This window comes from Lathyrus oleraceus, chromosome 2 (genome assembly GCF_024323335.1).
Source record: "Lathyrus oleraceus cultivar Zhongwan6 chromosome 2, CAAS_Psat_ZW6_1.0, whole genome shotgun sequence".
Classification (NCBI taxonomy): domain Eukaryota; kingdom Viridiplantae; phylum Streptophyta; class Magnoliopsida; order Fabales; family Fabaceae; genus Lathyrus; species Lathyrus oleraceus.
In genome coordinates this window covers 244655739-244727827 of record NC_066580.1, presented here as the reverse complement: position 1 = coordinate 244727827, position 72089 = coordinate 244655739, and positions in this window count along the sequence as shown.

Sequence of the window (72089 nt, the reverse complement as noted above, 5' to 3'; positions counted from 1 at the left end):
GAAGAGGATGATGAAGACTGTGAACTCCCTGAAGAACTTACCAGGTTATTAAAACAAGAGGAAAGGGTCATTCAACCGCATCAAGAGTCTGTTGAAGTGATTAATCTCGGCACCGAGGACGCCAAGAGAAAAATCAAGATAGGGGCTGTTTTGAGAGATGATGTGAAGAAAGGGCTGATTGAATTGCTGCAAGAATACGTTGACATCTTCGCCTGGTCTTATCAGGACATGCCTGGGCTGGACACCGACATCGTGGTACACCGCTTGCCTCTCAAAGAAGGTTGTCCTCCGGTCAAGCAGAAGCTCAGAAGAACAAGACCAGAGATGGCTGTCAAGATAAAGGAAGAAGTGCAAAAGCAGTTGGATGCAGGGTTTCTAGCAGTCACCAATTATCCGCCATGGGTTGCGAACATCGTCCCAGTACCTAAGAAGGACGGAAAGGTACGGATGTGTGTCGACTACCGGCATCTGAACAGAGCTAGCCCTAAAGATGATTTCCCATTACCTCACATCGACGTTTTGGTGGATAATACAGCTCAGTTCTCGGTATTCTCCTTCATGGATGGCTTTTCTGGCTATAACCAAATCAAGATGGCACCAGAGGACATGGAAAAGACAACTTTCATAACCCCATGGGGCACCTTCTGCTACAAGGTGATGCCGTTTGGTCTGAAAAATGCCGGAGCAACATATCAACGAGCTATGGTAACTCTGTTCCATGATATGATTCATCATGAAATCGAGGTTTATGTGGATGATATGATTGCCAAATCTCAGACAGAAGAAGAACATTTGTTGAATTTGCAGAAACTGTTTGAGCGTTTGAGGAAATTCAAACTGAGACTTAATCCGAACAAGTGCACTTTCGGGGTGAGATCGGGAAAATTGTTGGGTTTTATTGTTAGCGGAAAAGGGATTGAGGTGGATCCTGACAAAGTGAAAGCAATACAGGAAATGCCTGAGCCAAGAACAGAGAAGCAAGTCCGTAGTTTCTTAGGGAGGTTGAACTACATTGCAAGGTTCATCTCTCACCTAACAACCACGTGTGAGCCAATTTTCAAATTGCTGAGGAAAGATCAGGCTATCAGGTGGAATGAAGATTGTCAAAGGGCTTTCGAGAAGATAAAAGAGTATCTACAGAAACCTCCGATCCTTATACCTCCAGTTCCTGGGAGACCTCTGATAATGTACCTATCAGTGACTGAGAACTCGATGGGATGTGTATTGGGACAGCATGACGAGTCTGGTCGAAAAGAGCATGCCATATACTACCTTAGCAAAAAGTTTACCGACTGTGAAATCAAATATTCACAGCTTGAGAAAACTTGTTGTGCTTTGGCCTGGGCTGCTCGCCGACTGAGACAGTATATGTTGAACCATACTACCTTGTTGATTTCTAAGATGGATCCAGTGAAATACATATTCGAGAAGCCAACTCTCACCGGAAGGGTCGCTCGTTGGCAAATGATTTTAACAGAGTATGATATCCAGTATACGTCACAGAAGGCCATCAAAGGGAGTATTCTGTCAGACTATCTTGCTCAGCAGGCGATTGATGATTATGAGCCGATGAAGTTTGAATTCCCTGATGAAGACATCATGTTCCTCAAGATAAAAGACTGTGAAGAGCCAGTTGTTGAGGAGGGACCTGATCCAAACGAAAAGTGGACTTTGTTGTTTGATGGGGCTGTCAATGCTAGAGGTATTGGCGCTGTCATTACTACTCCGAAAGGTGCCCACATGCCTTTCACCGCTCGTTTGACTTTTGAGTGCACAAATAATGAAGCTGAGTACGAGGCCTGTATCTTGGGTATTGAGCAAGCCATTGATCTGAGAATCAAGACTCTGGACATCTTCGGAGATTCAGCGCTGGTGATCAATCAAGTGAATGGTGATTGGAATACTCTCCAGCCCACTCTGGTCCCCTACAGAGATTACACGAGAAGACTGTTGACTTTCTTCACAACGGTAAAATTGTATCATATACCTCGTGATGAGAACCAGATGGCAGACGCACTTGCTACTCTATCCTCCATGATCAAGGTAATTCGTTGGAACCATGCTCCCAGGATCGATGTGATGCGCCTTGACAGGGCCGCGTATGTGTTTGCTGCTGAACTGGTAGTCGATGACAAGCCCTGGTATCACGATATCAAGTGCTTTCTGAAGAATCAAGAATACCCTGCAGGGGCATCCAACAATGACAGAAAGACTTTGAGAAGATTGGCAGGCAGTTTCTTCTTGAACAAAGACGATGTGCTGTATAAGAGGAACTTCGACATGGTTTTGCTCAGATGCGTGGACAGACACGAGGCGGACATATTAATACAGGAAGTTCATGAAGGTTCCTTCGGTACTCATGCCGGCGGACATGCAATGGCTAAGAAATTGTTGAGAGCGGGTTATTATTGGATGACCATGAAATCAGATTGCTTCAAATATGCTCGGAAGTGTCATAAATGCCATATTTATGCTGATAAGGTGCATGTACCGCCGAATCCTCTGAATGTGATGTCTTCGCCGTGGCCGTTTGCCATGTGGGGCATTGATATCATTGGAAAGATTGAGCCGACTGCTTCCAATGGGCATCGCTTCATCCTTGTTGCCATCGACTATTTCACCAAGTGGGTCGAAGCAGCGTCGTTCGCGAATGTCACCAGGCATGTGGTTGCCCGTTTCATCAAGAAAGAAATCATTTGTCGCTATGGAGTTCCCGAAAGAATCATTACTGATAATGGTTCTAATCTCAACAACAAAATGATGAAGGAGTTGTGTCGGAACTTCAACATTCAGCATCACAATTCTTCCCCTTACCGCCCTAAGATGAACGGCGCTGTTGAGGCGGCAAATAAGAACATAAAGAAGATTGTGCAGAAGATGGTCGTCACGTACAGAGATTGGCATGAGATGCTACCTTTCGCCTTGCATGGGTACCGCACTTCAGTACGTACATCGACCAGGGCAACCCCTTACTCCATGGTGTATGGTATGGAAGCGGTCCTACCTGTTGAAGTGGAGATTCCTTCTCTAAGAGTCCTGTTGGATGTCAAGTTAGATGAAGCTGAATGGATTCGGACAAGGTTCAATGAGTTGAGTCTTATCGAAGAGAAGCGAATGGCAGCCATTTGTCATGGGCAGTTGTATCAGAGTCGGATGAAGAGAGCTTTTGATCAGAAGGTGCGTCCTCGTTGTTTCCAAGTCGGAGATTTAGTGTTGAAAAGGATCCTTCCTCCTCAGACAGATCACAGGGGCAAGTGGACTCCTAACTATGATGGACCGTATATTGTCACCAAGATTTTTGATGGTGGGGCCTTAATGCTTGCAACTATGGATGGTGAAAACTTCACTTCCCCTGTGAACTCAGACGCAGTTAAAAAATACTTCGCATAAAATAGACCCGCTGGACAGTAAAAAAGAGTAGTCCAGGCAAAAATGGGCGTCCCGGCGAACCAAGAAAATGAAAGGGTTCGGAAAAAAATTAGGGACAAAAAAAAAAAAAAGATTGTACACCCGGTAAGTTGAAAACCTGAAAAGGCAACTTAGGCAAAAATGGGTATCCCGGTGGATCGAAAACCCGAAAAGGGCGATCCAGGCAAAAGTTAGGGATTAAGCGAATGACTGCGTTTTGAGTAGTTCTGAATCTCATCTCGTGCCAATGACTGGAAATTTTTGAAGGATAGGAAACAGTCCAATCACTCTTTCAGAAAGCTGATCATCTGGAGGATCTTGAAGACGGGCAAGTCATAGCAGAATTGGAACCCAATAGAAATCCATTTCACATTGCCATTAGATTAATTTCTGTTTTTATCTTTTGTGCGATTACCTCTTTCCAGGGATTGCTTCCTGATGTAAATGCCTATTCAGAGGCCATTCAATCAATAAAATCATGTTATTCAGTATATCTCTGTTTTCATCTTCATTTTACTGTTTTGTTTGCAAAAATGACGTCCGAATTTTTGATAAACATTGCATCATGACACATAAGGGCTTTACAGGTACATGCTTAATAAACATTTAAAATTGCTGTAAATTTTAAGTGCTTTGGATCGTCTATTCAGAACAGATACCCTCGGGGCATTTCCTTAAAATTCCCTGCAGATGATCGTGAATATCTTCCTCAGTGAAGTCACCAACAGACAAATTCGGTGTCTTATCCCTGCAGAGCTGATCAGAACGTTGGATTCTTCAATCCCCAGCAGTTTCTCACCACCGTACTTCCCCAAGCGGTTGTTTCAGGACATACACTCCCCAGTAGAGTTGATAGTACCAGACTACATATCCCCAAAGGGGTTGACAGTGCCAGACTTTATCTTCCCAGCAGAAGTGGCTGCTCCTTAGAGTTCGATGCCAGATCGATAATCCCAATGCCAGATCCATGGTTTCTTTTCTTGAAGCAGAACCTCGGTACCGTATCAGTGTTTGCTCCCCCTGCTGAGTCATCTCTTGCAAACCGTGGTTGCCAGAATCATTGTAGCTCTCCTCAGCAGCAGGCTTCCAATGCCATTCTTTCCCCGATCAGAGTCTCAGTATGGCCAGAACACCGCATGGCTAGTCATCTCCCCACAGAGTTCATTGTGGTGTGTATCTCCAGCAGCCTGGCCAGAGCCCAGAGGATGGTAATCATTTCCCCAGCAGATCCCCTTGCCTCGGCTTGGCATTCTACCCAGCATTTTGCATCCCTGCATGTAGAATCATATTGCATTGCATCCTTCCAAATCGCGTAGCATTTCCATTTTCATGGAGCATTACGCCATTGAAAAATTCAAACATACACATGTAAGCATAAAACATTCTCGGAATCCCAAGTGATAAGCTAGAAGTTGTTCCCAGTACTCAGACTGAAGATTGTTCATGACTTACCTTTGTTATCCCCAGCAAGTGTCATTGGCCCATGCGCCGCCTCTTTTATCATTCCCTATTTCTGCCAATGCTGACTGGCATGAAGTTTTCCGGTATCCAGACCGAAGTGGCATTTAGGCCAGTTTTCCGGTATCCAGACCGAAGTGGCATTCAGGCCAGTTTTCCGGTATCCAGACCGAAGTGGCATTCAGGCCAGTTTTCCGGTATCCAGACCGAAGTGGCATTCAGGCCAATTTTCCGATATTCAGATCGAAGTGGCATTCAGGCCAATTTTTCGATATTCAGATCGAAGTGGCATTCAGGCCAAGTCTTTCCGATGTTCAGATCGAAGAAGTTTCCGACATTCAGGTCGATGCGACTTGTGGCATTCAGGCCAATTTTCCGATATTTAGATCGAAGAAGTTTCCGACGTTCAGGTCGATGCGACTTGTGGCATTCAGGCCAAGTCTTTCCGATGTTCAGATCGAAGAAGTTTCCGACGTTCAGGTCGATGCGACTTGTGGCATTCAGGCCAGTGTTCCGATATTCAGATCGAAGTGGCATTCAGGCTAGTGTTCCGATATTCAGATCGAAGTGGCATTCAGGCCAAGTCTTTCCGATGTTCAGATCGAAGAAGTTTCCGACGTTCAGGTTGATGCAACTTGTGGCATTCAGGCCAAGTCTTTCCGATGTTCAGATCGAAGAAGTTTCCGACGTTCAGGTCGATGCGACTTGTGGCATTCAGGCCAATTTTCCGATGTTCAGATCGAAATCCTTTCCAGTATTCAGACTGTTGAGCGGCATTCAGGCCATGGTCATTTCTGTGTTACCATTTATTTTGGTATCCAAGTTAACATTCTTTTTCGGTATTCAGACTGACTTTCACCGTACCAGACGGATTCTTCTTTCAAGACCACCTCTTTGTCGATTCTGACAGACATTGTTACTTCACTTCACTTCAGTGCAAATTTTTGGGCTTTTATTATATTCAATCCCTTGATACCTCGAAAGCACGAAAGCAGCTGTCATCTTCCTTCCGGGTCTCCAGTTGATTGAATAGGGGCAGCTGTAATACCCCAAAATTTACCCTTCATTTTTCCTAAAAAAAAAATATATATATATATATATATAAATTAATTAATTAATTAATTAATTAATTAAATAATTAAAATAAATAAATAAAATATAACAAATTATTTTGGACTTGGGTCTCCCTCATTTAAGCCCATTACCCACGAAAATCAGTCTATAAATACTGAGGTTTCAGTAGAGGAAAAGACACTTGGAGTTACACTGGGAGATTCACTTGAGAAAAAGGGAGAGAAGCAAAATGCTCTGAGGTTTCCTTGGAACAAAACACTGGACAAAACCTGAAGGGAAACCTACAAGCTACTCTGCAGCAACCTCCAGGCAACTCTGAAAGGTTCATTCTGACTCACAGACTTTTAGCTCAAGCAAACCCTGCCATTTGATTTTTCTTCTCCAATCAGGTTTGCCCTATATCCATCATCTTTATGCCTTTAATTTGAATGCTCTAAATATATGAGGTATTATGGGTGAATTTGATACCCTTTTGATGCATATGTTTGACAAGAGGTTTAGGCCTCCTACCTTTGGTTGCTTTTTATGAGCTTTTAGTGAATTGAAAGGGCATGATTTATGTGATTATATTTTGATTTGAGGGCAACTCTTGGTTACCCTATTTTGCTTCACTAACCCTTTTGTTGAGTTTTTGTGAAGGCACCTAACTTTTGCAGGGATAACTTGCGTGGTTTCCCACTTTATTTGTGGGATACCCCCTGGAGGTTTCATTCCGATTACCTGTACTGACTCACTTTCTTTGATGGTGTTTAGCTTGGAAGGATCCCTGGGTTTCCCATTCCTTTAATTGCTGTAACTTCGGATCTTTATCCGTGTGGTAATTTTTTCCCTTTCTCATACTTTATCGCTTTCCTAGCTGGAAGACCTCGATAGGAGGCAATGTTTGGGCCCCTTGGTGGCATTTTACTTTGAGATACATGTTTTGTGTTTTGTATTCATATCCCCACATGTAGCGCGGTTCCTTCGTCAAGGACTCCCTGTTTGCCCTCGAGCATCCCAAACCCTAAAACCCAAAGCAACACGTTTACTCCTTCTACTACAGGCGAGTAAGTCTCCGAAGGTCGAGCATCCGGTAGATTGCGTAGTGACGTTGTTCGTCCAAAACCCAATCCATAACCCCGTAGTTAGCCGAACTACGACTTGCTCTGATTCTCATTCCAGATGAGATACGTAGGCATAAGACGCGATGTCTTAGCGAGCACAATTACCCCCAACCCATAGGTCAGCCGAGCTACGAAGACTCTGATTCTCATATTCAGATGAGATACGTATGCAGTGGATGCGACATCCGCGCGAGTCATTTTCATTTAACCCTTTTTTTTGGCAAACAGCATTAGGTAAACCCACACCCTTTAGACAAGAACTACAAAAGTGGATCCCGTAGAGTACTACGGATGCGTAGGGGTGCTAATACCTTCCCTTCGCATAACCGACTCCCGAACCCAAGATTTGGTTGCGAGACCCTGTCTTGTCCTTTCCTTTTTTCAGGTTTACTTCGAGCGTTTCCTTTCCCTCCCTTGGGATAAATAACGCACGGTGGCGACTCTTCTGTCATTTTCTTTCGCCGGTTGTTTTTTTCGCGCACTGTATTTTTCAGGTTGCGACACCATAACATTGGGAGTCAGTGTGAGGCATTCTCTCTAGATATCATCCACATGTGGTCTATTCCATTCATCATATTCTAATATATGAGGTTCTAGAATTTTTAGGACTTCAGTATCCGTAGGTGGTTCCATCGGAACGATGGAACGACGATCCTCACGTACCGAACTCAAAACATTTTAGCCAGACATGGTATTAAACATAAATATGCGATTCATGGCAATAGAAATTAACAACACCATTTCTTATAAATAAATTTCAAACAAATAGAATTAAATTAAGGTAATTATATAAAGAACCTGTAAACTGGAATTAAATGCAGAAATACTTCGAGTACACGGAACTGAACGGAAAATAACTTCAAATGCTGACAACTTTGATCCAAGATTACAATAAAGGATCCTAAAAGTTATGGTGTTATAGCCCCCAATTTAAGAGCTTTATCACTATTTGAATGTAATATATGCTTAAAACTAAGAACTAAAATGTATGCGTATAAACTTGGATGCCAAAAACGCTCAAAACTAACAATTTATAGTGAAAATAAGTGTTGAACCAAGTCCTGGTTGTGTAGACTTCATGGGAGAAAAATGTCGGGGAATAGGGAACGACTGATTCCTTTTTTGTGTTTTTTCAGGAACCGAACTTCATGGTTGTCGCCATGAAGCTTGTGGCGGTCTCCCCGAGCGAAAAATGAGTTTTTGGCCTTTTTTGATGTTCATGGCAAATGCCATGCGGCTTGTGGCGGTCGCCACGAGCCTTTGATTGTGTCTCCAACCTTCATTTTTCCTCTTTGTTGGGTTCCATGCCTGCCTAGTCATGGAAGGTGCCATGTAGGTGGCCACATGTTTATTTTTGCCACTTTTCTCCATTTTTCGCCATTTTCGTATGGTTTCTTCATAAATTGACTCTTACTCGTAAAGTACCTAAAACAAGTGTAGAGGTAAATTCATGACCATTAAGCTATGGATAAACTTAACATCAATAAAACCATAGTCGCCACCGCGCTTTTATTGTTTCCAAGGGAAAAGGGAAAAGTACGAAAAAAACCCAAAGATAAGAAGTTTTCAAATCAAAACTAATAAAATGCCAGAGATTACAGGTAAGGGGGTTGGTTACACAGAGGGAAGGTGTTAGCACCCAAAGTGTCCTAGGTACTCCTAGGCAGCCCTTTTTTGTGTGTACATGTGTTTTGGTATAAAATGATGTTTGCAATAAATAGAGTGTGGGGATGAGAAAAGAATTCATTAATTATATTTTTCGTTTGACAAGACCTTCAAACTTATGCCTACGTACCAACATAAAATGAGGGATCAAAACCTCATAGTTCGTGGTAACAATTTCAAAGTAAATGAGTTACTTTTAACAAAATTTTAAGTTTAACAAAGGCACAAAAGGCCTAAAAGAGTTTGAATGAGTGTTAGTTCTTTTTATCTTTTGAAATTTGAAGTCAATATGATTAGATTCATTTACAGATTTGATTAAGAAAAAGAGTTTGAAAATGCAATGGCATAAGTCCAAAGTTTCTAATTTGCAATAAAGAGTCTAAGTTTAGAAATCACAAGCAAAGAAGTTTTTAAAAGGAGGGAAATATTTGAAATTAAAGAAGTGGGAGAAGTGGGAGGAGATGAAGAGACTAATCCTAAGCAAAAATTTAAAAGTTAGGAATTGAAAAAATCTGACCAATGGGATGCAATCAAATAGACACGAATGTCATATAGAAACCAAATTTTCCCTTGGACTTTTAGAATCAAGCAATAATAATACATATAGCAAGATGAAGAGCAAGGCATCAAATAAAGATAGCCACATCCAAGCAAGCAACTCCATAGTCTTCTTCATAATCTTCCTCATGTATCAGATGCAATAATCCTTGAATAGCTCAGAATAAGTCATTAGACACAGGTTCAAAGTAACATCTTCATTAAGACCATGTAGTAGATGAACTCAAAGGGATTTCAACACTTGCATCAGATGAAAGTTCACTTCACAAGCACTTGGTTTCAGAAATGTTGGCATTGGTCAAGTCCTTTTTGCATAGGGAATGTTGCCTAATTCTAAGTCCAATGTCTCAGATCAAATCCAACAGTCCACATAAATCTTTTTTTAGGGTTTTTGTCGTTATTATGTACATTAAGGTCAAAAGACCACAAACACAAACAAAAATACACAAGCAAGCATACAATCACAATATAAGGCACAAATGAGCAAAGTGAAAATGGCATTAAAATAAACAAGTTAAATGGTATGAATAATGGCAAATGATAAAGACTTGAATTTAAAGTGCATAAGGTAAATGACTTGAAATTAAAAGTTAGTCAAACGTTAGTTGGTTAGAAGTTAGTATTGCTTTTGCTTTTCAATTATTTAAGTCATTCTTTGGAGAACACTCAACCCTCTATTCACAAGCATGGATCCTTGAACCAAGACATCTTCCAAAGGAAGGAAAAAAGGCCAAGTTTCCACACAATGCCATGAAAGGGGGGAGACTTACAATCTCACTTACTAGAATTCTATGCTTTTGGGTCAAAATTTAGCGCTATGTTAAGCAATCGTAATTGAACTTATGTAGAAGTCACAACTATTTGAGGTCTGGCAATAGAAATTTTAGTGTCAATGCATGTTAGAGATATGGTATTATGAACCATACTCCTAAAACATACCACACTTAAAAGAAAATGGCAAAAGAGTGGACCTAATCTCATCCATACTTATATTGGTTTATGAACCAATTAGCTTTAGGATATAGAGATATCATAGGTAAATGGAATGGATGGGATGGAAAGGGATTGAAGATGAAGAGGGAGGGGAAATGAAATAAACTCAAATTGGTCATGGGAGGACTTTTATCAAATTAAAATCATTCATTCATTTTGGGAGATGAAATGTACATTTCATCAATCCCCTAAATCTAATGATTTTAATCTAACAGAGTCAAATCAACCTTGACCAAAGCCCAACAACAAAAGTCAAACTCAACAAGTCAACAAAAATAGCTCAACACAACTTATTCACAATTAAACAAATAAAAATTAATTAAATATGCATTAAATTAAAATATGGTTGATCAAAAACCTACAACCTCTTCAAAACACCAAATAAATGGCCAAGAGATTTATCATAGATCAAACAAGGTCAAAGGACCTTGGAGAAAAAATTTCATAATTTTTGGAAACTTAAAAGTATTTTTAAACAATTAAAAATATGCACAAAAACAATTAAATCATGAAAAATATTAATATTGATCCAAAGAATAATTTTAATTCCGAAAATGAAAGAGAAAAATATTTGAGAATTTTTGTGAGAGTCCCATATTTTTTGGATCAATATTAAAATTAATATGAATTAATGAAAATAAGTCAATTAAAATGAAAATCAGAAATTACAAAAAAACGTGGACCACTTGATCTCCCTCATTAATTGAGGTGGCAGATCAAGTAGATCTGAGCATGCGTTCCACCATACACCAAGTCAAATGTTCCACACGCGTGGTAATCACTTTTGACGCCCCAGATTAAAACAAAATAGAAGGATCACGTGGTTCAGAAGCGTGCCAATACACCACTGGAGCCAGAGCTCCGGTCTTCTTCTCCGGTGGACCTCACCGGACTGGTCCACCTTCAATCATCACCAAAATAAAAAAGGAGGACATGAATTTAAAGTAAAAATGCTCAGGAGCTCGAATCTGGCCTCAATTTTACCTAACTCCAAGTATATTAAAAGATACAGGGAGTTGAATTTTGAGGATCATGATATGAGTTACTTTGATTTGACCTCTAAGTAACTCAATCTTGTTGCCTACATTGGTAGGACTTCAGACAACCAAAGATCAACAAGAATAATGGAGAATTGAGTGAGAATCGAAGAGATGAAAAATTCAGAAATTCACCTTCACTGCAGGTTCAGATGAACACGATCTTGCTCTCAATTGTGCTCCGCCTTGCTTCAGATGCTTGATGGAGTGGAAATGGATCAAGGAAATTTATGGACTCTTGGAGTTTCAATCTCAAAACAGTTGAGAGATTCAAACTCGATTTTCAAATAAAATCACCAAGCTTATCCTTTAAATGTGAGGGTTTAGGGTTGCTGATCCAAAGCTTGCGCGCCAGGGTCCATAATTCTGAGCAAGAGGGGCTCTATTTATAGGCCAAGTGATTGATAATTACACACTTCTTTCAAAATTCCAAAAATAGCAATATCCTTTGCATGGATGCATGGGCGTGTGATAGGCCCATGTAATGATGCATTTAGGTCCAAAAATGAGTGTAAGCAATGCTGATGTCATGTGGAAAGGCCATGCATTCGTGTGTGACAAATGGAACTTCAAATCTTCCAAATGGTCCTTCAACTTTAAGCCATGCGCAAGTCATTCATTCTTTGTCCAAATGGGATGAATTTAAACTTTTTGGAAAGGTTAGATCAAGAGGAACAACTTTCATGTTGAACACCTTTTCATTTTAATCTTGGATAATGATGATTTGTGAGGTGGAAGTTTGGAAAATCAAACATGTCAAAAAAATTTATAAGTATCAAGCCATATGTTCACTTCTTTCACCTTGGATAACTTTTTCTATGGGATTCGAATGAGAAAAGTTACTTAATCAAAGTTGTATCTCTCTCAAATTCCTTCAAATTGGTCTCAAATTTGACCTAATTTGGATTTAACATTAAGGAGTTATGCATTTTAGAAGTTGAGGAAAATCACTTGTTCAATGGTATTGCCCCAAAATTACCTATAATGTTCCCTCATATCACATGCATTTAAAAGTTGAATTTGCACTTACTCCAAACATCAAAGTTGAAGTAGACATATTGAATTTGATCATGCAACTTGAATAGATTTCATCTCATAAAAATTGAGCAAGTTATGGTCTTGGGAATTTGACCTCCAAATTAGGGTTTAGACAAAATGACCTATAATCTTTCACCATAAAAAATGACTTTACAAGTAAAACTAGCTCTTGACCTCAACATGAAAGTTGTTTTGGAATGTCATTTAGAGTAGCGTTTATCTTGGAATCATTTTCATATGACAAAAAGTGTAGGAGATAGGGTCTAGGGAACCCCCGTTTTGATTAGTTGACTTTCTCTAGTCAACCACCATGAACCAACTTGCTAGCTTGATATTCTCTTGACATTTGGGGATCATGGAGGATCATATATGCATAATATGATGTAATGTGAAGTATACCTTGAAATATTTTATCAATTGGTGAAGAAACTTGTTGAGGAAGTCACATAAGATACCAAGATGAATTAGGGTTTCCAAGGCAAACCAATTCCAAACTCTTGATGATTTCTTGATCAAAATAATATGTAAAGATCATGGGGGTTCATATATGATACTTAGAGCCAATTTAGACCAATTATTGATTAAGCTCCTTCCATTGAGGGTCCCAAACCCTATATATGAGCTTGATAGAGCATAAGTGAGCATGTGCATTACCTACAAAAGAGTTAAACTATACAATGACATATCTTTGGCATTTTGGTTAGTAAAAAGAGAAAAATGAAGTATGATACAATCAAATGTGTTTGGTGATCTCTTCCAATGCAAACCCAATGAATGAGGGGTAAGGAGGATACCAAGGTGTGATCCCAATGCTAATGCATATGATGAGAATAGCATGAGGGATCTTAGGGTCAAAATTGGGGTCTTATAGTTGCCCCTATTTAAGGACATTCTAGCTGAGGAGATGAAGGTTAAAATCTTCGTATCGACTCGGTAGAATGGACTTAAATAACAACATATAGAAACAAATTTTGGTCCCTAAGAGACCTCATGATGCATATGATATGAATGAAAGAATAATCTCTGTGGGGAAAATGTTGCCACAAAGGAAAAGAATCCGGAGAGACCGAAAGTCCGTAGGAGTACAATGCATTCCGTAAGGAAAACTCGATGGGGAGACAAAGACTCTGGGGGGATAAAAGGGGTGTGCGTAGGCTAGGCTACGACTTTAAAAACTACTGGGGGACTCGAGGGATTCCATGAAAATATATCAATGGAAAGACTCAGCCGGAGAATAAAAGGAACATCTACAGGGAAAACGGGTAGATCAGAATAAAACAGAAATACTCGATCCAGGCAGGAAACGACGATTTCACCGAGGAAATACACACTCAGACTCAACTAGGGAGGAAATGATCTTTAACACAGGAGTAACAGAAGTATATTATCCACTACCGGTTACTGGGTAAGGGGATAACAAATTCTGACATAGAGGACATCTGTTACCGGTTAGGGTAAACATATCAAGGATGACTCCCTGGGGAAAGAACCAAATCAAATAGGATTTACAACTACCGGCTACTGGGAAGAAGACCACAAAGAAAGAGAATATCCGTTATCGGCTAAGGTGAACGTATCAAGGATAGACTCAAAGGGAAGAATATCCATCATCGGTTAAGATGAACATATCAAGGATATACTCACCTAGGGACATTAGGAAGAATATTCGTTACCGGTTAGGGTAAACATATCAAGGATAAACCGCCTGAAAAAGAACCAAATCAAATAGGATTTACAACTACCGGCTACTGGGCAGAAGACCACAAAGAAAGAGAATATTCGTCACCGGCTAAGGTGAACACATCAAGGATAGACTCGAAGGGAAGAATATCCGTCATTGCTTAAGATGAACATATCAAGGATAAACCTCCTGAAAAAGTAGGAATTATATCTATCAGATACTGGATAGAATACCAAAAAAGAGAATATCCGTCTTCGGTTAGGATGAACATATCAAGGATAAACTCTGCGGGGAGGAATAAGTATTACATCTATCAGTTACTGGATAGAATACCGAAAAAGAGAATATCCATCACTCGTTAGGATGAACATATCAAGGATAAACTCCAAGGGGAAGTAGGATTTACAACTACCGATTACTAGGAAGAAGACAGCAAAGAGAAGGAAAACCCGTCATCGATTAGGATGAACATATCAAGGATTAACTCTCTGGGAAAGAAAATAGGGATTACAACTACCTTTTTACTGGGTAGAATACCAAAAAGAGAATATCCGTCACCGGTTAGGGTAAACATATCAAGGATAAACTTAAAGCAGGGGAAGAAAATATCTGTCATCGGTTAGGATGAACAAATTAAGGATAAACTTCCTAGGAGACGTGAAAACGAATCCGCTGGGGAGAAAAGGGTTACTTTTACCGGGTCTTAGGGTAGAAGTAAAATACTTACAATTGAGAAGAAAATTACTAGCTACTGGGTAATAAACTCTCAGGGGACCAAAAAGCATCTATCTAGGTAAGATCTAGAAAGAAACAGTCAAACTAAGACTCAACCCAATAAGGACGTAACTCAATGGGAGTGGTTCCATCCAGATAATCAACTGGGGAGGAAACTGAAATAATAATCATCCACGAGGAAATAACTCATTGGGGGATGAGAAAGGTTAAATTCTTTCTGCTTAATGGGCTGACGCTCTACAATTGAAAGAGGACAGACAAACCAATTTTGCACGGGGAAAAAAGTATACTACCGTAGCAGAGGATCAGAGAAATAATGAATCTCAAAGTGCATTATTAATGCAATAATGAAGTGAATGTATATGTATATGTATATATGATGATTATGTTGACAAAATGATCATAAAGGATACAAATGTCACTGGTCTGAATCATCAATACAATTCTCAACCAATCCTCACGGGAGGGAAGTATCTGCTGGAGAGAATCGGCCACCTCAAAGGCTCAACCCTGGCTGGGGAAAAGAGGAGAGGGTCTACTGAGGAAACTACATTATCAATTTTGCGATGAATTTTAGGTCAACACCATATCAAATGGGAGACAACCTTCTGTAGCGGTAAATTCATGACCATCAAGTTATGGATAAGCTAGACGTCAATTAAACTAGAGTTGCCACCGCGCTTTTATTATATCCAAGGGAAAAAGGAAAAGTATGAACAAAACCCAAAAGATAAGAAGTTTTCAAATCAAAACTAATAAAATTCCAGAGATTACAGGTAAGGGGGTTGGTTACACAGAGGGAAGGTGTTAGGCACCCAAAGTGTCATAGGTACTCATAGGGAGCCCTTTTTTGTGTGCATATGTATTTTTGTACAAAAGATGTTTGTAATAAATACAGTGGAGGGATGAGAAAATAATTTATTAATTATATTTTTTGTGTGTGTTTGACAAGACCTTCGGACTTGTGCCTACATACCAACATAAAATGAGGGATCAAAACCTCGTTGTTCGTGGTAACAATTTCAAAATGAGTGCATTGCTTTTAACAAAAATTAGATTTAAGAAAGGCACCAAAAGGCCTAAAGAGGTTTGAATGAGTGTTAGTTCTTTTTGTCTTTCGAAATTTTAAGTCAAGTATAGTTAGGTTCATTTACAAGTTTGATTAAGAAAAGAGTTTAAAAATGCAATGGCATAAGGCCAAAGTTTCTAATTTGCAAAATGGTCTAAGTTTAGAAAACAAACACAAGCAAATAAGATTTTTAAAAGGGGGGAGATATTTGAAATTAAAGAAATGGGGGAGGATATGAAGAGACTAATCCTAAGCATAAATTTAAAAGTTAAGAGTTGAAAAGATCTGACTAATAGGCTGCAATCAAATAGACAAGAATGTCATATAGAAACCCAAATTTTCCTTGGACTTTAGAATCAAGCAATATCAATACATAAATAGCAAGATGAAGAGAAAGGCATCAAATAAATATAGCCACATCCAAGCTTAGCAACTTCATGATCTTCTTCATAATTTCCCATGCATCGGATGAACTCAAAGATAAGCACTAGGCACAGGTTCAAGGTAACAGCTCCAAAAGACCATGTAGCAGATGAACTCAAATGGGATCACAATACTTGCTTCAGATGAAGTTCAAATCACAAGTACTTGGTTCCATGAAAGTTGACATTGGCCAATGTAAGACCCCAATTTTGACCCTAAGATCCCTCATGCTATCTCATCATATGCATTGACATTGGGATCATACCTTGGCATCCTCCTTACCCCTTACTCATTGGGTTTGTTTTGGGAGAGATCACCAATTACCATGTGATCGTATCATACTTATTATTTTATCATTTACTAACCAAAATACCAAAACTATGTCTTTGCATTTGTCTACTTCTTTTGTAGGTAAGGCACATGATAACCTTTGATCCATCAAGCTCATATCTAGGGTTTAAGACCCTCATTGCTAAGAGCTCAATAAATAATGATCTACAATGTCTCTAGGCATAATATATGGATCCCCATGATCTCCACATATTATTTTGATCAAGATTTCTTCAAGAGTTTGGAATTGGTTTGCCTTGGAAACCCTAGTTCATTTGGGTATCTTGTGTAACTTCTTCAACAAGCTTCTTCACCAATTGATCAAAGATTTCAAGGGGTGTCTCAAATTTCATAATCTTATGCATATATGATCTCCCAAGTATCCCAAAAGTCAAGATAATTGCAAGTTAGCAAGGTGGTTCATGGTAGTTGACGAGAGAAAATCAACTAGTCAAAACTGGGTTCCCCTAGACCCTATCTCATACAATTTTCGTCATATGAAAATAATTCCAAGAGAAAATTTACTCTAAATGACATTCCAAACAACTTTCAGGTTGAGTACTAGAGCTAGTTTTACTTGGAAAGTAATTTTTTATGTTGAAAGATTATAGGTCATTTTGTCTAAACCCTAATTTGAAAGTCAACTTCCCAAGGCCATAACTTGATAATTTTTCATGAGATGAAAGATTTCCAAGTTTAACAATCCAATTTAAGGTGTTTACGTCAACTTTGATGTTTGAAGGAAGATCTAATTCAACTTTTATGAGCATGTGATATCAGGATACATTATAGGTCATTTTGGACAAATACCATTGAACAAATGATTTTCCTCAACTTCAAAAATGCATAACTCATTCATCCCCAATACAAATGTGGTCAAATTTGTTACCAGTTTTAAGGTTTTTGAAATAGATACAACTTTGGTGAAGACACTTTTCTCATTTGGAGCTCACATAAAAAGTTAGCCAAGGTGGAATAATTAAACATATGGTTTAACACTTAGAAAATGTTTTGACATGTTGAAATTTCCAAACTTCCACCTCAAAATTAATCATGATACAAACTCAAAATGGAAAAGTGTTCAACATAAGAGTTGTTCCTCTTGATCTAACCTTTCCAAAGAGTCCAAATTCATTCACTTTGGACAAGGTTTGTGGGGTCTGCACATGGTCTGAACATGGCTGCATCAATTGGGAAGGATCAATCTTCAAACATCAATACACTTTTGCCTTGCATCACAACCCACATTCAGACTCAACTACACTTGCATATGGACTGAATTGAGTAGCTTCATGGGCCTGCACACGCCCATGCAAGCATGCACTTCACTTTACCAAATTTGGAAATATTTTTTAAGGTGAAAATAACACTTGCTTGAGCTATAAATAAGAGGCCATTGGCATTAGAAATTGGAACCTAGCGCCAACTTTGCCTCCCACATTTGAAACCCTCATATTTGAAAGGAAAACCTGAGAAATTTCATTTGAAATTTGAGTTTGAATCTCACTATTTGGAGATTCAAAACCTCCAGGATCCAAGCCTTGTACGAATCCTAAGCTACTTCTGCAAGCTTCTTGAGCAAGATCAAACACAAATTGAAGCAAGAGAGATCAAGTTCTGCATAACATTGAAGGTATTTTTCCAGATTTTTCTTCTTTTTTATTCTCTCAAAATTCTCAAAATTCTCTTGGATCCTTGGTTGTCTGAAGTCCTACCAATGTAGGCAAGAAGATTGAGTTGTTTTGAGGTCAAATTTTGAAGCAACTCAGTTCATACACCTTAAAATTCAACTCCATGTATCTCTCAATATACTTGGAGTTAGTTTGAATTGAGGTCAGATTCGTGATCAATGCCATTTTCTCTTTAAGATCATGTCCTTTTTTCATTTTTGTGATGGTGATGAGAGAACCAGTCCGGCCAAGGTCATCGGAGAAGATGACCGGTGGTTTGCTCCGGCGATGTGCTGGACGTGTTCTGAGCCACATGATCAAGCCAATGCGTTTTAATCCTGGGCGTTCTTTGTGATTACCCTTGGTGTAGCGTGCTGACTCGTGTGTTTGGTGGAACACGCGTTTCATACCATTTGATCTGCTACCTCAATTAATGAGTGAGATCAAGTGGTCCACGGTTTTTCAGATTAATTGATTTTCATTTTATTTCTTTTATTTTCATTAATTCATATTAAATTTAATATTGATCCAAAAAATATGAGAGTTTCACCAAAAAAAATAAAATAAAATCCTCTTTCATTTTCTGAATTAAAATTATTTTTTGGATCATTATTAATATTTTTCATGATTTAATTGATTTTGTGAATATATTTAATTATTTAAAAATACTTTTAAGTTTCCAAAAATTCTGAAATTTTTTCTCTAAGGTCCTTTGACCTTGTTTGACCAATGATAAATCTCATGGCCATTTCTTTGGTGTTTTGATGAGGTTTTAGGAAATTGACCAACCATAATTTAATTTAATGCATATTTTTATTATTTTTAATTGTTTAAATGCCAAATTAATTGTGTAGAGCTATTTTAATTGGCTTTGTGAGTTTGACTTGTGTTGTTGGGCCTTGGTCAAGGTTGATTTGACTTTATTAGGTTAAGATAATTGGATTTAGGGGATTGATGGAATATACATTCCATCTCTCAAAATGAATGAATGATCTTAATTTGGTAAAGGTCCCCCTTTGATCAATTTGTGTATGATCCATTCCCCCTCCCTCTTCATCTCATTCCCCTTATTTATCCATTCATGTCATGGACCTATGATATCTCTATCTCCTAAGGCTAGTTGATTGCAAAATCAACATAAGTATGGATGAGATTAGGCACCCCATTTTGCATATTCTTTTTGTGTGTGGTATGTTTCATGAGCATAGTCCATTATACTATGTCTCTAACATGCATTAACACCAAAATTCTATTGCCCGATCTCTAATAGTTGTGACTTCTACATAAATCCAATTACGATTGCTTAACATAGCGCTAAATTTTAGCACAAAAGGCATAACATTCTAGTTAGTGAGATTGTAAGTCTCCACTCTTTCATGATATTGTGTGGAAACTTCGCCTTTTTTCCTTCCTTTGGAAGATGTATTGGTTCAAGGATCCATGCTTGTGATAAGTGGGTTGAGTGTTCTCCAAAGAATGACTTAAACAAAAGCAAAATCAATACTAACCTCTAATTCACTAACAATTAACATTTAATTTCAAGTCATTTATTTTTAATGCACTTTAATTTTTAAGCCTTATTCATTTGATATTATTCATACCATTCAAGTTGTTTACTTTTATGTCATTTTCACTTTGTCCACTTTGACCATATTTTGTGATATATTGTGTTTGCATATACTTGTTTGATCGTGTGATATTTTGACCTTAATGTACATAATAAGAATAAAAACCCTAAAAAACATTTTGTGTTGACTGTTGGTTTGATCTGAGACTATTGGACTTAGAATTTCGGCAACACTCCCTATGCAAAGGACTTGGCCAACGCCAATTTTCATGTAACCAAGTACTTGTGAAGTGAACATTCATCTGATACAATATTGAAGATCCATTTTAGTTCATCTGCAACATGATCATTGTGAAGCTGTTATTTTGAACCTGTGACTTATGCCATCTCTGAAGTCATCTGACACATGGGAAATTTTGAAGAAGATCATGGAGTTGCTAAGCTTGGATATGACTATCTTTATTTGATGCATTGCTCTTCAATTTTCTGTTTGTGTATTGTTTGTTGCTTGATTCAAAATTCTAAGGGAAATTTGGGTTACTATATGACATTCTTGTCTATTGGATTGCAGCCCATTGGTCAGATCTTTTCAACGCTCAACTTTTAAATTTATACTTAGGATTAGTCTCTTCATCTCTTCCCCACTTATTTAATTTAAAATATCTCCCCCTTTTAAAATCTTCTTTGATTGTATCTGTTTTCTAAACTTTGACCATATTACAAATTAGAAACTTTGGTCTTATGCCATTGCATTTTCAAACATTTTCTTAAATCAAACTTGTAAATAAACTTAACTATACTTGACTTAAAATTTCAAAACCCAAAAAGAACTAACACTCATTCAAATCATTTTAGGCCTTTTGTACCTTTATTAAACTTAAAATTTTATTAAAAGCAATACACTCACTTTGAAATTGATACCACGAACTACGAGGTTTTGATCACTCATTCTTGTGTTGGTACGTAGGCACAAGTCTGAAGGTCTTGTCAAACACAAAAATATAATTAATGAATTCTTTTCTCATCCCCACACTCTTTTTATTTGCAAACATCATTTGTACAAAAACACATATGCACACAAGAAAGGGCTCCCTAGGAGTACCTAGGACACTTTGGGTGCTAACACCTTCCCTTTGTGTAACCAACCCCCTTACCTATAATCTCTGGCATATTATTAGTTTTGATTTGAAAACTTCTTATTTTTTGGTTTTGTTCGTACTTTTCCCTTTTCCCTTGGAAACAATAAAAGCGCGGTGGCGACTCTGGTTTTATTGACGTCTAGCTTATCTATAGCTTGATGGTCATGAATTTATCGCTACAAAAATTAAGTGGAGACTCTGATGGGGAGTAGTCTCTAGTGGGTTTAGCCTACTTTTGTGTGTGTATATATTAGTGTATTTGATGTATGTATATTTATTTGTGTGATATAATCTGCTTGTTGTGCTTGGTGATCTCTGAATGGTGAGATAAGTTCTAACCCGAACTTGAGTGCAATTAAGATAGGAAGATGGTATAGTCATGTTCGACTTGTGTGGAGTAGTCCTTAACAAGTTGGATTGAGACCCATCTACTCAGTGGAGACCCTTTTGGAGTTAGGAATGTCACACAAGTTATTTGTGGTTAGGCATTACTATCTCTGATTTGGGGTCCGAGAAGCTGAGGACCGTAGAAAATTTAACCCCTCTTGGCCTATTTAGGATGTAGTGCGGAGACTATTCAAGTGTAGACTTGATAATAGTTGTTACGTGATACTACACTCAGACGAGTTTCTCTTGAGAATATTATAGGTTGATGAGTCAGTCATCCTAACCTGTAATATCTGATAGATGAAATTAAGACTATGGGAACGTTTTAGAACATGATCTACAAGTTTTTATCCTTAGTTCACTCCCTTGGGATGGTTCTTACCCAGACTCCATGCTCGTGACTCACAATAAACCCTTGATTCTTGGTTGATCCAATCATGTCTTGTTAGTATCAATGGAACATGGGTGTTGATAAGGTGTAAACCATAATCCACCAAAATGGATGATTGATCTTGACAATGGCTTGATTCATCCCTTGACCTTTGTTTGTTTGCCTTGTGTGTGATCCCTTATTTGTGATTGTTGCATTCATGCATTCATACGCATCATAACATTCATCACACGAAAATTTCAAGGAACCAAGGTGTTATTTGAAAATATTTTCAGACCATGGATTATGGACGAAGGAACACTAAGAAGTACAGTTTCAGATGTCCCGACTTGAAAGAGTTAAGTAAGCTAGCATCTTTTGTATTAGATCCCTTGGACTTCAAACAACGCCATGGGAAGCTTTTGTCTATCTTGTCTACTGATGTGGTTGAAGGCCTTTTGAGTGCGTTGGTTCAGTTTTATGACCCTCCCTACCGTTGCTTCACTTTTCCGGATTATCAGCTTGTGCCTACGCTGGAGGAGTATGACCATCTCTTGGGAATACCTGTTTCTAGCAAAGTACCTTTTAATGGATTGGAAGAGATTCCTAGATCTCATCTTATTGCTGAAGCTCTTCACTTGAAGAACTCTGAGATAGAGGCTCATTGCGTGAAGAAAGGAGGGTTATTTTGGTTGAACTATGAGTTCCTCATCAAGGAAGCTACCGCCTTTGCTCAAGCCGGTAGTGTGGATGCTTTTGAAGCTATCTTTGTGTTACTCATCTATGGTTTGACTTTGTTCCCTAACATTGGCGGTTTTGTTGATGTTAACGCCATTAGAATTTTCTTGATTGGGAATCCTGTGCCTAATTTTTTGGGTGATATTTATTTCTCTTTGCATCTAAGGAATTCTAAGGGTGGTGAAACTATTGTCAGTTGCATTCCTCTTTTGTACAAGTGGTTTATTTTGCACTTGCCTTAGACGTCGACTTTTATGGAGAACAAACGATGTCTAAGGTGGTCTCAGAGACTTATGTCTCTCACTAATGATGATGTAGTTTGGTATGATTCTTCATTGGGTAGCTTGGAGATTATTGATTGTTGTGGTGAATTCTCTAATGTGCCTCTCATTGGTACACAAGGAGGAATAAACTAGAACCCTGCTTTGGCTCGTCGTCAACTTGGGTTCCCCTTGAGAGACAAACCAAATAACACTTTGTTAGAAGGTCTTTTCTATCAAGAGGGTAAAGATCCCCAATGTTTGAAGCAGAAGATGGTGCGTGCTTGACATAATATGCATAGGAAAGGAAGATCCGAGCTTGGTCTGTGCAATTGTGTAGCTTTGGAAGCTTACACTCTTTGGGTGAAGAAGAGAGCTATGGAATTAAAGATGTTGTATTCTTGTGAAAGACCTATGTCTATAGTTGTGGTTGAGCCATTAACTCTCCCTAACCAAGATGTAGAGGAGTTGGAAGACGCACTCGCCAAGATGAAGCAAGAGAAGGACATGTGGGAAGAGCGTTTCCATGCTTTAAGCCGAAAGCATGAGGAGTTGCAGCATGAGTCTAAGGACAAAGATGCACTTCCTGAGCTACTTGAAGATCGAGTGACAAAGAGAAAGAGAGAGCCAGAGGTTTCATCTTCCTCTAGTATGCCTCAACCTTCTGTTACTTGAAAGAAGATTGTTGACTAGCTTGTCCTCGAGAAGACTCAGATGAAGGCTTCCTTTGAGACCGAGATCCGACGCATTCAAAGGAAGTACACGCCTACAGCCAGATCTTCTGACATTATTGTTAGGGATCCTTAGGATGACTAGTCTCCTTTTCTCTTGTATTCTCATTTGGTTTATGAAATTGTATTCAGTGTAATCCTTCTAATTATATATATATAAAAGAGGTTTTTTATGGTCATACCAAATTGTTACAATTATTGATACATGTATTTGCAAATAACATAGTAAGTTCCTTGAAAATAAAAATAACAATCAAGCATTGCATTTCATGCATCATTCGCATAAGCAGGTTTCTCTTTCTCCAGATGTACCATTGGTGTTTCTTATGTGCTTCAACCAAGTTGACTCATCGATACAACACCCACGCCAATCATACAAGGATCATGGAACATCTAGAGCAAGAGAATAGAGATTTGAAGGATGAGATTGCTCGCCTGACTGCCATGATGGAGTCAGTCCTAGATGCTCAGAGTCAGTCTTCTCCAACACCTACAACTCCTCCTCCTCAGAAGACTGTCATTTCAGAGGTGGCTACCTCTACCGTTCCTGCAACCGCTACTCACTTTTCACCCAACATGCCTACCGAATTCCCATGGGGGATGCCTCCAAATTTTGTGCCTGAAGGCTTTGGGCCTACTTTTGCTTCCATGCCATCATATATTCCGATCATGTTTGTGCCACTGCCTGTTGTGCATACTCTACCCCATGTAGAAGACACCATCTATCATTCTCAGCCGTCTGAGGGACCTGATGTGTACGAGAAGATGGACGAGATGAAAGACCAATTCCTTGAGCTGCATAAGGAATTGAAACTTCGAAGGGTAAAGATCTGTTTGGGAAGAGTGCTGCAGAACTTTATTTGGTTCCAAATGTGAAGATCCCGGTGAAGTTCAAAGTGCATGACTTTGAAAAATACAAGGGGAATACCTGTTTACCCAGTCATTTGGTGATGTACGCCAGAAAGATATATACTCAAACCGATAATGATCAATTGTTGATCCATTATTTTCAAGACAGTTTGACCGATGTCTCTCTAAGGTGGTACATGGGATTGGATAGTGCGAGCATCCGCATGTTCAATGATTTGGACGAAGCATTCATGAAGCAATACAAGTATAATATTGATATGGCTCTAGATAGAGACCAGTTAAGACCTTTGTCTCATAAGGATAAGGAGACATTCAAGGAGTATGCGCAAAGATGGAGAGAGCTTGCTGCTTAGGTTACCCCTCCTTTGGAAGATAAGGAGATGACTAAAATTTTTCTCAAGACCCTGAGCTCATTTTACTATGAGCAGATGATCTCCAGTGCCTCCAGTGATTTTATCGAGATGGTGAACATGGGGATGAGGCTCGAAGAAGGTGTCCGAGAGGGACGGTTATCTAGAGAAGAAGTGTCATCCAGCAAGAGATATGGTAATAATTTCAGTAAGAAGAAGGAGAGTGAAGCTAATGCAGTTTCAGTTGGAAGGCAAAGGAGACCTCAAGAAAGAAGAAGTCAACCACCCCGTCAATATCATCATCAAGTATCATCAGTCATTCCGGTATTTTCAGCTAATCAGTCAGCACCAATTCAACAACAACGTCAACAACAACAACCACCACAATGAACAAACACCTACAACAACAACAATACCAACAATCATCATCAACCAAGTTTTGGGAGGAAGAAGGTCTCTTTTGACCCAATTCCAATGACATATGGAGAGTTGTATCCGTCTTTGGTTCTCAAGAACCTGTTGCAACCAAGAAATCCTCCTCAAATTCCTGAACCACTTCTATGGTGGTACAAACCGGAACTCCGTTGTGCTTTTCATCAAGGATCTCCCGATCACGATATTGAGAATTGCTACCCCCTCATGTATGAAGTCCAGAAGCTGGTTAAGAGTGGAATGTTTCTTTTGAAGACCGTGCGCCGAATGTCAAAGCTAACCCACTGCCTGCCCATGGAAATTCTTCTGTTAATATGGTGGACGGTTGCCCTGGCGAGTTCAAGGTATTTGATATACGCTTCATAAGAAGGTCCTTGGTGACGATGCACAAGGATATTTGTTTGTTAGCGATTGTGAGCATGACCATGATGGTTGTGCTATCTGCAATGTTAATCCCCGAGGTTGTGTGGTTGTGAAGAGAGACATCCAAAGGTTGATGGATGAAGGCTTGATTCATATTCTCCAGTCCCGTCATGTAGATGACGATGTCAATGTTATAGTTACTGTTTTCAAAACTCCTGAGAGAATGGTTATTCAGTATGATAGCAACAGCAGTAACAACGTCAACAACAAATCGGTATCGTCGTTGGTTATACGGTTAGCGGGTCCAATCCCCTATGCATCCGATAAGGCTGACCCATATCAGTATAATGCTACTATGTTGGAGAATGGTCAAGAGGTTCCTTTGCCTATAACCAGTTATGTTCTAAGCATAGCTGATGTTACCAAGGTGACCCGCAGTGGTCGTGTGTTTGGGCCAGTGTTCCCAAAGAATGTGGAGGATGTATCTGGTAGTAAGAAGGTTGATGTACCAGCAGTAGAGTCTATTAGCGCTCCAAGGTTTCAGTCTAGTGAATCCAGCGGCTTGAAGCCTAATGATGATGATGAGGTACTCAGACTGATCAAGAAGAGTGAATTCAACATGGTGGAGCAGTTGCTCCAAACCCCCTCGAAGATCTCAATACTGTCTCTGTTAATGAACTCAAAAGCACACAGAGAAACACTGTAGAAGGTTCTGTAGCAAGCTTACATGGAACATGATGTTACGGTAGATCAGTTTGATCATATTGTGGCTAACATCACTTCCTGCAATAATCTCAGTTTCTGTGATGAAGAACTCCCCGAGGAGGGTAGAAATCATAACTTGGCTCTGCATATCTCAATGAATTGTAAAGATGATGCTCTGTCAAATGTGTTAGTAGACATCGGATCTTCATTGAATGTACTTCCAAAGTCGACTTTGTCCAAGTTGTTATATCAAGGAGCGCCCATGAGATATAGTGGCGTGATCGTCAAAGCTTTTGACGGCTCGCGTAAGACTGTGATTGGCGAAGTGGACCTCCCAATGAAGATAGGTCCGAGTGGCTTCCAAATTACTTTTCAAGTAATGGATATCCAACCGACCTACAATTATCTATTGGGAAGGCCATGGATTCATGAGGCAGGAGCCGTTACTTCAACGTTGCATCAGAAGTTGAAGTTTGTCAAGAATGGGAAGCTTGTTATCATTGGCGGGGAGAAGGAGTTATTGGTCAACCACCTGTCATCTTTCTATTATGTAGAAGCTGAGGATGAGGTTGGAACCCCGTTCCAAGCCTTATCTATTGCTAAGGAAAAGAGAGTTGGGAACCCATGCCCTCATTCAAAGATGCATTGAAGATTGTTGAAAATGGTCAGTCAGATCAGTGGGGGCGGATGGTAGAGGTCTCCGACAACAAGAGCAGAGCGCCCATGAGATATAGTGGCGTGATCGTCAAAGCTTTTGACGGCTCGCGTAAGACTGTGATTGGCGAAGTGGACCTCCCAGTGAAGATAGGTCCGAGTGACTTCCAAATTACTTTTCAAGTAATGGATATCCACCCGACCTACAGTTATCTTTTGGGAAGGCCATGGATTCTTGAGGCAGGAGCCGTTACTTCAACGTTGCATCAGAAGTTGAAGTTTGTCAAGAATGGGAAGCTTGTTATCATTGGCGGGGAGAAGGAGTTATTGGTCAACCACCTGTCATCTTTCTATTATGTAGAAGCTGAGGATGAGGTTGGAACCCCGTTCCAAGCCTTATCTATTGCTAAGGAAAAGAGAGTTGGGAACCCATGCCCTCATTCAAAGATGCATTGAAGATTGTTGAAAATGGTCAGTCAGATCAGTGGGGGCGGATGGTAGAGGTCTCTGACAACAAGAGAAGAGTCGAATTGGGTTTCCAACAAGGTTCACCAGTGGTTAGATCGGAAGATGTGCAACTCAATTTCGGTAGCGAAGGGTTCATCCATAGTAATGAACAACACTTAGCTGTTGTGCTAGAAGATGATGAAGATGAATACTGCATCAATTTTGTGACGCATGGAAAAGCTTACGACAATTGGACTGCTGTTGATATTCCTGTTGTTATGCATCGATCTAAGTAATTGCTTTTATTTGTTTTGAAAATCCTTCTCCTATGCCTAAGGGAGAAGTGAACATTGTTTGGGCATTTTCAAATTTGATCATGAATAAAATATAATTCTATTCATTCACATCTATGATGTTTTATTTTTACTTTTTGCTTTATTCTGAAAATGGTAATCACAAAAAACATAAATAAATAAATAAAATTGTCCCTCTGCATAATATTTAGTCACAATTCAAGTCTCTATAATCAAAATATTAAATCATTTTGTAGGTTGGTTTCTAACCCCATTGAATACAATGATCCTTCACCTTCTCCAAATTTTGAATTCCCTGTGTTTGAGGCTGAGGAAGAAAGCGATGAAGAAGTAAGTGATGAATTGTCTCGTCTTCTTGAGCATGAAAGAAAATCCATTCTTCCATTCGAAGAGAAGATTGAGTTAGTCAACTTGGGTTCCGAGGATGATGTGAAGGAAGTCAAGGTTGGATCTCGATTGTGTCCAGATGTGAAGAAAGGGTTGATTGATCTTCTTCGAGAGTATTCAGATGTGTTTGCTTGGTCCTATCAAGACATGCCTGGTTTGGATTCTGAGATTGTGGAGCATAAATTACCGTGGAAGCCAAAATGCCCACCAGTCAAGCAGAAGTTTAGGAGAAGTCATCATGACATGGAAGTGAAGATTAAAGAAGAACTGCAAAAGCAGATTGACGCCGGTTTCCTTGTTACCGCTGAATATTCATAATGGGTGGCCAATATTGTAACTGTTCCGAAGAAGGATGGAAAAGTCCGTATGTGGGTTGATTATAGAGATTTGAACAAAGCTAGTCCAAAAGATGATTCCCCTCTGCCACACATTGATATGTTGGTAGACAATATAGATAAATTCAAAGTCTTTTCATTTATGGACGAATTTTCCGGATATAATCAGATCAAGATGGCACCCAAAGATAAGGAGAAGACCACATTCATTACACTCTCGGGAACATTCTGTTATAGAGTGATGCCCTTCGATTTAAAGAATGCTGGTGCAACTTACTAGAGAGAAATGACTACTCTTTTTCATGATATGATGCATAAAGAGATTGAAGTATATGTTGATGATATGATTGCTAAATCCATTAATGAAGAGGAACATGTTGAGCATTTGTTGAAGTTATTCCACCGTTTGAGGAAGTATAAACTCCGCTTGAATCCTAATAAGTGCACTTTTGGTGTTCGTTCTGGTAAATTGTTGGGCGTTATTGTCAGTGAGAAGGGTATTGAAGTTGATCCTGCCAAGGTCAAAGCAATACGAGAGATGCCTGCGCCCAAAACTGAGAAGCAAGTCAGAGGTTTTCTCGGTCGCTTGAATTATATCTCCAGATTCATTTCACACATGACTGCCACATGTGCGCCTATATTCAAGCTTCTTCAGAAAGATCAGTCTTGTGATTGGACCGAAGACTGCCAGAAAGCTTTTGATAGTATCAAAGATTATCTGCTTGAGCCTCCGATTTTGTCTCCGCCTGTTGAAGGAAGACCATTGATCATGTATTTGACTGTGCTTGAAGAGAGTACGGGTTGTGTTCTAGGTCATCAAGATGAGACTGGGAAGAAAGAGTATGCAATCTATTACCTCAGTAAGAAATTCACCGACTGTGAGACTCGGTATTCTATGCTTGAGAAGACTTGTTGCGCATTGGCTTGGGCTACTAAGCGTCTGCGTCAATATATGTTGAATCATACCACTTGGTTGATATCCAAAATAGATCCAATCAAGTATATTTTTGAGAAGCCTTCTTTAACTGGGAGGATTGCCTATTGGCAGATGTTGTTATTAGAGTATGATATTGAATACTGATCTCAGGAAGCAATCAAAGGTAGTGTCTTGGCTAACCATTTGGCACACCAACCTATTGAAGATTACCAGTCAGTACATTATGATTTCCCTGATGAAGAGATCTTGTACTTGAAAATGAAAGATTGTGATGAACCATTGCTTGAAGAAGGGCCAGAACCTGGTTCCCGTTGGGGCATGGTATTTGATAAAGCTGTTAATCAATATGGTAATGGCATTGGGGAAGTGATTATTACTCCTCAAGGCACTCATTTTTCGTTTACAACTAGATTAACTTTCAAGTGTACAAATAATATGGCAGAGTATGAAGCTTGCATTATGGGGCTTGAAGAGGCCATTGATCTTAGAATCAAGTATTTAGACGTGTATGGAGATTTAACTTTGGTCATGAATCAAATCAAAGGTGAGTGGGAGACCAATCAACCCGGTTTAATATCATATAGAGATTATGCGAGGAGGATTTCAACTTTCTTTACAAAGGTTTAGTTTCATCATATCCCTCGAGATGAAAACCGGATGGTAGATGCTCTTGCAACTTTGGCTTCAATGATTATGGTGAAGTATTGGAATGAGGTTCCCAATTTGACAGTGATGTGTCTTGATAGGCCAGCTCATGTGTTCGCTGTTGAAGAGATCAAAAACGAAACCGTGGTATCACGACATCAAGTGTTTTCTCCAAAGTCAGATCTACCCGTCTAAGGCATCTTTGAAAGATAAGAAGACTTTGAGAAGATTAGACGGTAATTTCTACCTGAATGGTGATGTGTTATACAAGAGAAACTTCGATATGGTTTTGCTCAGATGCATGGATAGACATGAAGCAGACCTGTTGATGACTGAAGTCCATGAAGGTTCCTGTGGTACTCATTCCAATGGACATGCAATGGCAAATAAGATGTTGCGAGAAGGTTATTATTGGCTGACAATGGAATCTGATTGTTGCAAGTTTGTGAAGAAATGCCATAAGCGTCAAATATATGCAGATAAGATTCATATTCCTCCGACACTGTTGAACGTCATTTCCTCCCCGTGGCCTTTCTCCATGTGGAGAATTGATATGATTGGTATGATTAAGCCCAAAGCGTCGAATGGACATCCTTTCATTTTGGTGGTAATTGATTACTTCACAAAGTGGGTTGAAGCGACATCGTATGCGAATGTAACCAAGCAAGTTGTTGTGAGGTTTATCAAGAATCAGATTATATGCCGATATGGTGTGCCAAGTAAGATCATTATTGATAATGGATCGAACTTGAATAACAATATGATGGAAGCTCTTTGCAAAGACTTCAAGATTGCACATCACAATTCTTCTCCCTACAGACCTAAGATGAATGGGGTTGTTCAAGCTGCAAATAAGAACATCAAGAAGATTATTCAGAAGATGGTTGTAACATATAAGGATTGGCATGAGATGCTACCATTTGCTTTGCACGAGTATCATACATCCATCCGTACTTCCATAGGGGAAACCCCTTTCTCTCTTGTATATGGCATGGAAGTTGTGCTCCCCGTAGAGGTTGGGATCCCATCATTGAGTGTGCTGATGGAAGCCAAGTTGACTGAGGCTGAATGGTGTCAGACCAGGTATGACCAACTGAATTTGATTGAAGAGAAGAGATTGATTGCCATGTGTCATGGTCAGTTATATCAGCAGAGAATGAAGAAAGCTTTTGATAAGAAGGTCAGACCTCGTATTTTTAGAGAAGGTGACCTTGTGCTCAAGAAGATCTTATCTTTCAAACCAGATTCTAGGGGAAAATGGACTCCTAATTATGAAGGTCCATACATTGTTAAAAGAGCCTTTTCAGGCGGTGCTTTAATTCTTACAACTATGGATGGTGAAGAGTTCACGCGTCCTGTGAACGCCGATGCAGTCAAGAAATACTTTGCCTACAAAGAAAAAGAACAGCTTGCTAAGTTGAAAACCCGAAAGGGCGGCTTAGGCCAAAAAGAGCGTCTCGGTGGATTGAAAACCCGAAAGGGTGGTCTAGGCAAAAATTAGAGACATAAAACAGAAAGAATTATCCCGATAAATTGAGTACCCCACCTTGGGGAAATTTATGCAAAAATTAGGGATTATGGTAAGTAACTGCATCCTGTTGATCTTTCGTTTTGAAGGCGTTCTTAAGCACAACGGTCGGTTTTGATTATTTTGTCCCCAATAGCGGTCAAGAGCACAGTGGATATTAGAAGTTGGTAGAAGGATTAGTGATCATTGTATTCAATGTAACCCTTTTCCATGTAAATTACCATTTTCAACTTTGTAAAGATCTACGGAGTCTTGTCATTGATGGACTACCATTCTATTAAATAAAGTTGAGCCTTTATCCAATTGTTTCTACTCTCATTTAATTCAGCCAAGTAGTTTTAAATTTTATTATGATCATTTTGAAAATTAAAATTTTAATCAAAATCTTATTTTATTAAGCATATAAAAGCATTAATTTTAAGCAATCGATTTCATTTAAAAGGAATATCAATAGTGGTTTGAAAGCAGTAAGCCCTAAGTGTGGAACATTTTTGGTTCTCCCCAAGCAGACGACGTGATTTCTCTTTCATCCCAGGCAGCATTGTTCAGCACCCAATGTTTGTTGATTTCTCCAGGCGGTTAATTCTCTATTGTCCCCAGCTGAGTTGGTGTTTATTCCCCAGCCGAGTTTATATTTGTTCTTCAGCGGAATGCAGACATTTCATTATAGTAGTTTGCATGGTTCCGGTAGGACTTTGGTTTCCCCGCTAGTCGCAATCAAATTCTCTCACAGTCAGAGTTTCCTCCTGGTTTCCGAGCAGCTATTTGTGTTTATCCCCTACAGGGTTGTCTCCCATTTGATGTGGCGTTGACCTTAAATTCTCCGCATAATTGATAACATTTTCCTCAGCAGATCTCCTCCTTCCCCAACCAGGGTTGAACCTTTGGGATGTTGATCTCTCTTTTCTCCAGCAGTTGTTTCCATCTTTTGTAGATTGGCCGAGAATTGTATCGATGATTTAAATCTGCGATATCTTTGTATCCTTTGAGATTGTTTTATCAGCATAATCCCCATATATGCATATACATACACATATATGTATTCATAATTTCATTTTTTGCACTTGTTAATTCATTCTTGTTCTCTGTTATGGTGGTACTTTATCCCCATACAAATTTGGTGTGTCTGTTCTCCTTCAATTGTAGAGTGTCAGCCCCCTAAGCAGAAAGATTTTAACCTTTCTCCTTTCCCCACTAAGTTATTTCCTCATGGATGATTATCATTTCAGCTTCCTCCCCAGTTGATTATCTAGATGGAACCACTCCCCTTGAGTTATACCCTCATTGGGCTGAGTCTTGTTTGACCGTTTCTTTCTAGATCTTACATAGATAGATACTTTTGGTCCCTTAAGAGTTTATTTCCCAGTAACTGGTAGTATTCTTATTAGTTTGCAATTTGTTACTTCTTGCCCAATACCCGGCAAAAGTAACTCCTTTTTCCCCAGTGTTTTGTTTTCACGTTTCCCTAGGAAGTATATCCTTGTTATGTTCATCCTAACCGATGACAGATATTTTCTTCCCATGCTTTGAGTCTATCCTTGATATGTTCATCCTAACCGATGACGAATATTCTCATCTTTGTTATTATACCCAGTAAAAGGTAGTTTTAATCCCTATTTTGTTTCTGTAAGACCCCAATTTTGACCCTAAGATCCCTCAGGCTTTCCTCATCATATGCATTGGCATTGGGATCATACCTTGATATCCTCTTTACCCCTTTTATTCATTAGGTTTGTTTTTGGAGAGATCACCAAGCACCATGTGATTGTATCATACTTTGTATTTTATAACTTACTAACCAAAATACCAAAAATATGTCTTTGTATTTGTCTAACTTTTTTGTAGGGAGGGAACATGATCACCTTTGATCCATCAAGTTCACTTCTAGGGTTTAAGACCCTCATTGCTAAGAGGTCAACCAATGAATGATCCACAATGTCTATGGGCATCATATATGAGCCCAATGATATTTACATGTTATTTTGATCAAGCATTCTTCAAGAGTTTAGAATTGGTTTGCCTTGGAAACCCTAGTTTATCTGGGTATCTTGAGATAACTTCTTCAACAAGATTCTTCACCAATTGATCAAATACTCCAAATGACACTTCAAAATTCATCATATTATGCATATATGATCTCCCATGAGTCCAAAAAGTCAAGAAAATTGCAAGTTAGCAAGGTGGTTGATGGTGGTTGACCAGAGGAATTCATCTGATCAAAACTGGGTTCCCCTAGAACCTATTTCCTATAACTTTCATCCTATGAAAATGCTTCCAAGATAAAATTTACTATAAATGACATTACAAACAACTTTAGTGTTTAGGTCTAGAGCTATTTTTTCTTAGAAAGTCATTTTTTATGTTGAAAGATTATAGGTTATTTTGTCTAAACCCTAATTTGAAAGTCAACTTCCCAAGCCATAACTTGCTCAATTTTTATGAGATGAAAGATTTCAAAGTTGCACAATCAAATTCAAGGTGTATAATTCAACTTTTATGTTTGTAGGAAGAGATAATTCAACTTTTATGAGCATGTGATATGAGGATACATTATAGGTCATTTTGGACCAATACCATTGAACAAGTGATTTTCCTCAACTTAAAAAATGCATAACTCATTCATCCCAAATCCAAATGAGGTCAAACTTGTGACCATTTTGAAGGCTTTTGAAAGAGCTACCAATTTGATGAAGACACTTTTCTAATTTTAAGCTCACATAAAAAGTTAGCCAAGGTGGAATAATTGAACATATGGCTTAACACTTAGAAAATATTTTGACATGGTGAAATTTCCAAACTTCCACCTAAAAATTAATCATGATACAAGCTCCAAATGGAAAAGTGTTCAACATAAGAGTTATTCATATTGATCTAACCTTTCCAAAGAGTCCAAATTCATCCATTTTGGACAAGGTTTGAGGGGTTTGCGCATGGCCTGAACATGGCTGCATCAGTTGGCAAGAATCATTCTTCAAACATCAATACACTTTTGCCTTGCATCACAATTCACATCCATAATCAATCTTACTTTCCTTTGGACCTAATTGAGTTGCTTCACGGGCTTGTACATGCCCATGCAAGCGTGCACTACACATTGCCAAATTTGGAAGAATTTTCAAAGGTGCAAATATCACTTGCATTTGCTATAAATAGAGGTCCATTGCATCGGTTTTAAGAACCCTTGCGTGCCAGCTTTGCCTTCCACATTTGAAACCCTCACAATTGAAAGGAAAACCTGAGAAATTTCACTTGAAATTTGAGTTTGAATCTCACTGTTCGGAGATTAAAAAACTCCAGGATCCAAAGCCTTGTACCATTCCTAATCTACTTCTACAAGCTCCATAAGCAAGATCAAACATGAATTGGAGCAAGAGAGATCAAGTTCTGCACAACATTGAAGGTATTTTTCCACATTTTTCTTCTCTTCGGTTCTCTCTTAATTCTCATCAATTCTCTTGGATCCTTGGTTGTCTTAAGTCCTATCAATGTTGGCAAGAAGATTGATTTGCTTTGAGGTCAAATCGAAAGAACTCAGTTCATGTACCTCAAATTTCAACTCCATGTATATCTCAATATACTTGGAGTTAGGTTGAACTGATGTCATATTCGTGATCTACGCCATTTTTCTTTAAGATCATGTCCTCTTTTTTCATTTATGTGATGGTGATGAGAGAACCAGTCCAGCCAGGGTCATCGAAGAAGATGACCGGTGGTTTGCTCCGGCGATGTATTGGATGAGTTCTGAGCCACATGATAAAGCCAATATGTTTTAATCTTAAGCGTTCTTTTTGATTGCCAGTTGTGTGGCGCGCTGACTAGTGTGCACCATGGAACACGCGTTTTCATCCACTTGATCTGCCACCTCAATTAATGAGGGAGATCAAGTGGTCCATGTTTTTCTGATTTAATTGATTTTCATTTTATTTCTTTAATTTTCATTAATTCATATTAAATTTAATATTTATCCAAAAAATATGACAGTTTCACCAATTTTTTTAAAATAAAATCCTCTTTCATTTTTTGAATTAAAATTATTTTTTGGATCATTATTAATATTTTTCACGATTTAATTTATTTTCTGAATATTTTTAATTCTTTAAAAATACTTTTAAGTTTCCAAAAATTCTGAAATTTTTTCTCCAAGGTCCTTTGACCTTGTTTGACCTATGATAAATCTCATGGCCATTTCTTTAGTGTTTTGATGTGGTTTTAGGAAATTGACCAACCATAATTTAATTTAATGCATATTTTTATTATTTTTAATTGTTTAAATTCCAAATTAATTGTGTAGAGCCATTTTATTTGACTTCGTGAGTTTGACTTGTGTTATTGGGCCTTGGTCAAGGTTAATTTGACTTTGCTAGGTTAAGATCATTGGATTTAGGGGATTGATGGAATGTACATTCCATCTACCAAAATGAACAAATAATCTTAATTTGGTAAAAGTCCTCCTTTGACCAATTTGTGTTTGATCCATTCCCCCTCCCTCTTCATCTCATTCCCCTTCTTTGTCCACTCATGTCATGGACCTATAACATCTCTATATCCTAAGGCTAGTTGATTGCAAAATCAACATAAGTATGGATGAGATTAGGTCCCCCACTTTGCATATTCTTTTTGTGTGTGGTATGTTTCATGAGCATAGTCCATTATACTATGTCTCTAACATGCATTAACACCTAAATTTTATTGCCCGACCTCAACTAGTTATGACTTCTACATAAGTCCAATTATGATTGCTTAACATAGCGCTAAATTTTGACACAAAAGGCATATCATTCTAGTTAGTGAGATTGTAAGTCTCCCCTCTTTCATGGTATTGTGTGGAAACTTGGCCTTTTTTCCTTCCTTTGGAAGATGTCTTGGTTCAAGGATCCATACTTGTGATAAGTGGGTTGAGTGTTCTCCAAAGAATGACTTAAACAAAAGAAAAGCAAAAGCAATACTAACTTCTAATTCACTAACAACTAACATTTAATTTCAAGTCATTTACTTTTAATGCACTTTAATTTTTAAGCCTTATTCATTTGACATTATTCATACCATTCAAGTTGCTTACTTTTATGTCATTTTCACTTTGTCCATTTTGACCATATTTTGTGATATATTGTTTTTGCATATACTTGTTTGATTGTGTGGTATTTTGACCTTAATGTACATAATAAGAATAAAAACCCTAAAAAACATTTTGTGTTGACTGTTGGTTTGATCTGAGACTATTGGACTTAGAATTTCGGCAACACTCCCTATGCAAAGGACTTGGCCAATGCCAATTTTCATGTAACCAAGTACTTGTGAAGTGAACATTCATCTGATACAATATTGAAGATCCATTTTAGTTCATCTACAACATGATCATTGTGAAGTTGTTATTTTGAACCTGTGACTTATGCCATCTTTGAAGTCATCTGACACATGGAAATTTTGAAGAAGATCATGGAGTTGCTAAGCTTGGATATGACTATCTTTATTTGATACCTTGCTCTTCAATTTGATGTTTGTGTATTGTTTGTTGCTTGATTCAAAAGTCTAAGGGAAATTTGGGTTTCTATATGACATTCTTATCTATTAGATTGCATCCCACCGGTCAGATCTTTTCAACTCTCAACTTTTAATTTTGTGCTTAGGTTTAGTCGCTTCATCTCCTCCCCACTTCTTTAATTTCAAAATCTCTCCCTCTTTAAAAAAATCTCTTCTTTACTTGTGTCTGTTTTCTAAACTTTGACCTTATCGCAAACTAGAAACTTTGGCCTTATGCCATTGCATATTTAAAATCTTTTCTTAATCAAACTTGTAAATAAACTTAACTATACTTGACTTAAAATTTCAAAAGCCAAAAAGAACTAACAGTCATTCAAACCATTTTAGGCCCTTGTGCCTTTTAAACTTAAAATTTTGTTAAAAGAAATGCACTCAGTTTGAAATTGTTACCACAAAGTACAAGGTTTTGATCCCTCATTTTTATGTTGGTACGTAGGCACAAGTCCGAAGGTATTGTCAAACACAAAAATATAATTAATGAATTCTTTTCTCATCCCTCCATTCTATTTATTGCAAACATCATTTGTACTAAAACACACATGCACACAAAAAAGGGCTCCCTAGGAGTACCTAGGACACTTTGGGTGCTAACACCTTCCCTCTGTGTAACCAACCCCTTACCTGAAATCTATGACATTTTATTAGTTTTGATTTGAAAACTTCTTATCTTTTTTGGGTTTTGTTTGTACTTTTCCCTTTTCCCTTGGAAACAATAAAAGCGCGATGGCGACTCTGGTTTTATTGACGTCTAGCTTATGCATAGCTTGATGATCATGAATTTACCGCTACAGAAATTAAGTGGCGACTCTGTTGGGGAGTAGTCTCCAGTGGGTTTATCCTAATTTTTTGTGTGTATATAACTGTACATTTGATGTATGTATATTTGTTTATATGATATAATCTACTTGTTATGCTTGGTGATCTCTAAGTGGTGAGATAAGTCCTAACCCGAACTTGAATGCAGTTAAGACAAGAGAATGGTATAATCATGTTCGACTTGTGTGGAGTAGTCCTTAACAAGTTGGCTTGAGATCCATCTACTCAGTGGAGACCCTTTTGGAGTTAGGAATGTCACACAAGTTATTTGTGGTTAGGCATTACTATTATGATTTGGGGTCCGAGAAGCTGAGGACCGTAGAACATTTAACCCCTCTTGGCCTATTTTAGGACGTAGTGGGGAGACTGTTCAAGTGTAGACTTGATAACAATTGTTACGCGATACTACACTCAGACGAGTTTCTCTTAAGAATATTATGGGTTGATGAGTCAGTCATCCTAACCTCTAATATACAATAGATGGAATTAAGACTTTGGGAACTTTTTAGAACATGATCTACAGGTTTTTATCCTTAGTTCACTCCTTTAGGATGGTTCTTACCCAGACTCCATGCTCGTGACTCACAACAAACCCTTGATTCTTGGTTGATCCAATCAAGTCTTGTCAATATCAATGGAACTTGGGCGTTGATAAGGTGTAAACCATAATCCACCAAAATGGATGCTTGATCTTGACTATGACTTGATTCATCCCTTGACCTTTGTTTATTTTCCTTGTGTGTGATCCCTTATCTGTGATTGTTGCATTCATGCATTCATGCGCATCATAACATTCATCACACAAAAATTTCAAGGAACTGAGGTATTATTTGCAAATATTTTCAGACCATGGATTGTGGACGAAGGAACACTAAGAAGTATGGTTTCAGATGTCCCGACTTGAAAGAGTTAAGGAAGCTAGCATCTTTTGTATTAGATCCCTTGGACTTCAAGCAACGTCATGGGAAGCTTCTATCTATTTTGTCTGCTGATGTAGTTGAAGGACTTTTGAGTGTGTTGGTTCAGTTTTATGACCCTCTCTACCGTTGCTTCACTTTTTCGGATTATCAGCTTGTGCCTACATTGGAGGAGTATGCCCATCTTTTGGGAATACATGTTTCTAACAAAGCACCTTTTAGTGGATTAGAAGAGATTCCCAGTTCTCATATCATTGCTGAAGCTCTTCACTTGAAGAAGTCTGAGAGAGAGGCTCATTGGGTGAAGAAAGGAGGGTTGTTTGGATTGACTTCTGAGTTCCTCATCAAGAAAGCTACTGCCTTTGCTCAAGCCGATAGTGTGGATGCTTTTGAAGCTATGTTTGTGTTGCTTATCTATGGATTAGCTTTGTTCCCTAACATTGACAGTTTTGTTGATGTTAACGTCATTAGAATCTTCTTAATTGGGAATCTTGTGCCTACTCTGTTAAGTGATATGTACTTCTCTTCGCATTTAAAGAATTCTAAGGGTGGTGGAACTATTGTTTGTTGCATTCCTCTTCTGTACAAGTGGTTTATTTTGCAGTTGCCTCAGACACCTGCTTTTGTGGAGAACAAACAATGTCTAAGGTGGTCTCAGATACTCACGTCTCTCACTAATGATGATATAGTTTGGTATGATCCTTCTTTGAGCAGTTTGGAGATTATTGATAGTTGTGGTGAATTCTCTAATGTGCCTCTCATTGGTACACAAGGAAGAATTAACTACAACCTTGCTTTGGCTCGTCGTTAACTTAGGTTCCCTTGAGAGACAAACCTAATAACACTTTGTTAGAAGGTATTTTCTATCAAGAGGGTAAAGATCCCCAACATTTGAAGAAGAAGATTGTGCAGGCTTGGCATAATGTGCATAGGAAATGAAGATCCGAGCTTGGTCCGTGCAATTGTGTAGCTTTGGAAGCTTACACTCTTTGGGTGAAGAAGAGAGCTTTGGAGTTGAAGATGACTTATGCTTGTGAAAGACCTATGTTTGTGGTTGTGGTTGAGCTATTAACTCTCCCTAACCAAGATGTAGAGGATTTGGAAGATGCGCTCACCAAGATGAAACAAGAGAAGGATATGTGGGAAAAGAGTTTCCATGCTTTGAGCAGAAAGCATGAAGAGTTGCAGATTGAGTCTAAGGACAAGGATGCACTTTTTGAGCTACTTGAAGATCGAGTGACAAAGAGACATAGAGAGCCAGAGGTTTCATCTTCCTCTAGTATGCCTCAGCCTTCCGTTGCTTGGAAGAAGATTGTTGATCAACTTGTCCTCGAGAAGACTCGGATGAAAGGCTTCTTTTGAGACAGAGATCCAACGCATTCGAAGGAAGTACGTGCCTACAACCAGATCTTCTGACATTGTTGTTAGGGATCCTTATGACGACTAGTATCCTTTTCTCTTGTATTTTTTCCTTTGGTTTCCAAAATTGTACTTAGTGTAATCCTTTCAATTATATAAATAAAAGATATTTTTTATGGTTATATCAAATTGTTGCAATATATATATATATATATATATATATATATATATATATATATATATATATATATATATATATATGAAAATAATATAGTAAGTTCCTTGGAAATAAAAATAATCAAGCATTGCATTTCATGCATCATTCGCATAAGCAGGTTTCTCTTTTGCCAGATGTCTCATTGGTGTTTCTTTTGTGCTTCAGCCAAGCTGGCTCATCGATACAATACTCGCACCAATCACTCAAGGATTATGGAGCATCTTGAACAAGAGAACAGAGACCTGAAGGACGAGATTGCCCGTCTGACTACCATGATGGAGTCAGTCCTAGCTGCTCAGAGCCAATCTTCTCCAACGCCCGCAACTCCTCCTTCTCAAAGGACTATTATTTCTGAGGTGGCTACCTCTACCATTCCTGCAACTGCTGCTCACTTTGCACCCAACATGCTTACCGGATTCCCATGGGGAATGCCTCCGAATTTTGTGCCTGAAGGATTTACGCCTACCTTTACTTCCATGCCGGCATCTAGCCCGGTCATGTCTGTGTCGCCGCCTGTTGTGCATACTTTACCTCGTGTAGAAGACACCATCTATCATTCTGAGCCGTCTGAGGGCCCTGATGTGTATGAGAAGATGGATGAGATGAAGGACCAATTCCTTGAGCTGCACAAGGAATTTAAAAGTTTGAGGGGTAAGGATCTATTTGGGAAGAGTGTTATGGAACTTTGTTTGGTTCCAAATGTCAAGATTCTGGTGAAATTTAAAGTGCATGACTTTGAAAAATACAAAGGGAATACCTGTCCACTCAGTCATTTGGTGATGTACGCCATAAAGATGTCTACACAAATCGATAATGATAAGCTTTTGATCCATTATTTTCAAGACAGTCTGACCGGTGCCGCTTTGAGGTGGTACATGGGATTGGATAGTGTGAGCATCGGCACATTCAATGATTTGGGTGAAGCATTTGTGAAGCAGTGCAAGTACAATGTTGATATGGCTCAAGATAGAGACCAGTTGAGGTCATTGTCTCAGAAGTATAAAGAGACGTTCAAGGAGTATGCTCAGAGATGGAGAGAGCTTGCTGCTCAGATTACCCCTCCTTTAGAGGAAAAGGAGATGACCAAGATATTTCTCAAGACCCTGGGCTTATTTTACTATGAGCGGATGATTGCCAGTGCCCCTAGTGACTTTACCGAGATGGTAAACATGGGGATGAGGCTCGAAGAAGGTGTCCGAGAGGGACGATTATCTAGAGAGGAGGTGTCATCCATCAAGAGGTATGGCAAAAATTTCAGCAAGAAGAATGAGAGTGAAGCTAATGCAGTTTCAGTTGGGAGGAAAAGGAGGCCTCAGGTAAGAAGAAGTCAACCACCCCGTCAACACCATCATCAAGTATAATCAGTAATCATAGTATTTTCAGCAAATCAGTCAACACCAATTCAACAACAACAACGACAATAACAACAATCACAGCAACGAACAAACACCTACAACAACAACATTACCAACAATCATCACCAATCAAATTTTGAGAGGAAGAAGGTCTCTTTTGACCCAATTCCGATGACATATGCAGAGATATATCCGTCTTTGGTTCTCAAGAACCTGTTACAACCAAGAAATCCTCCATAAATCCCTGAACCACTTCCATGGTGGTATAAACAAGAACTCCACTATGCTTTTCATCAAGGAGCCCCTGGATATGATATAGAGAATTGCTACCCCCTCATGTATGAAGTTCAGAAGCTGGTAAAGAATGGAATGGTGTCCTTTGAGGACCGTGCACCGAATGTCAAAGCTAACCCATTGCCTGCCCATGGAAATTCATCTATTAATGTGGTGGACGGTTGTCCAGGGGAGTTTAAGGTATTCGATGTACGCTTCATTAGAATATCCTTGGTGATGATGTACAAGGATATTTTCTTGGTTAGCGATTGTGAGCATGGCCATGATGGTTGTGCTATCTGCAGTGTCAATCCTAGAGGTTGTATGGTTGTGAAGAGGGACATCCAGCGGTTGATGGATGAAAGCTTGATTCAGATTGTTCAATCCCGTCATATAGATGATGATGTCAATGTTACAGTCCTTGTCTTTAAAACTCCTGAGAAGGTAGTAATTCAGTATGACAACAGTAGTAGTAACAACGTCAGCAATCGATCGGTATTGTCGTTGGTAATACGGTTAGCGGGCCCAGTCACGTATGCATCCGATAAAGTTGTTCCGTATCAGTATAATGCAACCATGTTGGAGAAGGGTCAAGAGGTTCATTTGCCTACGACCAATTTCATTGTAAGCATTGTTGATGTTACCAAGGTGACCCGCAGTGGTCGTGTGTTTGGGCCGGTGTTTCCAAAGAATATGGAGAATATATCTGTTAATAAGAAGGTGGAAGTGCCTGCGATAGATCCTACTAGCGCTCTAAAGTGTCAATCTGGTGAGTCCAACAGTTTGAAGCCTAGTGATGATGATGAGGTACTTAGACTGATGAAGAAAATTGAATTTAATATAGTGGAGCAGTTGCTCCAAACCCCCTCGAAGATCTCAGTACTGTCTCTGTTAATGAACTCAGAAGCGCACAGAGAAGCACTACAGAAAGTTCTTGAGCAAGCGTATGTGGAACATGATGTTACGGTGGATCAGTTTGATCATATTATGGATAACATCACTTCTTGCAATAATCTCAGTTTTGGTGATGAAGAACTCCCCGAGGAGGGAAGGAATCATAATTTGGCTTTGCACATTTCGATGAATTGCAAAGATTACGCTCTGTCAAATGTGCTAGTAGACATCGGGTCCTCATTATATGTACTTCCAAAGTCGACTTTGTCCAGGTTGTCATACCAAGAATCGCCTATGAGATATAGTGGCATGATCGTCAAGGCTTTTGACGGTTCGTGCAAGACTGTGATTGGAGAGGTGGACCTTCCTATGAAGATAGGTCCGAGTGACTTCCAAATTACTTTTCAAGTAATGGATATCCACTCGGCCTACAATTGTTTATTGGGAAGACCATGGATTTATAAGGCAGGAGCCGTTACTTCAACATTGCACCAGAAGCTGAAGTTTTTCAAGAATGGGAAGCTTGTTATCGTTGGCGGGGAGAAGGGGTTGTTGGTCATCCACCTGTCATTTTTCTCTTATTTTGAAGCTGAGGATGAGGTTGGACCTCCGTTCCAAGCCTTATCTATTGCTGAAGAAAAGAGAGTTGGGGCACCCATGTCCTCATTCAAAGATGCATTGAAGATTATTGAATAGGGTCAGTCAGATCGGTGGGGGAAGATGGTAGAGGTCTCCGACAACAAGAGCAGAGCCGGATTGGGTTTCCAACGAGGTTCACCAGTGGTTAGATCTGAAGATGTACAACTCAGTTTCCATAGTGGAGGGTTCATTCATGATAATGAACAACACTTAGCTGTTGTGCTAGAGGATGATGAAGAGGAAGGCTGCACCAATTTTGTGATGCATGGATAGGCTTGTAACAATTAGACCGTTGTTGATATTCCTGTTATTATGCATCGATATAAGTAATTTCTTTTATTTGTTTTTGAAAATCCTTCTCCTATGCCCAAGGGAGAAGTGAACATTGTTGGGCATTTTCAATTCGATCATGAATAAAATATAATTCTATTCATCCACATCTATGATGTTTTGCTTTTACTTTTTTCTTTATTCTGAAAATGGTAATCACAAAAAACATAAATAAACAATAAATTGTCCATCTGCATAATATTTGGTCACATATCACTTCTCTAAAACCAAAATCAAATCATTATGTAGGTTGGTTTCAAACCCCATTGAATACAATGATCCTTCTCCTTCTCCAAATTTTGAATTCCCTGTGTTTGAGCATGAAGGAAAAGACATTCAGTCGTTCAAAGAGCAGATTAAGCTAGTCAACCTGGGTTCCAAAGACGATGTGAAGGAGGTCAAGATTGGGTCTCGACTGTGTCCTGATGTTAAAAAGGGGTTGATTGATCTTCTTCGAGAGTATTCAGATGTGTTTGCTTGGTCCTATCAAGACATTCCTGGGTTGGATTCTGAGATTGTGGAGCATAGATTGTCGTTGAAGCCAGAATGCCCACCAGTCAAGCAAAAGTTTAGAAGAACTCATCCTGATATGGCAGTGAAGATTAAAGAAGAAGTGCAAAAGCAAATTGATGTTGGTTTCCTTGTAACTGCCGAGTATCCGTAGTGGGTGGCCAATATTGTACCTGTGCCGAAGAAGGATGGAAAAGTACGTATGTGGGTTGATTACAGAGATTTGAATAAAGCCAGTCTGAAAGATGATTTCCCTCCGCCACACATTGATATGTTGGTAAACAATACAACTAAATTCAAAGTCTTTTCGTTTATGGATGGATTTTTCGGTTATAATCAAATCAAGATGGCACCCGAAGATATGGAGAAGACCACATTCATTACGCCCTAGGGAACATTCTATTATAGAGTGATGCCTTTCGGTTTAAAGAATGATGGTGCAACCTACCAGAGAGCAATGGCTACTCTTTTTCATGATATAATGCATAAAGAGATTGAAGTCTATGTTGATGATATGATTGCTAAATCTATTGATGAAGAGGAACATGTTAAGCATTTGTTGATGTTATTCCAGCGTTTGAGGAAGTATAAAATCTGCTTGAATCCTAATAAATATACTTTTGGTGTTCGTTCTGGTAAGTTGTTGGGCTTTATTGTTAGTGAGAAAGGTATTGAAGTTGATCCTGCCAAGGTCAAAGCAATACAAGACATACTGGAGCCCAAGACTGAGAAGTAAGTCAGAGGTTTTCTCGGCTGCTTGAATTATATCTCAAGATTTATTTCACACATGACTACCACATGTGCGCCTATATTCAAGCTTCTTCGGAAAGATCAGTCTTGTGATTGGACCGAAGATTGCCATAAAGCTTTTGATAGTATCAAAGAGTATCTGCTTGAACCTCCGATTCTGTCTCCACCTGTTGAAGGAAGACCATTGATCATGTATTTGACTGTGATTGAAAATTGTATGGGTTGTGTTCTAGGTCAGCAAGATGAGACTGGAAAGAAAGAGTATGCAATTTACTATCTCAGTAAGAAATTCACCGACTGTGAGACTCGTTATTCTATGCTAGAGAAGACTTGTTGTGCATTGGCTTGGGTTGCTAAGCGTCTGCATCAATATATGTTGAATCATACTACTTGGTTGATATCCAAAATGGATCCAATCAAGTACATATTTGAGAAACCTACTTCAACTAGGAGGATTGGCCGTTGGCAGATGTTGTTATCAGAGTATGATATCGAAGACCAATCTCAGAAGGAAATTAAAGTAGTGTCTTGGCTGACCATTTGGCTCACCAACTGATTGAAGATTACCAGTCAGTGCAATATGATTTTCCTGATGAAGAGATCTTGTACTTGAAGATGAAAGATTGTGATGACCCATTGCTTGAAGAAGGGCCAAAACCTAGTTCCTGTTGGGGCATGGTATTTGATGGAGTTGTTAATCAGTATGGTAATGACATTAGGGCAGTGATTATTACTCCTCAAGGCACACATTTTCCGTTTACATCCAGGTTGACTTTCAAGTGTACAAATAATATGGCAGAATATGAAGCTTGCATTATGGGGCTTGAAGAGGCCTTTAATCTCAGAATCAAGTATTTGGACGTCTATGGAGATTCAGCTTTGGTGGTGAATCAAATCAAAGGTGAATGGGAGACGAATCAACCCGTTTTGATACCATATAGAGATTACGCGAGGAGGATTTCAACTTTCTTTACAAAAGTTGAGTTTCATCATATCCCTCGAGATGAAAACTGGATGGCAGATGCTCTTGCAACATTAGCTTCAATGATTATGGTGAAATATTAGAATGAAGTTCGCAACTTGATTGTAATGCATCTTGATAGGCCAACTCATGTGTTCGCTATTGAAGAGATCAAAGATGAGAAGCCGTGGTATTACGACATCAAGTGTTTCCTCCAAAGTCATATTTACCTGTCTGGGCATCTTTGAAAGATAAGAAGACTTTGAGAAGATTAGCTAGAAATTTCTACCTGAATGGTGATGTGTTATATAAGAGAAACTTCTATATGGTTCTGCTCAGATGTGTGGATAGACATGAAGCAGACCTATTGATGACTTAAGTCTATGAAGGTTCCATTGGTACTCTTTCCAATGGACATGCAATGGAGAAGAAAATGTTGAGAGCATATTACTATTGGCTGACAATGGAATCTGATTGTTGCAAGTTTGTTAAGAAATGCCACAAGTGTCAAATCTATGCAGATAAGATTCATGTTCCTCCGACATTATTAAGCGTCATTTCCTCCCCATGGACCTTCTCCATGTGGCCATGTGGGGAATTGATATGATTGGCATGATCGAGCCAAAATCTTCAAACGAACATTGTTTCATTTTGGTGGCTATTGACTACTTCACAAAATGGGTTGAAGCGGCATCGTATGCAAATGTAACCAAGCAAGTTGTTGTAAGGTTTATCAAGAATCAGATCATATGTAGTTATGGTGTGTCAAGTAAGATCATTACTGATAATGGATCTAACTTGAATAATAATATGGTGGAAGCTCTTTGCAAAGACTTGAAGATTGCACACCATAATTCTTCTCCCTACAGACCTAAGATGAATGGGGCTGTTGAAGCTGCAAATAAGAATATTAAGGAAATTATTCAGAAGATGGTTGTAACGTATAAGGATTGGCATGAGATACTCCCATTTTCTTTGCATGGTGAAAGACCTTAATTTTGACCCTAAGATCCCTCATGGCATCATGTTATTGCATAAGTGCATTGCCTCAAGGATCATAGCATGTTTGGCTCCTTAACCCTAGGGTTGGGACTTGTTTGAGTGATTTGAGATCACCAAGCATGCTTGTATTGTATATTATTGCTTTTCTTATTTGATTACTAACCAAAAGCACAAAAATATGTCACTAACTCTTTCATTTTGAAGCTCAAGTGATCATGTGCTCCCCAATGTTCCTAAGAGGCTCCTAAGCCCAATGAAATGGCTAGATGAAGATGGGAAAAAGCATGACAATGGTCCAAAAAGATCCTAATCATCATATATGTCTCCCAAGTATCTCAATTTTCCAATTTTATCAAGATAACCCAAAGGGCTTGAAGATTGTTTCCCAAGGAAACCCTAATTTCATTGTGCTTTGACTATGCCTTGCCCATGAAGCAATCTCAACCTCTGATCAAATTTAATCAAGATAAGTTCTTTTATTTATCATTTTATGCATATATGAGCCTATTTGAGGCCCCTCAATCATTCTTTCATCAAGATTGGAAGTTTGACTTTGAAAAGTTGACCAGTCAAGTTATCTAACTAAGCGGAGGTCTAGTGAGCTATAACGTTTGATGTGTTTGTCAAATGAAGACGACCCTAAAATAAAACATATTCCTAAGAACCATATGAACAAATTTAATGTTCATCAAAAATCCATTTGAAGCTTCAAAGGTCATCATTCATTTCAAAACATTATAGGTCATTTTGACTGAAACCCTAATTTTGGTCAACTTACCAAGGGCATAACTTTCTCAATTTGTATGATTTTGAGGTGGGACCAAAGTAATTGGAAATATTGATATGTATAACTCAAATTTTATGTTGGACAAAATTTCATAATCCTAAAAGAAATACATGTGATATTGCAAATGATTATAGGTCATCTTGGACCCAACTCATTTAATTTGAAAAAGTACCCAACTTCAAATGCCTATAACTTTTTCATAGAAAATCCAAATGACGCAAACTTTGAGTTTAAATTGACTATCTTGAAAATATCTACAACTTTTATGTTGGATATGTTTTCATTTGAAGCTTGTATCATGAGGACAGAGGGGTTTAACCAAGCTTACTTTTGGGTGACTTTTTCAAAGAGATTTGAACATGTTTTACACTTGAACTTTCCAAGCCAGTTTTGATCAATTTTCACATGTCAAATGGTTTTTTGCCCAACATGACTTTTATTCCTTATTTCAGGAGCTTTCCAACCATTACTCACAATAGTCTTTTAGATTCACCATTTGAGAGATTCGAATTTCTTTTCATATATGTGCATTCTTGATATTTTATGTTGAAACTTGAAATGCAAGTCCTTTCTATTCAAAGTGCACGACCACATGCCTTCTGTGTGAACTCATCAAGCTCCTTCATCCATTCATGGGCCTCTCACACGTCCACCAAGGCCCATGCATTCAAATATTCAAATCCCATGCACATGAGCAAAGTGTGAGGATCAGATTCATTTACTTATAAATAGAGGCTTCTTCTCCTTCATTTGACAACCTTTTGGAGATCCCATATGCTGCTGAACTGAAACCACACCCTCACCAAAGGAATTATTCACCATTTTTTTCAGATTTTTTGAGCTTGAAATTCAACAACATTAGTTGAGTTTCAAAGCTAGATTCCTTAGCCAATCATCTCCACTACATTCAGAGATAAAAAAGGAGCAAAAAGCTTGAAGAATTCGTGGCCAGAAACACACCAATTTGAAGGTATAAACTCAAACTGTTTGGATCTGAAACTCAGAATTTAATGTAGTATTCTTGTGTTTTTGTGGTTCTCTGAAGTCCTCATACTTGAGGCAAGCTTTTGGTGTATTCAATTTGCCATTTCATGAACAATCCGTGTGGACACCATGATTTTCTCCTTCATCTTTCTCTCAATATAGGAAGAATGAGAGGAATCTAATGGTACAGTGATGATCTACATAACATGAGCTTCATTTCCATGTCCTTGTTTTTCATTTTCGTTGAGGTTTATTTTCCTACAATTTTGGCCGGAATTTGTTTGGCTGACCGGAGAAGATGGTGGTTTCCAACGCCACCACCACGTGTACTGGTTTTGGCCCTTGGATCTCTCCCTCACGATCTAATCTCATGCGTCTGTTTTAATTACTTGTTTTAATGCATTATGTTGCGCTGTTGACTTAAGCCCGCTGTGCATCATCAGATCCAAGCTGTGCACTATTGCCACGTCAATTAATGAATTGGATCTAGTGGCTCAGCATTTTTCGTTTATTTCATTTTCTTTTTATTTTCTTCTAATTCATTCTATTTTCAAAAATTCATTAAAAATTCATATGAAGTCAGAAAAATATGAGACCAACTTTGAAAGTTTCTTGAAAAATCTAGTTTCATATTATGATTTTTAATTATTTTTGTGACTTCATTTGATATATTTTATGAATTATTTGGTTTTTAATGACTTTAATTCATTTTAAAATACTTTCTGACTTTTAAAAAATACAAAAATATTTTCATAGCATCTATGGATCATGATAAGTCAATGAAAAATATTCTCAACAATTTCTTGTTTGTTTTGAGATTATTTGAGATTTTAATTCATATTATGCTATTTTTGGTTATTTTTAATTGATTTTAATTGCTTTCTGACTTTAAAAAAATTGTGAGAAAATTAGTCAAACTTTGTTATACCTATGAAAATTTAATTGGACTTTTTGAAGTTGCTTTGAATTAAATTTGAGGTTCAACTTTATTTGTTTATTTTTTATTTGTATTTTCTTTTAATTCAAAAAATTACCAAAAAATATCATTGACTTCTTGACTTGTTATATTCATTCTTCTTCTGTTTGGTGTTGATCAAGGTTGAATTGATTCAACTTTGATCAAATTCATTGGATCTTGTGGTTTGAGAATCCTTAAGGATCATCACCTAGAAAGATGAATGAATTTGATCAAGGATGAGTTATCCCTTGATTAATTGGGATTGGTTGTTGACTTCTTACCCCCATCCCTTTCATCTTCATCCCTTTCTTTCCCTCAATGGCCAATGAGTTAAAGTCTTGAGGTTGGTCTTGACAAATAGAAGTTTAATCTTCTTTGATCCAAACCAAATTCAACTTGATCCATGATCAAGTGAGTTATTTTGTGTCAAAGATAGGTTACTTCTTGGTCAAGCAAATAACCAAAAGTCAATACAAGGCCATTTCCCTTTTGTTTGGAATGGCAAGTTTATGGAGCTTGGCTTACTAGTCATGACCTCTAACTTGTGTTCTTTGCCTATATTCTTATTGACCGGCCTCAGATAGGTGTGGCTACTATATTAGTCCACTTATGATTGCTTAACATAGCGCTACATTGTCTTATGACAAGCTAGCATAACTCTACTAACTACTAAGTTTAATTTGAGCTTTTAAATTCTTGTCATTTACTTTTAATGTCATTTATTTCTTGCTCATTATTCATCTTGATTTTTATTTTGCTCACTTGAGCACATATTTTATGTTTATGCCATTTTTCTTTTGCTCATTTGAGCCCATTATTATATATATTATTATTTTGTGTTGTTTGTGTTTGTTTTGATGTGGACCAAAATGCAAAAGGAGAAAGGACTTAGAATTAGGATTCACCCATGCTTAAAGGAGTTCAAGAGCAACTAGGCCTCATGCCTTTAGAATGCAAAGTATGATGAAGAGCAACTAGGCCTCATGCCTTTAGAATGCAAAATATGATGAAGAGCAACTAGGCCTCATGCCTTTAGAATGCTAAAATTCAAAATTGATCTCAAAGGACTTCTCCTCAAACTTATTCTTTGTCCATTCCCTTTATTATGTTGTGAGCTTTTTGATGTGTGCTTTTGTATGATAGGAACCTCATCTTAAGATTGTGAAAAGAGGACCATTGTCATGAGTAGCCAAGTTAAGAGCCAAGCTAAATGGAGATCCTAGGAGCTTGAATTCAATTTATTGATTGCTTGTTTTGTGTGCTAAATCCAAAGGAAGGGAGAATCTTGAGTCATCTCTATGACTCCAAGAAAAAGAACTCTAAGGTTCATCTCTCTCCTCTTATCTTTGTCAGACTATGGCACGGGTCTAGAAGGGGGGGGGGGGGTTGAATAGATCCCAATTAAAATTTGAGTCAGCGCTACCAATTAAAAATTGGTTTTGAAAATTTGTTTTAAGTGCGGAAGCGGCCGAGGAAAATATAGTCTAAAACGAACTGTTATTGGAAAACCGGATATGCGTCAAGCCTATGGATTAGTGATAATGTAGAATACGAATCAATACACTAGTCACACTATCAAGGATTTGTTTCACTAGCTAAGATTCCAAGTTCCAATGATTCAAAGAGCAAACCAAACTAGATAAACAACTAAGATAATTTTGGTTTAGGCAAATTATCAAACACTTGGTGTGCAAAAACACTCCAAGTGATATTTATGTTGAGTAAGAGATTTCAATTAGTCTAGTACAATATTTACTTGTACTTTGAATTCAAAAACAGAGTTTTAACTTCTTACTCAATTAATATCAAGGTTTGATAAAAGTACTTATACTAAAATCACTTAATTTTTAAGCTAAAAACAAATATGCTGAAAAATAGAGAAGGCAAAGATTTGATGAGGCAGTTCCCCCGTCGTCCTCGCTTCGGGGTACGTCTGCCCTCAATTCTAAAACTAGAATTGAGATGATTTAATAGATATCACCTGTTGAATTTAACCGTTTATACAAGGATTGCAAAGCAAATATACAACCGAACTCTCAAGACGTTGAATGTTGCTTCCACTCCTTGTTCCTTGATTCAAGGTGAATCAAGTCCTTCGATTGTTGTTGATAGACCTCCGATTCCAGCCCCTTTGTTGAACAACCCTCCGTTCTTCAAACCCTTGGCCTGGCTGATCTCAACTACAACAAATCGAAGCCGAAATCTTCCCTTCAAATTCACTGAATCTGCTACTAGATTGACAAAGACTTCCTCTTCTTAATCACCTTCGCTCAGCTGAAAATTGATGAAGAATTCGTCCAAAAACCCCCAAAAACAAACCAGTCTTAGAGGACAAAACCCTAACAGTTTTATTCAAGAAAAAACCTGTCACAAGCTTCAACCCGAACCGGATTCCCCAATCTCGGCTTCAAACCTTATCACCTTTAACCAATCACAAAGCACTTCAAAAATGGTTGTGTGTAGTTGATGTGTTGTGAGATGTTGAAGATGAAGATGATGAATCTTGGACACCTATTTCACTTTTTCTTGTTTCTTTGAACACTTGAATCAATTTGACAAATGTTAGTTGATACAAGTAACTAAACTTCTATATATAGTAACCAACTTACCAACCAAACTTAACAGCTTTTCAAACAGAGTGGGAAATACACACAAAAAACTGAGTTTGCGCACGAGCGGTCGACCATAGCAGGTCTATGCGTCGATGCATGGCCTGCAATATCAGTATGCGTCGACCATAGGTCAGCGTGCGCTGACCCGTGGGAAAATGAAGGCTTCATGCGCCGACCCTATGGTCGACTCAAGTCTCCATGCGCTGACCTGTGACCAACTGCACTATGCTATGCATCGACCTGTGGTCGACTCAAGCTTCCATGCGCTGACCAGTGACCAACTGCACTATGCTATACGCTGACCCGTGGTTCATGCTCTGACCCTTGCGGTCGACTCAAACCCTGCAAATCTGCAAATATTCATATTTTTGTGGTTTTCATGCATTTTGTCATGATCACATTTTATCCACATATGTTGTATGAAATATAGCAGTTTTAGATGAGCATAGAAAAGGATATGATAGGTGATATGTTGCATTTGTTTTGTAGAAGTGGAATCGACAATGCCGATTCATCCATGGTGGTCATTTGTCATCATCGAAACCTATGATTGTATGTTGTATGACAATTTGCCCTTACATACTCCACCTTTTTTATGATGACAACCTGTGTAAAGTCAAAGAGAAAAACAACATGCAATATTTACACATTCCCCCTTTCTTTTGTAATCTAAGACTTTCTAACAAACTGTTGTGAATATCATCTTGGCTTGGCTTTGGTACATATGGTCTTCTCCCCCTTTGACAACATCAAAAAGAGAAAAGGAACGAGTAGTCAACGTAACATGAAATTTAACAGGAGATAACAATATTAGATAACAATATCACACCAAATATCATTACTGGACAAAATAAAGGAAGATAATCATTAAACTTGATTTGCACAAACGAGCACAGCAGAAAAATAGTTCAGTCAAACAACAAAAAATACAAATGCATATGTAGTTCTATGTCCTAATGGTCTCTTCCTCGATGGTAACAGATATCTGGGTTTCTGTAGGGGTCTGCCAGAGACGATATTTGGTCAGCAACACCACCTAGATACTTGATGCCCACATCGACCGACCGCTCCTGGCGTTCAAACGTTTCGGTAAATGCTGCATACCGTTCATTCATGCTTGTAGAGAGGTTATCGAGCCTCTTATTTTGGGCTTGAAGTTGGCTGCTAATATGAGCATAGCGCTCATCCTGAGTTTGCATGAAGGATTGTTGAGCCAGCTGCATATTTCGCATCATATCCAACAGTTCGGAAGAGTTTGCGTGCTGCGGAGGAGACGGATGGGATTCTTCATCACCATATTGATACGGCTGGTAGAATTGGCGTTGTGTTGACCAGCCCGTATGTTGCCATTCACCCCAGCCACCCTGGTTGGGGGCATCTTCTTCAATTGAATGTGAATTCTGAACCCAAGCGGAGTTTGTTTAGTCGTGAGTGTCAACTTGTGGAGGATTATCATCTCCACCATGCTGCTCAAAGGCTTGTCCTGCTCCCTCTTCTTCATTTTCCTCTTCGTCTTCTTCTTCACTTTCATCACTTTCATCATCTTCTTCAACAGTCGTAGGAACATACCCTCTGCGAACAAATTTGTAGATTCTCCGTTCATCACACCAAAAATATCCCATCATAGACAAAGTTTTTGGGCTGAATTCTTTGTCTGATGAAATGGAGGTATACGGGAAGGACGGATAATCAACGTCGGCTGCAGTGAGAACCTCTTGAATAAAAGATCTGTAGGCAAGAGTCGTTCCTCGTCCGGAGTCACGTAAACTGAACATGCTGCTAGCAATGTAGTAGGACCAGTTGATTTTGCGCTGATTATTCAGAATGTATATGAGATGAACCTCAGCCTGTTCAACTCGGGAAAGACCACCCTTCTTAGGTCGCAGGATGCGTGACACAATCCACTGGAGAATGCGCTCTCCTGTTTTCAGCTTGCCGGCAGTGACAGTTCGTGGGAACGCATCACTGTTCACAATGTGATCCGGGTAGGGTCGTTTCAGCATGTCGTTCAACGCGCTCTTACACTCATAGCCTTCTATTTGGTGAGAGTCAGTTACCTCAGCGAGAGGATTTTCATCAGCAGCCACAGTCATGTCAAAAAATTTATTCCAAACGGCAGACTTAAAGGATACCTTTGTTGTGCCGATCCTGGAGTGAAACTTTTGCCCACGAAATTTGTCATGAAGGCAGGCGTAGAATACACGGACCAGGTCTTCGCTATATTTGGCATTGCATTCCAGGAATTTGACAATGCCATGATACTGTAGCAGAGACATGATTTTGACGAGATGCATGCGTTCTACGGTGAGTTTGTAGAATGCATGCTGCCTCACAACTCCTCTTTTACTGATATCTTTGTTGAAGGAATCGACGATAGCCGGCGGAACTAGCGATACAGCGGTAATGGGTAGAGAGGCAGAGGATGATTCCCGTGATCTCTTACCGGTAGGTCTGCGGGATGAGGAAGCCATTTGAAATGATTTTGAAGCTTTGTGTGTGGGTAGAGAGTGAAGCTTGGTGAAGGTTTTTGAGAATGATTTTGCAAGAAGGAGGTTTCCCTTTTTGTAGATGAGGATTTAGGGTTTTGGGAAGAGGAGAGGCCAAGAGACAATAGACACTAGCTAGATGCAACTCACAATGTAGTGGGAAGTTTGAAATGTAAATGCACACTTAATGAGAGTTTGAATGCAAATGCATGGGAAGTTTGAAGGTTTTCTGCAGAGAAAAACTGAATTTTCGAGCGATGCGTCGACCATACCTCTGCATGCGTCGACGCATACTGTTTGATTTTTGAAAAACAGGAAAATTTGTAAGATGTGCGTCGACCATTGCCCTGTTATGGTCGACTCATACAGGCAAACTTTGCAATTTTCACTGTTATGCTCATATGCTCACATGTTTGATACATAATTAGAATGCCACACAACATTTAAGCATCCAAACAGTTAAGGCATAAGAAACGATACATATATGTACAATATTATCATGTAATATTAACTATGAAGTTTGGGAGAGAGAGAAGGAACAATATCACCTCTATTCCGGAATGACTTGATGAACAATATGATTGTGCTTGCAACAACATTAACTTGTTAGAAGTACAAGATTATGGTATTGAATGAAATAAGGTAAAGCAGGCAATTTATAACGCCCGTTCAGAAATGTCGAGAATACCAAGTTCTCAGCGAATATGAAAGAAAGGCTCAGTAGCTAGCGGCTTTGTGAAAATGTCTGCTAGTTGATTTTCAGTATTAACATGTTCAAATACAACATCACCTTTCTCTACATGATCCCGAAGAAAGTGGTGTCGAATTTCGATATGTTTGGTGCGAGAATGCAACACAGGATTTTTGGTAAGGTTAATGGCACTTGTATTGTCACAGAAAATGGGAATACGTTCGAGTTTGAGGTTAAAATCCAATAGTTGTTGCTTAATCCATAGGATTTGAGCACAACAACTACCGGCGGCAACGTATTCCGCTTCGGCGGTTGACAAAGCAACTGAAACTTGTTTCTTGCTATGCCAACTGACCAAGGAATTTGAAAGTAAGTGACAAGTGTCACTGGTGCTTTTCCTATCCGATTTGCAACCGGAAAAATCAGAATCGAAGAAACCTACCAATGAGGAATCATTACCTTTGGAATACCATAGTCCATACTTCGGAGTACCGGATAGGTATCGAAGTATTAGTTTGACAGCTTTTAGATGGGATTCCTTGGGACATGATTGATATCTTGCGCACATACACACGCTAAACATAATGTCGGGACGAGAAGCAGTAAGATAGAGAAGTGATCCAATCATACCTCTATACCTTTTTACCTCCACATCCTTACCGCTTTCATCTTTGTTCAAGTTTGTACATGTTGGCATGGGGGTGTCAATGGCCTTGGCTTTTGCCATGTCAAATCTCTTGATAAGGTCCAAACAATACTTTGTTTGACTCACGAATGTTCCTTCTTTGAGTTGTTTAATTTGCAAACCGAGAAAGTATGTGAGCTCCCCCATCATACTCATTTCGAATTCACCCTGCATAAGGTCCGAAAACTCTCTCATGAGATTCATGTTAGTAGATCCAAATATAATATCGTCAACATAAATTTGTACTAGTATCAAGTGCTTTCCTTGACGTTTAATGAAGAGAGTTGTGTCAACCTTTCCTCTTGAGTAACCTTGATCAAGTAAAAATTTACTCAGTCGCTCATACCAAGCTCTAGGAGCTTGTTTGAGACCATATAAAGCCCTTTTTAGTTTGTAAACATGATCGGGATACTCATGAGATTGAAAACCCGGAGGTTGTGCGACATAGACCTCTTCATTTATGTGACCGTTAAGGAACGCACTCTTAACATCCATTTGGAATAGTTTAAAGTCTTTCGCACAAGCGAAGGCAAGGAGAAGGCGTATAGCCTCGAGTCGGGCAACCGGCGCATAAGTTTCCTCATAGTCGATGCCTTCCTCTTGGTTATACCCTTGCGCGACTAAACGCGCCTTGTTACGGGTTATTACCCCGTTTTCGTCCAACTTGTTCCTAAACACCCATCGGGTGCCGATTACTCGATGATCTCGCGGAGGAGGGACAAGGTCCCAAACCTCATTTCTAGTGAACTGATTTAGTTCCTCCTGCATTGACAAAAACCAGTGTTCATCGAGTAGGGCTTCTTTAGGGTTTTTAGGTTCCATTTGTGAAACGAAAGCGAAGTGATAACAGAAATTACTTAGCTTCGATCGAGTTGTAACACCCTTTGAGATATCTCTGAGAATGTTGTCGATTGGATGGTCTTTGGGAGACTTCCAAGCTTGAGGGAGATCATCGTTTGAAGGTGGATGAGCTACCTCGGTTTCCTCATGGTGTACATCTTTATCCTCCTCAACTTTGACTTTGTCGGGTTGATCAATCCCCAGCTCGCCACCTTTGAGTATGTCTTCCGTTGATGTACCTACACCATGAACAACACTACCCTTTCCGATGTTTCTCGGATAGGATTCGTCAAAAGTGACATGTACAGACTCTTCCACAACAAGTAATCGTTTATTATATATTCTATATGCTTTACTTGATTGAGAATATCCGAGGAAGATACCTTCGTCGGCCTTGGAATCGAACTTGCCCAAGTTTTCCTTTCCATTATTTAATACAAAACATTTGCAACCGAAAACATGTAAGTGAGAAACATTTGGCTTTCGCCCTTTTAAAAGCTCATACGGTGTTTTATTTAGAATGGGGCGAATGAGCACCCTATTCAAAACATAACACGCCGTACTAATGGCGTCGGCCCAAAAATATTCCGGTAAACCACTTTCGTTAATCATTGTTCTTCCCAATTCTTCCAAAATTCGATTTTTACGCTCCACAACCCCATTTTGTTGAGGAGTACGTGGAGCGGAGAAGTTATGATCGATACCATGGTTACCGCAATATTCTTCAAATAAATGGTTTTCGAACTCACCCCCATGGTCGCTTCTAATTGAAACAATGTTTGTATTTAATTTATTTTGGGAAAGCTTAACAAACCTTTCTGTAAGACCCCAATTTTTGCCCTAAGATCCCTCATGGCTCATATCATATCATATCATAGCCTCAAGGATCAATGCATGCCCTAGCTTCCCTCTTAGTGGGTGGGTTACCTTGTGAGTGTGGTTCTTGATCACCAAGCATGTATTGCATTTGTATGTCATTGCTTTTCATTTGTTTACTAACCAAAAGTACAAAAATACTGTTATCTAACCATGTTTCTTGCAGCTGAAGCAATCATCAGTCAATCAGTCAAATCATTCATTGAGCAATAGATGGTGGCCATTCTTGAAGAATTTGGACACCATGATCATTCATAAAGAGTTCATATAACTTGTGATATCATCTGGAATCAAGATCTCAAGAGAAAAAGGCTTGAAATTCATCAGAACACGGCTCAGTCAACCAAAACCCTAGAAAAGTCAACTGTGGTCAACTGTGGTCAACTGTGCATTTAATCAGGAATTGGAAGGTGTGAGATGGTTGGAAATGTCTCATTCATGTCCATGTGAGCCTCATTCAACATTTCAAAGATCAAGGTTGAAGGATGTGAAGTCAGACAAAAAGTTTCCCAAAATGGAAATGACCTGTAATTCTCACCTGCCCAAAATGGAAAGTTTTTCTCCCCAAAACTTCATCATACAAGCTTCAAATCAAAATTTGTCCAACATGAGAGTTGAAGATCTTGTTCTCACCTTTCCAAAAAGTCCAAGAACATGCAAATCCCATGTGTGGTTGGCAAATTATGATCAAATCATTTTCAGAAAATGCCTAAATTCAAAGTGGCATAACTTTCAAATGGAATGGCCAAATTGGATGGTTCTTCTTTGAGCAAATCCCATTTAACATGTATTTTCATAATCCATCATCACATTTTGCCAAAAGCCTTCACATAAAAAGGTCATTTTTCAAGTGTACTAATTAAAAAGCAAGGGCAAAATGGTCCAACTTTCAAAGTACAAAGAATTTTGACATGGGACCAATTCCAAGAGCTTCCAAATGAGATTTATGACTTGCTTGAAGTGAGAAAACACTGTTCCATTGATCCTAACCATCCAAGGGCAAAAAGGCCAAAATGCATTACAAGCTCATTTTCACTAATCACACAATTTTGCCTAATCATGATTAAAGCTTGGATTAGTGTGAAGTATATAAGCCTAATTGTAACTGTTTCTCAGGAGGATAATCATTTTTTCAGATCCATCACAAAAAACTCTCAAATTCTCTCACTTTTCTCAAATTTTTCACTTTTTCATCAATTCTCCAAGAATTCACCATTGTTTTTGCTAGTTTTTGGTTGATTCATGTCTTGCAGGTAATTTGCAAGTTCTGTTTGTGGAGATTGAAGCCAAACACGTGCAAATTCCAACTGTTGCAAAACCTTGAGCATCAATGGCAGCTGGTGGATTTCATTGATTCGTGCATCTTTGAGCTAAGAATTCTTCACCAATCACCTTCATAATCATCATCCTTCATCTGTTTTCAAGAATTGGATCAAAACAAGCAAGGATTTCACACTGCCACTCCAAGAAGGTGAAATCTCGAAACCTTTAATTCTTGAAATCAATGCATGGCTTAGATAGATCGTTGAACATAGATCATTCTGCCGTTTGAATCGTGCGATTCCGTTAAGTATGGAGCTAGATATGTTGATCTGAATATTTGTGTGTGAAACTTCTTTCGATTAGATCTTTTTGTACGTTAATCTTTGGACATTTTCGTTGCCATAACTGTGATCTACGTGGAAAGACGGAGAGATCGGTATGTCGTTTGCGTGTTTTGGTGAAGAAAAGCTCGTGACCGAATCTGCAATTGGTGAAGACGATGAACACGCGGATGAACGTGAAAATCTGGAAAAATACCGTGCTGGATCCGCTGCAGCGCCTTGCCACTTTCAAATTCTGTTTCCCTCCAATATCGTCCAATCACCACGCGACAACACATTAAAAACAACACGGCGTCGTTTTTGGCCTGGCTGGAGTAATTACGGTTCTGCCACTGCAGCATATTTAATCCATTAATCACATTAAATAATTATTTCATAAATTAACAAATCTTATAAAATTCATATAAAATCCAATATTAATCCAAATTAGGTGGCAATTTTTTTGTTAGATCCCAAATTTTCTCTAGAATTTTTTAGGCATAGTAGTGCAAGTTGTGCCTGGTAATTTTTTGGAATGGTATATTGATCTTGATCATGTGTGCATTATTCATATGTTTTACCATTTTAATCACCAAATAATCATGCTAGCTCCAAATTGAATGAAATTTCATATGATGATTCTTGACTCATGCCTGGAGATTTTAATGTATGATTTGTGATTTTTGGATCTCTGGTTTGATAGATATGATTTATTCTTTTTGAGTGTGACAATATGTGTCACACTATGCTATGCTGACTTCATGATTTAATTTTCCATGCTTACCTTAGGCCTATGGCTCTGATTGTTTGCATGAGATATCTCTTATGTGTTAGGTTTCACCCTGATTTTTTGTGGATTTAATTGATCCATTCTCTAATTGATTTGGATTTTTGATTGCTGTTTAGCATTTTTGGATTGTTTCTTTAGTAGCAAACTTACATGACTTGTTAAATACTCATCCCTTACCCTATGAATGTGAAATTTGGTGGAGTGCTTCCTAACATGTATAGCTTTAATTTGGCTTTGGTCCCATTCATTTCCCATTTGATTTCACTGTTTTACAATTGATTGAAATTGACACTTGTTTTGTGACCTAGTTTAGGTTGATTTTTGCATGCCATGACATGTTGAATTTAATTCCCCTACTTCCACTAGTCCAAATGCTATGAAAATTGACATGTAGCTCATTGAATATGTACTGTTTAGAATAGAATTTTTGTGGAATTTATTGAGCTGTTTTGATATTTGTTTGGTTGTGATCTTGCTGTTTACTCATTTTGTGATTCATACTTGCTTACTTTGAGTTAAATTGTGCATAAAATGAAATTAGTGCATAGTTTGGATGTGAGACCAATTGGTCCTTCTTCTTAATTGATAAACCTTGGTTTTGGTTATGTTTCACTTGCTGTTTTACATTTTTTCCCTCCTTTGGACCCTAGGCTTGTCCTAGTGGTCTTGTTACTCATGTTTGAGTTTGACTTTGACTTTTCAGGTTAAGAAGCAAAGTGCTTAAAGGAATTAATGCAAGTTGAATTGTTTCATTTGACTATTATGAACTAACTTGTTTGTGTTGTAGGGTGCTTGATTCATTTGGATTTGGTGTTATGCACATTATTGTACACTGTTGTTGATTCTTATGTTGTTGTTTTGAGTTAATGATTGGGATGCTGATTATATTTGATTGATTTCAGGTACCCTTAGTTGCTCAGTTCTCTTAAGAACTTGCATTGCTTTGCTTGTATAGCATTTGCATTGAGGTAGACTCTCTTGTCTCCATGTAGTCTAGAAGACCTGGCTTGTTATTTAGACAGGCAACTGTCTGAAGTCCTCCTTAAGAGGCGATGTTTGTGATTGTTTATGTTTGTCCCAAGCAGGAAAAGTCCTCATTTTGAGGCAATTGGTGGATATAAGAGATATGTAGCCTATCTCCCACTATTATGTGAGTCTTCTCCTTGCTCCCATTACATGGTTGTAGCATTGAGATCCAAACCCAAGATCTATCGAGTCTAATTTGTGGAGAGAGTTCCATCTTTCTGAACTCCCACACCTTCTGATATTCAATACTCTCTCTGACCAGGGATAAGAGTGATGAGGCACACCCCTCATATCCTTTCATCTGCTTCACCTTAGCCCCTCAATGGCAAGGTTAAGAGCGCCATTCACCTATTTCAGTGGACTTTTTAAGTCAAACCCTTTGATTGAGCCTCCTTGTTTGGTTATAGTGGGTGCTAAATGACTTTGTTTGCTTGATTGATTGTTGCATTTGTACATACTTACTTGCCATTGTGCATTCATCATTATTGATCGTTGATCCTTATATGATCATTATTGTATACCCTTGTGGTTTGTTTGAGTTTACCCATTGAGGATAATTGTAAGACCATGTTGATTGGCTTTTGTTCCCATGATATGGAAGGATAGAGTGTAAGACCTCATTGGTCACTCATATCTTCTTTGCCCTTGTTTGGTGTATGAGAGGATGCAATCGTAAGTCCCAGTGATGTGGCATTTGTATTCCTATGACCATACTTTGGAGGTTGGTTTAAGTCCAGATAGATTGGCATCCGACTTCCAAGTTTTGTTTTGCTTTAGGAGGTTGGTGTAAACCCAGTTATTGGTATCCGACATCCGCTTTTGCTTTTGTGAGATTGGTATAAGACCATTGATGGCTTCCGGTATCGTTGTTTTATTTCAGGAGTTTGGTGTAAACCCAGTTATTGGTATCCGACATCCGCTTTTGTTGTGAGATTGGTATAAGACCATTGATAGCATCCGGTATCACCTTGCTTTTATCTTGTTTATTTGCTTTGTTGCCTCATTCCTAAGGACACACTTGAATCATCTTCTATATGATTTCAAGAGGTGAACTTCTAGGAAGTTTTACACTTCATCCACACCCTTTTTGTTGCAAACCCCTCTTCACTTGTTGACTTTTAAAAACTTGTAAAATGCATGTTGTGCAAACATTCTCATCCTCTTTTTCAAATTAGAAACTTGGACCCTAAGTCCATGACTTTTCAAACTTCTTTTCATAACACTTCTTTGAATCAATCTAACCATACTTTGACCATCCTTTTGTGAATAATCATAATCCATTAATCCAACTCACTCAATTGCTTTGTGGCTTTGTCCATGCTTGTTAAGTTTTCATACATTAGTCGTAGGTTTGATTTATCCTAGTTGGTTGATGTTAACCTCACCTATTTGTCCTTAGTTGATTGAATTGTAAGTCTTCCTCGCTTATTATAGGGTTAACCCCTCACTAGCGAGTGGAAGCTTTTCTCACATGGTGGACGTGTTGTTTCATAAGGTTGAGTTTTCTCCCGTGGATAACGTAAAGCCTTAGTGCTATTGTTTTAAAATGAACTCACAAATGTTTGGAAATTTTTTAGCCGAACTACGGTGTTTTGATCCTTACCTTTGATGGAAGGTACGTAGGCAACGGGTTCATCCGTTCGAACACAAAAATAATTAACTTGTACATTCTTTTCTCATCATCCCATTCATGTTTGCACAATATGTCAAAACAAATAAACATTTTTTATACAACAAGTGTGAAAAGGGCTCCCTAGGAGTACCTAGGACGTGATGGGTGCCTAACACCTTCCCATTGCGTAATTTACCCCTTACCCCGATCTCTGATCTTTTTCATTAGTTTTCTACGTGTAAAACTTCTTAGGTTTTTGTTCGCTTTTTAACCAATCCTTAGGATAAATAAAAGTGCGGTGGCGACTCGAATTCATTGTATACATTGCTTATGATTTAATCAATAGATCATACAGCGACGAATACACCGCTACACTTTCAAAGGCGGCGAACGTATCGCTCTTGCTTACTAAAAAGATAGTCCAACAAAATCTAGAAAAGTCGTCCACTATTACGAAACTGTAATAATTTCCTCCTAGACTTTTAATCCTAGATGGCCCAAATAAGTCCATATGAAGAAGTTCGAGAGGTCTCGTTGTTGAAACGATATTTTTGGATTTAAATGAGATCCTCGTTTGCTTCCCTTTTTGACAAGCATCACAAAGGTGATCCTTGGTGAACTTTATTTTGGGGAGACCTAAGACTAGATCTTTTTAGACTATTTTGTTTAGTAAGTCAAAGTTAACATGTGCTAAAAGCCTATGCCATAACCATGAATCTTCACTCATTGTTACAAGGCATTTGTCACTTGTTAACGATACTTCGTTCAAGTCTAACATATAGACATTATTCACTCGCAGGCCATTAAACATGCTCTTCTTATCATCATTATGTACAATTTTGCAACAATCTTTTGAAAACGATACATTGTATCCTTTGTCACATAATTGACTGATGCTAAGTAGATTGTGTTTAAGACCTTCGACAAGTAATACATCAGAAATAGTAGTGGAGGAAGGGTTACCTACACTACCTTTACCTAGTATTGCTCCATGGTTGTTGTCACCATAGGTTACATATCCTTTCTTCTTAGCCACGAAGTCAATGAAGAGTGATATGTCTCCTGACATGTGCCTTGAGCATCCACTGTCGAGAACCCATCTTCTTTCGGCGGTCTCGAGGCATTGTTCCTATGGAAATGCAATTAACACGAGAAGGTACCCAATGGCTTATTGGGTCCTGAATGGTGAGTAACGAAATGGTTGCATTTAGGCAGCCATTGATAAATGCCTTTAGGAACTAAGAATCTCCTAAACCTGCATTTAGCAATGGAGTGGCATTTCTTGCAACAATACAGACAAGAGAAATTTAGATTTTGATTGCCATTGCTATCTTCATCTTTTATAACATATTTATATTTTTGATATGGATTAACCATACTTTTTCGAAAGTTTGATTTATCGATTGCAAAGGTAATCTTGGGCTCAAGAGCCTTGTCAAGTTTGGCCTTTAGGTTTCTTACTTCACCTTGCCAAATATAACAAGTATCACACCCAAAGTTAATCATCCTACTTCTAAGGTCCTCACAACCTGTTTTTGTGCTTTCTACTATAGAAGCTTTGAGTGCCTCAAGTTTCCTTTCGGATTCTAGAATTTTTTGTTCCAAATGGTTAAAAATATGGTTATTTGAGGCAAGCCTTTTAAAGGCCTCTTTCGCTTCACAGTGTAAAGTATCAAAAGCAGCTTGTAATTCATGATGAGACATACTAGAGGATTTTTCATATTTTAGCATGTCGTACCTGTTTCTTTTTGTTCTTTTGATGAGCAGAGAGGCATAGGTTTGCAGCTTCATCTTCATCACTAGAACTTTCATCATCGGAGGAGTCGCTATCGCTTTCCCAAGCTATGTATGCTCTCCTTGGCTTTGATGATTTCTTATGTGATTTGTATGATTCTTTTTCCTTTGTTTTCTTGTTCATCGGACAGTCCGGTTTGTAATGATCGGGCTTCCCGCAAGTGTAGCACGACCCTCTAGTCTTATTTCCTTTTGAGTCATCATTTTTAGAGTACCTCGATTGTTTCCGGAAGTTTACCAAGTTCTTCTCGGAATGTTGGATGTCATTCTTTCTCACGTAACGATTGTATCGTTTAACGAACAACCCCATATCTTCGCTCTTGTCCTCTTCTTCTTCGTCGCTCGAGGAATAATCACTTTGCTCTTTTGCTTGAGACTTCGAGGAGGAAGTCTTAAGAGCTATTGATTTCTTTTCACTCACCTTTGTTTTGTCCTTCTTTTCTTTCTTTTCGTGTTGTTCCAGGCTCAAGAGTACTTGTTCATGCTCTTGTAGTTTGCCAAATAATGTTGTCAAGTCTAATATGGTAAGATCATTTGCTTCTTTAATGGCGGTCACTTTCGGCTGCCATTCCCTGTTAAGACATCTCAAGATCTTATTAGTAGCAACATCATTGGAAACCGACCTACCTAGTGAATGAAATCGATTGATAAGATGAGTGAATCTCTTTTGCATGTCAGCAATGGTTTCCCCTTGCTCCATGAAAAAGAGATCAAACTCTTATGTTAGTGTGTTAATTCTTGCCAACTTAACATCGTTCGTCCCCTCATGGGCAATTTGTAGTGAGTCCCACATGGCCTTAGCAGTAGGACAATGGGATACACGATAGTATTCATCTACACCTAATGAGGAGATTAGGATATTTTTGGCTTTCCAATCATAATTTTATTTCTTTTCATCATCATCGGTCCATTGTGCTTCGGGCTTAGGCACTAATTCATTATTCTCATTGGTCATGGTTATTTCAATTGGACCATTGAGAATAATGTTCCATATTTTTCTATCTATGGAATTTATGTGCACCCGCATACAGTCTTTCCAATAACTATAATTTTCACCATTGAAAACGGGAGCTCTATTATAAGCCCCTTTAGGTTCGTTAGCCATTTTCTATCAAAGTTATATTTTGAAGCACGGAGTGAACCGGAGCTCCAGATACCACTTGTTAGACTATGGCACGGATCTAGAAGGGGGGGTTGAATACATCCCAATTAAAATTTGAGTCGGCGCTACCAATTAAAAATTGGTTTTGAAAATTTGTTTTAAGTGCGGAAGCGGCCGAGGAAAATATAGTCTAAAACGAACCGTTATTGGAAAACCGGATATGCATCAAGCCTATGGATTAGTGATAATGTAGAATACGAATCACTACACTAGTCACACTATCAAGGATTTGTTTCACTAGCTAAGATTCCAAGTTCCAATGATTCAAAGAGCAAACCAAACTAGATAAACAACTAAGATAATTTTGGTTTAGGCAAATTATCAAACACTTGGTGTGCAAAAACACTCCAAGTGATATTTATGTTGAGTAAGAGATTTCAATTAGTCTAGTACAATATTTACTTGTACTTTGAATTCAAAAACAGAGTTTTAACTTCTTACTCAATTAATATCAAGGTTTGATAAAAGTACTTATACTAAAATCACTTAATTTTTAAGCTAAAAACAAATATGCTGAAAAATAGAGAAGGCAAAGATTTGATGAGGCAGTTCCCCCGTCGTCCTCGCTTCGGGTACGTCTGCCCTCAATTCTAAAACTAGAATTGAGATGATTTAATAGATATCACCTGTTGAATTTAACCGTTTATACAAGGATTGCAAAGCAAATATACAACCGAACTCTCAAGACGTTGAATGTTGCTTCCACTCCTTGTTCCTTGATTCAAGGTGAATCAAGTCCTTCGATTGTTGTTGATAGACCTCCGATTCCAGCCCCTTTGTTGAACAACCCTCCGTTCTTCAAACCCTCGGCCCGGCTGATCTCAACTACAACAAATCAAACCCGAAATCTTCCCTTCAAATTCACTGAATCCGCTACTAGATTGACAAAGACTTCCTCTTCTCAATCACCTTCGCTCAGCTGAAAATTGATGAAGAATTCGTCCAAAAACCCCCAAACACAAACCAGTCTTGGAGGACAAAACCCTAACGGTTTTATTCAAGAAAAAACTTGTCACAAGCTTCAACCCGAACCGGATTCCCCAATCTCGGTTTGAACCTTATCACCTTTAACCAATCACAAAGCACTTCAAAAATGGTTGTGTGTAGTTGATGTATTGTGAGATGTTGAAGATGAAGATGATGAATCTTGGACACCTATTTCACTTTTTCTTGTTTCTTTGAACACTTGAATCAATTTGACAAATGTTAGTTGATACAAGTAACTAAACTTCTATATATAGTAACCAACTTACCAACCAAACTTAACAGCTTTTCAAACAGAGTGGGAAATACACACAAAAAACTAAGTTTGCGCACGAGCGGTCGACCATAGCAGGTCTATGCGTCGATGCATGGCCTGCAATATCAGTATGCGTCGCCCATAGGTCGGCATGCACTGACCCGTGGGAAAATGAAGGTTTCTTGCGCCGACCCTGTGGTCGACTCAAGTCTCCATGCGCTGACCCGTGACCAACTGCACTATGCTATGCGCCGACCTGTGGTCGACTCAAGCTTCCATGCGCTGACCAGTGACCAACTGCACTATGCTATGCGCTGACCCTTGCGGTCGACTCAAACCCTGCAAATCTGCAAAAATTCATATTTTTGTGGTTTTCATGCATTTTGTCATGATCACATTTTATCCACATATATTGTATGAAATATAGCAGTTTTAGATGAGCATAGAAAAGGATATGATAGGTGATATGTTGCATTTGTTTTGTAGAAGTGGAATCGACAATGCCGATTCATCCATGGTGGTCATTTGTCATCATCGAAACCTATGATTGTATGTTGTATGACAATTTGCCCTTACAATCTTTGTATGCTTTAGGAATAGCCCTTCTCTCTTCTCCCCCTTCTAACGAAGCCAAAAATCATTTTTTTTCAAAACCTTTGACTTCATTTCAAACTAGAAACCTAGGCCTTAAGCCTTTGACTTTTCAAAACCATTTTCATAAATACTCATTGTAAATAAACTTTAATCCAACCTTGACCTCATTTTGTAAATAAATTTAACATGTAAATATAACCCATTTCAAGTTGTTTTTGTGGTTTCAATGGCCACTTGTTAAACCTTATCAAAAACATTAGTCATAGGTTTGGGTTATCATAGTGTTTGATGTAAATATCACCTCATCCTTAGTGTTGGATTATAAGCCTTCCATGCTTATTATAGGGTTAACCCCTCACTAGCATGTTGAAGCCTTCCTCGCATGGTGGATTATTAGTTTAGGTTGAGTTTTCTCCCTTTGATAACAAAAGGCCTTAAGGCTTTTGATTAAAATCAATTCACCAATCTTTGAAATTTTTACCACGAACTACGAGGTTTTGATCCTCCTTTGTGATGGTACGTAGGCAATGGGTTCATCCATTCAAACAACAAAATTTGTAAATATAATTTATTCTCTTCTCATCCCTCCAATCTTTTGCACAAATCTTTTCATAAATACCAACCTACAACACATATTTGAAAAAAGGGTTCCCTTAGAGTACTAAGGATGTTTTGGGTGTGTAAAACCTTCCCATTTCATAACCAACCCCCTTACCTAGATCTTTGACATTTTTATTAGTTTTTTATTTGAAAAACTTCTTACTTGGCTTTTGTTCGCTTTTTAGCCTCTCCTTTGGACAAATAAAAGTGCGGTGGCGACTCGAATTGTATGTTGACTTTTGGTTTAGTAAATAAACCTAAAGGTAACGAAAACCACGCTACAGAAAAGTGGCGACTCTGCTGGGGACGCACACTTAGCCCCGTGGGTTTAGCCTACTTTTTGCTTGTATGTGTTATATGTTTATATTTATTTGTGGCATATTTTTGTGCAAATTTGGGATAAATGTATTGTTTGTAATGTATGAATTGCTTGACATATTAATTGCTTGTATGCTTGGTGGTTTCTTGTGAGATGAGTTCTATACCCAAACTCGAGTGCACTTATGATAGGAAAATGGCATAGTCTTGTTGACTTGTGTGGAGTTAGTCCTTAACAAGTTAACTTGCAAGTCCATTCACTTGGTGGAGGTTTTATTGGGATCACTAATGTCACACGAGTAGTCGTGGTTAGGCATTACTCTTTCCAATATGAACCCTAGAAACCAAGGACCTTAGATACCTAGCCCATCTTGGCCTATTTTAGGACGTAGTGCGAAGGTCGTTCAAGTGTAAGACTTGATGTGATTGTTACGCCATACTACACTCATAAGAGTCCCTCTTGAGAATATTTTTGGAGGACGAGTAGTCGTTTTATCCGATAATATCTGAAAGATGGGATGATGACTATGGGACCCTTTTAGAACATGATTGTCAGGTTTAACTGTAGTACACTCCCGTTGGGTGGTTCTTAACCAAGACTCCATGCTCGTGACTTACAACAAACCTGTGATTCGCGGTTGATCCGTTCTCGTATATCCTCAAAATCAATGGAACTTGGGTGTTGATAAGGTGTAATCCATAATCCACCAAAATGGATGATTGATATTGACGATGACTTGAGCCATCCCGTGACCTTTGTATGGTGTGACTTGCTTGATCCTTGAGTGTGTTTGTTGCATCCATGCATCCATGCATTCATCCGCATTCATGTCATCGACCATAAGATTTTACAAGGGACTTAAAAGGTCTATTTGCAAATTTTCAAACATGGATAAGCAAAGAAGGAATACGAAGAAGTACAATTTCAGACAACCCGACTTAAGAGAGTTAAGGCGTCTGACATCTTATGTATTATAGCCCTTGGAGTTCAAAGCTCGCCATGGGAAGCTTCTAGCTATTCTCTCTACCAAGGTGGATGAGGGTCTGATGAGTGTGTTGGTGCAGTTCTACCATCCTCTGTATCAGTGCTTCACTTTTCCGGATTTCCAGCTTTTTCCTACATTGGAGGAGTATGCTTATCATGTGAGTATACCTATTCTTGACTGATTGTCGTTCAGTGGTTTGGAGAAGATTTCGTCTTCTCAAGAGATTGCTGACATGCTTCACGTGGAGGTATCTGACATTATTGCCAATATGACTACCAAGGGTGGAATTCAAGGTCTCCCGTATGATTTTCTGATTGTCAAAGCTACCTTGTTTGGGAAGGCCATGAGTAGGGAAGCTTTTAAAGCCATATTTGTACTCCTCATTTATGGGCTAGTGTTATTTCCCAACATCGACAACTTCGTGGATGTGAACGCTATTAGGATTTTCTCTTCTCTTAATCCCGTTCCAACTCTGTTGGGTGACACTTATTTCTCCTTGCATATGAGGAATGCAAAGGGTGGTGGTTCCATTGTATGTTGTCTGCCTCTGCTGTACAAGTGGTTTATTTTGCACTTGCCTCAGACGCTTGCCTTCAAGGAGAACAATGGATGTCTACGGTGGTCTACGAGACTTATGTCTCTCACTAATGATGATATCTCTTGGTATAATCGTGTTTATGATGGCATAAAGATTATTGATTCTTGTGGTGAGTTCTCCAATGTACCTCTTCTTGGTACATGTGGTGGAATTAACTACAACCCTGCTTTGGCTCGCCGTCAGCTTGGGTTCCCCTTAAAGGATAAACCTAACAACATTTCGTTGGAAGGCTTATTCTTTTAAAAGGGTAAAGATCCCCAAAACCTGAAAGATATAATGGTTCGCGCCTAGCGCAAGGTTCATAGGAAAGGGAGGAATGAGCTTGGTCCAAGGAATTGTGTTGCTTTGGAGCCTTACACCTCTTGGGTAAGAAAGACAGCCCTCGAGTATCGCATGTCGTATGAGTACCCGAGACCTACCCCTATGGTTATGGTTGGGCCTTAAGCCCTCCCTAATCAAGGAGTAGAGGAGTTAAGAGACGAAGACTGTTCGCGTGCTTGGGTTCGTGAGTGTGAGGAGCTTCTTCAACAGCTCAAGGATAAGGATACAATGGTCGAGTTTCTAGAGCATCAGGTTATTGATGAGCCTGATGATGTGGTTACTTCGCTCCTACCTCCCTCGTCTAGATTTTGGAAGAAGAGATATGATCAGCTTGCCAAGGAAAAGGCCGACATGGAAGAAGCTTATGAGAGAGAGGTGAAGAAGCTTCGTGCGACGTATCTTCCGATCTCGAAGGCTTTAGACGATTGCTTCTAGGGCTCCATAGGATGTTTATTCTCCTTTTCTCTTGTATTGTATTTGGTTACCGAAACTGTACTACTTATTTGGTGTAAAAAGTTTCCAAATATTATATTGCTATGAGTATTCCACATATGTCTCAAAAAGTTCAATATTTTTAAAACATTTGCAAATAGATCCTTATAAAGTTCCTCTGATAAAAAATAAAGCATATGCACGAGCATTGCATGCATCATATGCATAAGCGGGTTTTGGTTCCGAGCTCTTGATACAGTGGTCTAACTCTTTGCTCTTCATTTATTTTGAAGACAAGCTGACTCACCGGTACAACACTCGAGCCAATCATTCAAAGATCATGGAACACCTTGAGCAAGAGAACCGAGATTTGAAAGAGGAGATTTCCCGACTGACTGCCATGATGGAGTCAGTTCTTGCTGCTCAGTGCCAAGCTTCTCCAACTCCTGCAACTCCTCCCGCGAGGACTGTCATTTCTAAAGTGGTTACCTCTACAGTGCCTGCTGCCACCGCCCACTTCGCTCCGAATCTGCCTGCTGGATTCCCTTGGGGAATGCCACCCAATTTTGTGCCAGAGGGTTTCGCTCCCACTTTTGCTTCTATGTCGGCATCTAGCCCGGTCATGTATGTGCCACCTCCCATTGTGCACACTTTGCCACATGTAGAAGACACCATCTATCACTCTGAGCCATCTGAAGGCCCGGACGTTTATGAGAAGATGGATGAGATGAAGGACCAATTCCTTGAGCTGCGCAAGGAACTGAAAATGTTGAGAGGCAAAGATTTGTTTGGGAAGAGTGCTGCTGAACTGTGCTTAGTGCCCAATGTGAAAATCACAGTCAAATTCAAAGTGCTTGACTTTGAGAAGTATAAGGGAAACTCGTGTCCACTCAGTCATCTTGTGATGTATGCCCGCAAGATATCGACCCAGACAGATAATGATCAACTACTGATTCACTATTTCCAGGATAGTCTGACAGGTGTTGCGCTTCGTTGGTATATGGGGCTAGATAGTGCAAGCATCTGCACTTTCAATGATCTAGGAGAGGCTTTTGTGAAACAGTACAAATACAACATGGATATGGCTCCGGACAGAGATCAACTAAGGGCGTTGTCCCAAAAAGATAAGGAAACCTTCAAGGAGTATGC